Here is a 60,948-nt window from a genome sequence, read left to right on the forward strand (position 1 = left end):
GTAATGCCTGTTGACTCCACCATACACATTACCTAATAATCGTCGCTGATGAAAGAATGAAATCAGATATGCAATTCAAATATGGCTAACTTTTCCCATCACTAAATATATTGTAAATTTATCTTTAATTTTAATGTGTATATTGATATTGATAAAATTATAGAATAACGATTAAGCATCATTCATTAGATCTTGTGCGCTAGTTTGTAATGTTTGAAATGTTCCGTGTTACAGTGTATGATGCGTAATTCTCTTCCCTTATTTCTGATTATATTAGGCTGCCGGTTAAGCATCATAAATTGATCTCGTACACTGGTATGTAATGTGTTGTTTGTACTGATTACGCTGACTGCTCATATCCATAAGTACCAAACTTGAGTCCTGTTCATCACGGACAGTCAGTGTAGCTCAGTGGTTAGGGAGCTCGCCCGACTAGCGAGAGGTCTGGGGTTCAAGTCTCCGCACAGTCAGGTATGTCCGGAGTTTCTGCTCTGGTATATCTGCCATATGCATGTCATGTTTCCATTTGTAAATTTATGTTAAATTGTGTTAGTGTGGGATGCGTAATTCTTCCTCTGTATATTGATATATTTAGAATAACGATTAAGCATCATTAATTTGATCTCGTGCGCTAGTTTGAATGTTTCCATGTTCCTGTGTATGATGCGTAAGCCTCTTCTTTGTGTACACATTATATTGATTAAAACCGTTAACCTCTTCAATCAATATCTGAATAACATATTACCGCGCACTTATCTTCTTTCCTTTTGTTTTTAAGCTGTCGAATTAGTAAAGGGTATTATTATCTTGTGATACCTTTCAATACAACTTTAAAGTCATAATGTACGATCTTATAATATAAATTTGGTAAATTTGTTTCAAACCTGATTTTTTGGCATATTTGTAATGTTTACACATGTCACAACTTGCACCTAAATGGAATCAGCCAAATTTCTTGTGTTTGTAGGTAAACAGCGCAAAGTTCGACATAAAGTCATAATTCAAAGAATTATGACTTTATGTCCTCCCATAGAACTGAGTGTTAAACGGCTAAAATAACAAGCAGTGTTTCTTTCACTTTACCTCGTTATTTCAGCTCAAAATTAACAGACACCATTCCCGATAATTATTACTAGTATTATTTCAGCATTTTGAGTATATTATGACAAATTTAAAATTTGAAAGAAATCGTACATTAAGCCTTTAAGCTGTTTTCAATAGGTGCGCAACTCATCCTGAAACTGCTGAAAATATTTCGCTTCCATTTATCAGCGAATTACTCTAGAAGCCTGCCCGTAGGTGCAAAGAGAGCCTACAGTAGTATTAATATACGAATAATCCAGTTAGATCTCAAAGACAAAACCAATGTATCTCAAGTGTATAGTAATCCTTTCAACCTCCCAATTTCGTCATATTACTATTACTAGTTATTGTAGGGAGGTCATTTGAGAACACAAAATAGCAGTGGCTTGTTGCTGTAGTGTGACATTGGTCATGTTGGTGCTTGGTAGACTCCTTCATGCTCCTTCTCACAGTGTCTTAAAGTTTACAGTTTTGACAATTCTATCCAAATACCCTTGCACAGTCTTTTCAAGATGAGTTGACGCCAATTAAAGCGTTTAGCTTTGAAATATGCTTGGGATCTATTAGGATTACAACAATGAAGAACCTTGCAAATTGATGATAATAGTTCAATTCTCAAAATCGTCTCCTTTTTAAACCTGTTTGGATCCGATTATAAATTGGCGTTGGCGATGGGAGTTCGAGCCTCATCACAGTAACTTGAAATTCCAATGACAGTGGAACTCGGGTGAATGAAACTACGAGGTGGGTCATAAAACGTACTAAAAGTGAAATCATTCAAATGTCACTAATTTCATTCCACAAATAAGCTCATTACACAAACAAGATATACGCTTACGCATAGTACACTGGAACATAGAAACATTCAAACAATATAAACAAGCGCACAATAATGATGCTTAATCGCAATTTGTAATTTAGCAATTTACAGGGGAAAGAAAAACTAAGGATCACACACTAGCAACGGATTGTCCATTGAAATACTTGTGAAATTGGCCGTAAAAAATTAGAGTGCGATTTGCATTTTTCTGCATCTGAACATTTTGTGGACTAAAGTTTCTTTGTCTGCGCATTCACCGTCTGTGATTTCCGTCTTTTCCATAGGTGTAGATCCCGGGGGATGGGGTGGAGATAAATCACCCCTCCAATATTTTGCTAGGGGGTGTTCCATACAATTATACCCCCAGTGTTGACCCCTGTAAGTGGGTTTCTGACCAAATTATCCGCATATTTGGCCGTTTTAAGCGCCAAAGTGCCAATTTTATTCCACTTTTGCACCATATTTCATCAGTTTAGTGGCAAAATGTTTCGCGTGTTTCGCGCGCATTTGTACCATAAACTTATTTTGTCGCCAAAAGCTGCTGGATTCACTATACTTTATTTTCTCCCCTCCCCCCATGTCAAAGAGAAATCTACGCCACTGGTCTTTCCGCCATTACAAGCACCAGATGTCACCGCAAGTGGCACCTTTCATCCCATTTATTAACCTAATTTTATTTATTTCATGCAAAAAAGGATATTGCACAACATGCAGTTTGCGGAATTCTTCTTTATTTTCAGCAATGTTCAGCAACACATTCCGTCCCAAAACTTGTTGTAATGTAAACATCAATTGAAGATATAAAATAAACATCTCAAATAAAGTAACTATAACCCCCTTATATAATGGCCATTATTCAAAAAGGGACTATTGTAATACAAATCTGCAAAATGCGTTGGAAGCAGAATTTATTTCTGCGCATTTTGATACCTCATTTGATACGATAACCCAGAAAACAATAAAACACCGTCTTCAAGGTTAGGTTCGCCATAGAAAAGCCTCCCCCACATTCTATTCTAGTGTCAATCTTATTTTGCCCCTAACTTTTATCACAACTAAAAGCCGCAATTTCAATATCCGCAGGTGGGGTTTTCAAGCTGAGTAAAACAGCTGTGCTACTTTTTGAGACATTGATTTACGCGTGGTGAAAAATACATATTTTTGATGACGAGAATTTACGGCATTTTTAAGCACAATTATTTCGCTTCACTTTCGAATACATCAATTGCGTCATTGAAAGGTTATGTCCTTCTACATAATTGCTTCAAAATAAATACGATCAAAACGAATCAGCCAAATCACGTTGTTTTCGTTATTTTTTTCACCAATATCAAAGACATCTCGCCGTTGATGACGGAGAATGGCTTGATATAATTAGTCGGATAGAAACTGTAGATGCTATCAACGACTTTTAATCTCTTTATTATAATCTGAATGATGCCCAAGAGACGCTAATATTTTCAGATATTAAAGATATCGAAAAATAAAAATATAATGTACACTAAAAATTAAGTTGGCACATCTGAATGTCAATATCAAATGTACGTTTCTCGTGATAACATCATAATTGAATAGACGCACCCTAGAGAAAAATGTGTTGAAATACATTCACATTGCAATGTATCAATCTCTGTAGCTATTCATGGCGAGTGACTATCTAAAAGCAGCCGATACGGTGGATATTTGGCAGCGTACAGACTGAACCTTTATGAGGTCCTGAACAGATTATTATTCTCAATAGACAATTTCGGGAATCCCCGAAAAAGCCCCGACGAGGTATCATGGATGCGCAAACATGTGAGGTCTGAATCTCCTTTTATGGTCATTCTACCGCCCTTGATTTTCCAGCAGCCAATCACAACCGTGCACGGCTGCGATATCGCGTGATGAGAATTTTCACCGCCGAGCTCGTAAAAACGTGGCTCAGATTTCAGTTAATATAGCATCGCAGCAGCGACTGCGCAAAATCAACCGGAAATTCAACATGCGCAGTGGAAATTTGCTCATTGACTAAACGTCATCAGAGTTACATTCGCGGGCTTTCTGGAATGACCATCATTTTGAAGGGGATGTGTGACCGTGCCAGCTTACATGATTCGTTATGATTTTTTGCAGAATGTCGACTAACAGTTTATTATGAAATGTGCCAATCTAACAAGTACTTCGTAGGTAATTCGACGAGCGAGAACAGCAACCCAGGCAATTATTGAAAGAAGCAATCAACAACATAAAGGTGTCTTAATTTAAACGATTACAAAACAATACAAAATATAATGTCTTTATCTTTTGCTAATTGGAAACATTTTGAAACAGTTCGTGCGGAAATACTATTTTACATCTTCAAAAAGGAAAAGAAATTAAAATAAGTGCGTTCTTCGGATATTTGATTAAGGAGGTTTACTGTGTTAAGCGATATCTTAGTTAGCCGATGGCATTTAGAATACCATGCTATATTTGAATTGCCTACCCTATTTGTTTTCTTCATTCTTTCTTCAGCGACGGTCATTTGGGACTAAATGTGTATGATGGAGTCAACAGGCAGTACTAATACTATGAATACAGCTAATCAAAAGGTGCGGATTACAAACCCTTGGAATTGTTCCAGTCCATAAGGGATATACATGATACTACGATATCAACATGCAGTATTGTTGGCTCTTACCATGCTTACTGCACTAGTTCTCTTGTTTCGATAATGAAACTAATTTTCGATGGTCAAAGAGTATGTACTTTTTTATATAGTTATTGTGTGGAAGTGTCGGAGAGAAAATAACACAAAACCCCAAATAAGAAAGTAAAACGAAGTTACAAAAATAAAAAAAGATAAATGAACAGTGGAAATTATGGCAAATTATTGGAAGTATTATTCATGTAGTTAAAGCTTTAGTGGTATCGCTACTTTGTATCACATTTTATTCAAGATGTTGTCTCAAAATAAATTATGGTAATATAATGAAATAACAATAAATATATTCACAATGTAGGGCAACATAATTATTAAAACACGTTATGTGGTACTTTTATGCTTTAACATTTTTCTTAAATTTAGTTTATCTCGGCCAAGTTGTTTTGATATCCCCGTTTCACATTTTTACGAGCCTTTTACGTACAGTTTTTAATAACATCAACGAGCAGCTTCAGACGGCACACAATAAACTATTAAATGGGATCGTTGTATTGATCTGAAACAAAATCTGGGCCACAAGCTCGTACTTTCTTATACGGTGGATCTGATGTCCGGCAATTTCGGACACTGCAAAAGATTGCTACACTTGTATTATTTTGCCATTCAAAGGGTGATATGCGAAATTGTATAAAAATAACAGCCATATCAATTAACTTACAAATCTACTTTACAAAAAATTAAAAAAATTAAGGAAAGAATAATGACAAAATAGTGGAAATAAAAAATGTAGTATATTTATTCTCAAATTCAATATTTTAGAGCGAATGCAAAGTTCTCATCACCCAGGAACGCATTTGTGATTTCGTTGAGTTAGAATGTGATAGAAGGATTGCAAATTAAATACGTAACTTAATACAATACTTCTACACTCTGTGCGATATTACTCTTTATATTTCCCGTATTCCCGTATTTCGTGAAATTATTCTATTCAGACATGGCTTTCTTCCATATAGTAGCGACTGTGTTAAATTGCACTTACTCATATTTCAATTGGTGGTTGAAAGTCAAATATTTGCATCACAATCAAATGTTCTTTCCTCTAGACTTTCAAAGGAAATTATGAGACATGGCAAGGCAAATTCTGTGTTTGTTAATAGTGTGGGTTTTCTTTTTGTAGTTTCGTAATGCCAGTGGTATATAGTGACAGAGATGGCAAATCTTAGACAATACGGAGTCTCATATCCTAGCAAGAATATAAATAATACTCAGTGGACAAATAGAATATATCATTACATCTAAGGCCAGCCTCGACTAGACAGGGCTTGAGTCTGTCCATGAAGTTAAAGCTGTCCATTGTAGTTTATTAGGTTAACTTATTAAATGTAAGTTTTGCATTAATTGTCTACGATTTGCTATCTCTGTCACTATACACCGTTGGCATTACAAAATTACACTATTAACAAACACACACATTTCTCATGATTTCCTTTGAAAGCCTAGAGGAAATATCATTTAAATATTTATATAGTCTATGAGTTGCATAAAATATATGCAGACATCTTCATAAATTTATGATACCATTTGGAAAGAGGTACTTTTGAAATGCAACGACGTCTCTCCAAGCCTACCAGAATGAATGACTTCAATGTGCCAAGACATCAAGAACGCTTTAACGCATAAACCAAACGTAACTAAATAACTGATGATGTTGAAGAACATATCAGCTGTCACATACTTTTTAATTTTGACAATTGACCGCTCCGTTTTTGAAATAAAAGAATTTTACGAAACTGCCTATTAATTTTCAAACCTTTCCACGGAGTCAATAGCTAACAATGATAACAGACGCATCATGCGCTGATGATGCGCAGTGATTAGACCATCTTTTAAAATTAAAATTTTTAATTTTAATAGTTCGTCTCAAAGCCCTTCCCAAGTTTGTTTTTTAATTTGATGTATCTGTGGTAACCACCTTTTCATCTCTCAGGGAGGTTGCACTGTAGTCAAGATGAAGAAGTTTTATTGAGATTTATGCCTTGGTCTATGTTTTTGTGTGGTGGATCGGGAAAAAAATAAAACAGCAGAAAAAAAACTGAAATATACTCAATCCAGCGGGAATAACGCGATTTAGTTAATGCGCGCGGGGCTTTGAGACGACTTATTAAATCAGGATGGCCCAAGCACTTTGACTATACTGTATAGATCATCGATTGATATTTGAATCCGTGGAAAGGCTTGAGAATGAGAATTCTTATATTTCAAGAACGGTATGGTCAATTGTCAAAATACAAAAAGTATGTGATAACTGATGCATTCCTCAACCACACCAAGTATTTAGTGATGTTTAGCTGTGGCGTTAAAATGCCCAAATAATTACGTTCCGACGATACAGTTCTTTCATGAACACCCTGTATAAGTTACAAGTTTGGATAGAATTAGGATACACAAAGTCGACATTAAATTCACCGACCATATTCATATCCTTGAGATCAGATGGCGTGTTGAGTCAAAGAAATGCCTTCAGAATTGTCAAATTAGTATGGCGTATCTCGTTGAATAAATTCCTCAGGACTGTTAGATATCACATTATTGGTATATTATGTTTACAAGACAAATAATTTACTCATGTTTTTTTACGTTTCATCTTCCATTCGGAAGACTTCATCAGTAATGCGACGAACCAGCAACACGGCAAGAATCTTTGTCGATAATTTTTGCTTTTGCTCCCTCCCAATCAATCACATAGTATGTGATGGCCGACTTGTTTATTTCGTCGACCGACTTCTTTCGTACAGCGCGAGTGAATTCTCAGTTTTGCATGGAATTTCATATACACAATTATCGCAAGTTTTGGTGGCTTCCATTTTGTCTTTCGGGTGCACAAGGTTATAGAATCTGTCTTTACGGTCACGAAAGAGTAATATTCAGGTATATAGTAGCTTCACGTTCAAACACATCCCGTAGGAACATCTCTACAGGAGACATTCGAAAGTCAAACAAGATTGGACAAACTGTCCTGTGCAAGTCAATTGATGCCAAATAAAGAGGTTAGATCGATGGACATGACTCGTTCAGTTCGTCAATATTGATTTAATAACAGATCATCTTCTCAGCAGCACAAAACGTTTTCGACATTATTCGGAAGAGGTTAGAAAAGGTTGCCAGAAAGCGTTTAAATATCAGGTAAGATAAATGGTACGTAAGGGTACATAAAACGTTTTCAAAACATTCAAAATATTCTATCATAATGTTATTTAATAAGTATTAGAAAAATATTTGGCAAAAAATGTTTGCCCAAAATATTTTAAATAACATTTTGCCACCATTTTGAAATGTTTGTGTGATTTCCTACAAACGTGCTCATGACCTTTATAAGCCCAGCATTTAGTGTTATTTAAACGTTTTTTATCAATACCAAGACTCAAAATATAACTTTGAATTTGCGGGGTTATTAAAATAAGAACCTAACTCTATAGCCAATTCTCGTAAAAATATCTTCGTTTGTAGTAATAAATTTGATGGGAATGGTTGGTGAATATATTACTTTTTTCATGAAATTAGTACTTGATTTTCTAGTTTCAACAAGACTATCTTTAAGCATTTATGACAATCCGTGTAAAGATGATCTATTTCATCAGAATACATGTAATTTCACTGACCATTGGCAATGTCCGACTTCATTTGAAATCTTAAAAAGAAATGTCTATTTTGTCAATGACAAAAATCAAATATCCGGCAAGATACAAAAGAGTTTATTTGCAATAAATTTTGGTTTACGAAATGCTTCAGAGATACCGACATAAGTCTAAGGTGTTGCACAACTATCGCATCAGTATTGGTTTTCCAAGCCCGACTACTCCCTGGATAATAATGCGAGCTATCCTAATAAAAACAAGCATTATGTCCCGGCATTATGTGTTTATTGTATTGTGATTACTGACAAAATTCACTACACTTTATGTATAAATCTCGCTAGACGCAAAGTTCCCGGAACCACCGCTAGGTGGCAGCACACGACGAAAGCTTTGATGGAACACCTCAATTACTTTCATATGCAAAAACCAAACCAAAATGCAAAAATGCACTGAGATGCCCGAGATATCTATGATGTAGCCACAATTTTGACATTGTAGCGCATGGTTGCTTACTTATATCGGGTATAGCCCCCTTCATCTGGCCAGACGCCACCAACGGCATCTATCTTTAGTTCCGAAAAAACTCTGGATGACGTCATATCCGGAGAAATAATATTAATAATGAAGCCCTATCCAACTACACAAACGAACAAATCGTGATCGCACTATTATATATTTATCTATTTTTAGTAGACATATTTTTGTATAATGAATCTGCCCAAAAGGCTTTGATTGCCGAACTCACTGTTCCTTTTGAACAAAATATAAAAACATCTCATGATCGTAAGCAAACAAATATGCCGGTCTTCTTTCTGGTCTTAACAAGGGTGTGTGAAAACAAATCTAGTTTATTTTGAGGTTGGTTCTCGTGCCTGGTCAGTAAAGATAACGTTTCTCGTCGGCGTTCCATTTTCAAATGTTGCAAAGCTACAGTCACCAAAAAGGTCACCAAGGACATTTCTAAACTAGCTTTATTGGGCTCATACAGTATTTGGAATTGTAGGAAAGAGCCCTTGTGGGATGACCTCGAACACCTCAAATTGAACATTGTTTAATCATGTTGTTGGCTCTTTTAAAAGTTGTTTATGCATTTCTTGTATGTAATTGTTTGTTTTTGCTTCGTTTTCCCTGCATTTGTCCATGCTGTTGTTTTGCACTGGGCCTGGCATGAATTATCTGACAATTGCTATATTGCCCATATTCATGACATTCAAAGATGTCCGGATCTATGTGTGTCTTTATTACAATTAAAAAAAACCAATCAATTATCATGCCATAGATAAATTAGGGTTTTAAAACTTATTTTCGTGTTTCACAGTGTCAATTGTCATGAATATAGAAGAAAAGTTTACTGGTTTGAATAAGTCACACACAAAAAAAAGGAAAAAAAAAGTGAAACTGTTGGGGCTCGAACCACTAGCCTTTCGTTTCACCGTCTGAAGTACTGTCCATTACACCACGCTGTCATGTTGAAATAATTACGGGATTCCGTGATATATGGGTGCGCATTGCATTCTCGTGATTATGAAAATGGTAAATCTCGACAGACGATTTACATTTGCTAAAATCAGTAAAATGTAAATAATGTTAGAGCTAACAAAACGTAAAATAGTAAAATTAGATGTAGTTTTGAACAAGCTTTCAAACAAAACACTTTCCAAATAAAAGTTGACACCAAATCGGCCTAAATTATGAATTTTGTCAACGGTTTACCATTTCTAAATTAAAGAAACTCCTTGTATTAATATTCAGTATTAGACTATGGTAAACCGTCAAATCACTATGTGATTCAATGGGGCGATTTACAATCGCACTTTACCATTTCACGCAAATAAAATGATCAATTTTAAAGATATTTCTGCATGAGTAGGCCTACTTCATGAGCGTACTAATGCGATTTTTTTATTGGTTCGTTTTTTTTTTTTTTTTTTTTGCTTTGGGGGAGGGCGTTGATCTGAAAAAGATGAAAAAGGTCGTTTTTGACTATATTGCCCTGCACTGCAGCGTTCACGCGATACATATCCACTGAACTATATCATGCTGATCACTCACATCTGTAAGATTAGTAATGTTTGAAAAGAGCGCTATTGTATTCAATCTATGATTGTAGACATACACAGGTGATGGGTGCAACATGCTTGTAGTGCAGGGCGATATAGTCAAAATTGATACAATAAGTTGTTTTATTTTATATCCACATCATAGCTTATGCATTAACTAATATTCATTGAAAATTTGGAGTAATTCTATCAAGTAGTTTTAAAGTTACAGCCAAAAGTTTAAAATCAGATGTTAATTTTAGCGATTGCCTCATACATGTCTGAGGCAATCGCGTTAAATAAAGACTGTGATCACGAACTCCTACACTAGTGGAAGTTTTGGATGAGAAAACGGACATTTTGATGAGAATCGGCCAAAATGGTGAGAATTTAATTTTCTCATTCTCTTGGATGAGAAACTTCCTGGTGTGTGTGTCAATCATTATTGTCTTATTAAAACTGGTGACAATTGCTAATCCTCGATTATCATTTTCTCATCCAAAAGAATGAGAAAATTAAATTCTCACCATTTTGGCCGTTTCTCATCAAAATGTCCGTTTTCTCATTCAAAACTTCCACTAGTGATGTTGGCCATGTCCTGGGTATTGTGTGTGCTTTTTAACCTTGTTTGTTAATAAAGTAATAAGATGATTAACTACAGGAAAATGAACGTGAATTATAAGCTTAATTATTTTTGTATTATTGACGCTTAAAGATTAGTGACACATTTTGTTCCTTAAGGGATGGGGTATGAACGTTTGGACAGTATTTATTGTGGGACATTGGAGCACATCAGACATATCGAATTGCATTCTGAATACAAAGAATGTCCTTCTGTTATCAAATAATTTAGATTTTTTTGAAATTCGCAATGGGCACATTTTATGGCAAATCATTAAAAATTGTTATTTTTGATATTTAACAGCACTCGAAGTAAACTTTATAAATCTGATGATTTATTCTTAAAGTGTATGTAGGTGGGATGAAAAGCCGACGATCAATTGAAAATTTTGACCTTTCGTATTGAAGATATAGATTTTTTTTTCCGAAAACACCAAAAAATTAGGTCTTTTTGGGAAAAAAATCCATATTTTCAATTGATCGTCGGCTTTTCGTCCCAGCTACATACATTTTAAGAATATATCATTAGATTTATAAAATTTACTTCGAGGACTGTTATATATCAAAAATTGGAAAAATATAAAATTTTAATAATTTGTCATAAAATTTGTATTATATCTTGAATTTCAAAAATGAAAATTATTTGATATCAGAATGACATGCTTCGTATTACGTCTGAGGTGCTCTCATGTCCCACAAAAAATACTGTCGAAACGCTCAAAGCGCTCATTCCAGATCCCTTAAAATCATGAGCCTCAATATTAAAAACGGTGAACTGCGAAACGGTAGGGTAATAATGCACACCAAGTTCTGTGCCAAACCGTGCAAGTAACATTGACATAGTATTGTCTAGTCGAGACAGACAAGATGAACATCAATAGTTGGCAGGCAGACTTATTTTAGTTACAACCTGTTGTCATGGCATTATGTGATTCCATGTTAGTTTTGAGAAACTATATTAAGAAATAAATAGCTTCACTAATAACTATATAAGGTACATTCTCTTTGGCCACCCTGTATCGATATAGTCGCAAATCAATGACCATAGAATATTGGTTTAATTATCGAAACAAGAGATTTAGCACAGTTTGAACCACTGAACCACCAATACTGCAATTTGATTGTCATAGAATCGGGCATAGAAAAAATGTATATCCCTTTTGGACTGGAGCAATTCCAAGGGTCTGTAATCATCCACACCTTTGGGTTTGCTTTATTAGTACTGCCTGTTGACTCATACACCTTTAGTCCCAAATGACCGTCGCTGCTGAAAGAATGAAGAAAACAAATAGGGAAGGCAATTCAAATATTGCATGTTAGGCTAAATGCCATCGGTTAACTTTTCCACTCGTCAAAGCTATTGATTAACGCTGTAAACCTCATTATTAAATATCTGAAGAACGTATTGCTACGCACATATCTTTATTTCCTTTCATTTTGAACGCTTTCAAAATGTTTCAAATTAGCAAAAGATAATCAAAAACATTATTTTGCCATTTTTTGTAATCGTTTAAATTAAGACACCTTAAAGTTGTTGATTGCTTCTTCAAATAATTTCCTGGACTGCTGTTCGGGCTCGTCGAATAACCTACTTAAGTACTTCACATGTTATTTTAGATAGACTCAGTTCATAGTAAACTGTTATTCGACATTCTGCGAAAATCATAACGAATTATGTAAGCTGGCACGGTCAAACCTCGCTTCCGAAATTTTGGTCATTCCAATAAGCCTTTGCTGCGAGTGTAACTCTGATGACGTTTAGTTGATGAACAAATTTCCACTGACTGCACAGTGAATTTTTGTTGCAATGATACATCGTTGGGGCTTTCGGGGATTCCCGAATAAATTGTCTATTGGGAAAGATAATCTGTTCAGGACATCATTAAGGTTCCCTCTGTATATAATACGCTGCCAAATATCCAACGTATCTTTTCTCTTGGGTTCGTCTATTAAATTATGGTGTTATCACATTGGATATTGACATTCAGATGTACCAACTTAATTTTTAATGTACATTATATTTTTATTTTTCGATTTCGTTAATTTGTGAAAATATTAGTGTATCTTGGGCATCATTAAAAAAAGCGCAGTGATTTATATTGCACTACGTACAGGCACAACGCCTAGACGTTGATCCACAAGCCTCAGCACACTTTACAGGTTGTCGCTGACCACTACGGCCCCACATCATTCCACAAACCATTAAGCAACAAATCAGGGACTTTCCACAAATAACCATCGCAACCAGGATCAGCTCCCCGACTTTCGTACGGGTTACAACGAGATAAATTAGCAGTGAGTTCCTTGTCCAGGGGAATTTCAAGCTAACTCAATTTTTCCGTGTGAGCGTACTAGGCACCGCCAGGGTTGATTAAGATACCGTAAAGAGATTAAAAGTCGTTGATAACGTTGATAACAGTTTCTATCCAACTAATTATGACAAGCTATTCTCCGTCATCAACGGCGAGATGTGTTTGATATTGATGAAGAAAACAACAAAAACATTGTGATTTTGCTGATTCGTTTTGATCTTATTTATTCAGAAGCAATTATTTAGAAGGACATAACCTTTCAATGACGCAATTTATGTTTTTGAAAGTGACGCGAATGCAATGTAAAATACATTTTGCCAATACATACTATGGAATGAACCGTCTGTGCCCTACACTGGGTTTCAGAGAAGAACTGCAGTCCCTTGCTCAGATTGATGCGAGCACCCTGTTAATGAGCGACATACGCGGAGCTTTGTGCACAGTGTCATCGCCCCGATATCTTCATGGCAGAAATCGCCATGGTAGGTTGAATCCACAGCCACGCATGGTCATTTTGTTCCGATCTGTTTAATAGTTTTGAGACGCATAATGAGCCGAGGGACATCCGACTAAGGCTACTGACAATAGCCTGGTAATTGACCTCTCTGCGTGTGAGTGAGCATGTATACCGCCATGGGGTCATCTGCCTTTAGACTGCCTCCACGAGTGAGTGCAGCTCGCCTACGCTGCGCTATAGTTCGGCACATATAAAATCAGAATTTTGGTCAGTTTTTGAGCTCAAGACGCACGCTTCTTTCTCAATACGCAAGCTAACGACTATCATATCCTTTCAACACATATGTTCAAGTAAAAAAAGTGCAAGGAAATAAATATGGCTTCTTTAGAACAAAAAAATTACGGATGATATTCATCATTTTCTACCCCGGTATCCAAAGATTTATCGCCTGAATATCAAATCGTGCATATCACATTCACGTGTATCGATCCCGTGTATTCATTTTAGTGTCTCTGCTGTGCAATGTAATTATTAACCAGGCAATGTCGGTGTGTTGTGTTCACTTCAAGGGCGCCGATATGCGCCTACCAACGACCTGATGCACAATCGGCCAATCATATACTATGGCGCGAGAGGTTCCGGGTTCGAACCCTGGCGCGGTGGTTTAGTACGCTAAAAATGGAGTGACTGCTAATTGTCTCGTTGTAACCAGCTATCGAAATAATTAATTATCAAATTAAAGCTTCCCCACTGTCATTGTCGTCTACATCTCATCTGAAATATTTCCGATGAGCTGCTTCCATTCCGACCATCTTTGTGTGGTTTTGCAAACCCCGAATGTTTACATGTATAATACCAATATAACCTCATAAATATATATTGTTTCCATCAATTGTCTAATGTTTACGTTCAACGTCTTGTAAAGAACGTTTAAAGACCAGCCTGTGCTTGTAATTTAGCAAGTGTAGTGCAATTTATGTTTACTGCGCAGTTACATCAAAGTGATCACGTGATCGAAAGTACCTAATCACGTTCGACCTAACAGCATAGCATGGCAACGAGACCAGTGTATCTTTACCTTGTTTATTGGTCTTTGTCATTGGTTGAGGTATTGTTTGACCATTTAACATAATTTGAAGAAGGTAATTCCCCAATTAACCGTACCAAACACGATGTCTTGCGATGTTGACACGGGCAATTACGAGTGGGCGAAATAATGATTTTGAGCTTCTTTAGGGTTTTGGATTGCCGAAGTTGGATATTTGGGAAGTTGACATGTCTCACGAAAACCACTAAAGACACATTTTATCGTCATTTGTTGTGGGAAAAAATAAAACATTAAAGTAGATATACCAAGGTACGGGGTATGTGTCTCTGAGTTCTATTCCGACCCACTGGCACCATTTTTGCCTGAAATGGAAATTGAACAATGCCGCAATCCGCCTCACGTAGTCAAATCTAGTCACATTGTTGTCTTATTTTTTCCACAAACATTAAAAATTAAGTACAAATGGAGCGTGGCGTAGTATTGAACAGACTACCAATACTGATTGGATTATATAGATTAACTCTATAGATATCAATGGTTGAGAGCTAGAACGCCTCACCTCACTATCACCTGTCCCCACAAAATGATCATAAAGTCGCCATGACACAGTCCATTAATCATGACAAAATTTAATAGAAAACAGAAGATATTGTGCAGGAAATATTGATTTAAGACCAAAATTAAGAGCCAACATTATGCTCATTTTGTGAGAGCTGGTTATCATGGTTATTGTGAGTTACGGCTTTCTGCTTCTGAACAAACCCTCGATATGCCGGTAAAAGAACAATTTTGCGGAATGATAACCTGATTCATCGCAATTGTCTCAAGTTGTAGAAAGTGACAACAAGTGTGCTGAAGCTTGTTGATCAACGTCTAGGCGTTGTGCTTGAGCGTAGTACTCTATAAAAAAAAAAGAAAAGCGCAGTGATTTATAGTGCGCTACGCACAGGCACAACGCCTAGACGTTGATCCACAAGCCTCAGCACACTTTACAGTACACTATAAATCATTGCGCGCTTTTTTTTCTTCTTTTTTTTAAATTATTGACCTATAAATATTCACTTGGCCCAGAACTTGGCTTGCGTTATTACCTTGCCGTTTACGAAGTTTACGGTTTTTAATATTGAGGCTCCCGATGTGTCACTAATCTTGAAACATCTATGCCCTATTAAAGCAAATTAAGTTAGGCTATAATATTGCGCGCTCGTTTTCCTGTAGACCTTATGGTAAGACCTATGGCAATATAAATGCGATTATTGGCTTTCTTGACTCATTTCTTATTAACGAACAATATCGTTACGCTCGTATTAATTTAAAAAGTATACGGCAGTTGTTTAGTTAAATGGCTAAAACTGGAAAAAATGGCCCTTGGCATCCCACTCGCCTTACGGGTAGAATAAAACATGCCAATTGGCATCCACTGAGCAAAATAAACTATTCTTATTGGTTCAGCAGTTCATGCGACAGACGTTTGCTTTTAATGTCGTAGAGCCCATAATATATAGCATAAAGAGCAAGGTCGTTTTTATGAAATTAGGGCACAGACGTTTCGTTCCATACTATATAGGAGAAACACCTGCGGTATAGTATGCCATGGATATTGACAACATTATTTGATAGCCCTGACGTTCATTCCGCAACGGGCTGCATCCAAATAACCTTTTGAATATCTTTTACAGCAAGACTGGCTGCACTTACACTCCCGACAATACAGCACTAATTTGGAGGATTAACAAATATCCTTTTGCCAAACGAAATATCGCCCAATCCTTATCCGGCAGGTGAAACTAACTGCCAAACAAACTTTAATATCTGGCTACTTTTGAAAACTAAAAGCCAAAAACATGCAATTTTGCATACTGGTTGTAGTCATGAAATTCAAAGTTTTGACAACGTCTAAGCATTCAGAATCTTGAGTCTAAGCTAAGATATTGGTCTTAATCTTATTATTTTATGTTAATTTATAATAATTGGTTATGAACTAGATAGTGGGTAAGCCCTGGGGGTTGGGAGGTACTAGGGGCGTGGAGAGGGGGGGGCAAAGATGCACTTTTACCATAGGTACTTGACATCATGGGCTACACAAAATGCCTGATAGCAATTGAACCGGAGTATCTTTTGGCGGGAAAAGGTCATCGAACTTTACACAGGGTCAAATTTCAAACAGCAAAATAGGTCAAGTACCATTGAGGCTTATTGACCTTGCCCTATTTTGATGCATTACGTAGGTAACGAAACATCCTACAAGCATCTTACAATCCTCACATCGATCCAAGGACAACTTCGCATCCTGAAGTCATTGTTCTTTCGGATTATGTAGTCTCTCTTTCACAGGCAGTTATCTCTGATTTGGTTTTCCTCATGTTGTTCTTTTGCTTTGTTTTTGTCAAAATATTGTAGTATGTGCAATTGGAAATTATTTTGGTCGCCATCTTGAATTTTGAGGTGACAGAAGTACATGCGCAAGAGTACACCAAGCAAATATTGTCACATGCAATAAGCCAGAGAATAAAGAGGTGTACTTATAGTTTGTAATCATGGTGCAATGTGACTCAAAAACTAAGTACGTTTTGAGGTTTGGCCCTTCGATTGTTAGTTGCGAAGCGTGAGCCGCTTTCTACTATCATGATTGTAGCTTTAATAAACATACTGATAAGTCAATCTTACGTATATTGTCAAATGCAATCTTGTGATCAATTACATTGAAAGCTTTGGAGAAGTCCGAGACAAGATGGTGGTATTACGTGAGTAGTACGCCCTGGTGGACGTTCCCCTGGGATTTGCTAACTGTCGAACGTCGCGAAGGTTGATACACATCTTCAGGCTTTCTTTACCGGATGTCGATTTGCACCGAAATACCTTCCCACATTACAATATGCGTATTGCATAACAAAAGGAGATGGATTAACCTCAAAATTGTATCTATTGTTATGCAATATGCCTATTACCTTGTTGGAAGGAATTTAAGCTCACATGACATCCGGTATAGAAGCCCTAAAGGTGAGCATTGAATCACTGACTTTTGCTTTTGCCATTCTCGATGCCATTGACACTGGTCTGAGTTTGTTTATTGTACGAATTGTCTGCTTGGTGATAGGAACTGACTTTTTACTGCAGGACTACAAATGTGAAAGGAATGCCAATTTTTAATGTAAGCTGTAAGAATTATGTTATGACTGCATCATTAAAACAGGCACACAGTTGCAGGTGTTTGTGTTCATTCATTATAATCAGTCAGTAAGTCATTCTGTAAAACAACCACTTACTATTGACGTATTATAAAGTAGACTGTAGACACCACGTATTGTAAACTTATGTCTAGCCCTAATTCATTCATTCATTCATTTATCCATTCATTCATTCATTCATTCATTCAGTCATTCATTCATTCATTCATTCATTCATTTATATTGATCCAATCATTTGACTACGATATGCAATTTTATTTTTTCCTACACTTTTACCATTACATACTCCGGTAGGCGCCCTCTTTGTTTTGTTGATTGTGTCATTGCCTGTGATGTGATACGCGATGGCGTAATAGCGAGTTGAAAACGAAAAACTCAGGCCTGTAAATACTGCACGTGCTGATTTGACAAACTTAATTTGTGTCAACTTCTGTGTACATTATAATGATGTTAGAGGCGTATTATGCATGTAATTGGAGGAGCATTAAGTATAAATTTGTATATGGTTTCCTATGAAGTTTCCGAGTAATTCTTCGGCAGAAAAACAAGAAAAGAAAAGAAAATCCCGCGTAGCACTTAGCTCTTTTGCAATGTGTGCATGATGTGTGAGAGACAAAAAATGTAGTCATTTTTAATTTTTCCAATTACTCTGATATGCACCCTCTTCGTTTGACCATAGACACTAATTGCCTTGCGATGTAATACGCGGTGGCGTAATAAGAGTCCGAAACTCGAGTTAGAAACTCGTGTGCTGAATTGACGGACATTTGTTGCACCATGTTAGGTGGTGCAACCACCTAATATATTGTGATCGGTCGAATCTTCTGATTCTTCTGCTTCTTCTGATTCTTTCGCCCTCTTTTTTTTATGTTATTAGTGCTAGATAATAGATGACCTCTGGCTTACATCGGTTTCAACCAAACTTGGGTACAAGAAGCACTGACCCAAGCTTAATATCATAGTCATATATGACTCTAACATGTTATGACCACCAAACCTGGTCAGAAGAACTACTGACCAAAGATTGATATATGTTTTGGAGTCAATAGAGGCAATTTTGTGAACATTTTGAAAATGCTACTCTTACTCAAAGTTACATGTTATAACCACCAAACCTGGTTAATATAATTTGCACCCAGCTTTGAATCAAAGTTTACACACAGGCCAGTTACCATGGTAACAGGAAGTCAACTAAATAATACTAAGACTACCAAAATTACTTGGTCAGATTACCTACATTCATGATAATACATAACAAATCAATGCGTGGTCATCCGAGGTCATAGGTCATATGGGATCAAAATGTCAAAAATTGGCTGATTGATCTTAAATTTGGAAGCAAATCATCAGAGATATGAAGAGAGCTTGAAAATCGATCTGCGGTCATCCAAGGTCAACGCAACGGTCATAGAAACTGAGTTCATCTGAGGTCGAAGGTCAGTTGTAGGTCAAGTGTTAAATATGCTCGTTTGGGTTTAAACGTGACCCTAAATGGTCGGAAAAAACACACAATTGTAATAAATTGTTTGTAATGGTTAAGGTATTGGAGGTCATGCAGATACCATGAAAATCAAAAGCCACCGCCTTCCATTTGTGGCTCCTGAGCCACAGAAGCTCAAGTTTCTTATGTGAACATTTGTGACAGTTATATGCATGTAGTTGGAAGCGCATTACATATAATTTGGACAGCATGTGGGTGGGTTCCTTGGGACCCATGATCCGATTTCTCCGGAAGTTTTTATTAAAGAATTATTTTTGACCGATATTTATTATAAATAAAAGTCATGCTTTTACATGCCCTTAATATTAAAGATATAATTATTTTTGACCGATACTTGTTATACTAAATATCCGAACTTTTACATGTAATTATTTTGACGGATATTTATTGTAAATTTCCTACATATTATTAAAGATAAAATGTTCAAGTAATAATTTTGTAAACCAGATAGAACACTGTAAATGTTACTTTTGACATAATATAAAATATCAATTAAATACAATTAATGAAATATTTAAAATTGATAGAATAATTTGATGTTATCATTCACATGATAGTGTTATCAATTGCATTCTTTAGCGATTGAAGTTAAGGGGCCAATCTATAAATATATATTTTCACTTTTACTGTGGTAAAATGATATGTTGATAATCTTTATGTACCAAAGTTTTGAGATATGAATTCATAGATCAAGTTCATAACTTTTATAACTGTCTCTGGTGTTGATCAAAACATTTGTGGACAGGTAAAGCCATTGCATGTCTAGAATTATTGACCTTTACTACCTTTAATAGATTTTCGGGACATTCATGGAAAAAAAATTAGTTTTTCTGAACTTTTTTAGTTTCCCCATATCGAAAAATGAGACCTTTGCGGCAGACATCGGCAAATTCCACATGCAAATTAAAAAGGTAGCGGTGACTACCCGATATTTTTTGGGAAACTGTATACCTTTCTGACAGGTAGTAGTTACCGGTGACTTTTTTGGAAAACTAACTACCCGATGACTTTTTGGAGGAACTAGCGGATAACATATCTGATGACCTCTTTGGAGACTTCCTATTGACCTTTTGGGAATGAAGAACTACGAATTCATGAGTATGCACCGATTTATTAGTCAATTTAGCTTATTAAATGAATTGTAGTTTTAGGAGAAATACAACTCTGCAGCTAATGCTACTACACTGTAAAAAATATTTTACTCAGGACTGAGTAAAATGGTCACAGCTCAACAATTCATAATAGGTCACAACTCAACTGTTAAATAAAACATTACTCAACAGTGAGTAAGTTTTTACTCATTTGTTGAGTTCTGACCTATATGAGCTCAATGTTGAGTAATTTTTTACTCAACTGTTGAGCTGTGACCTTTATACTCAGTGTTGAGTAAAATATTATTTACAGTGTAAGAAACTTAAAATGTTCTGATTTGTTTCACACCATTATAAGGTTCATACCTTTCAATGTACGACCCAATTGATATAATCAGCATAATCAGCATTGCATTATAATGTGATCACACTGCAGTCTATGGTTACAATAATTATATAATTTTTATATCAAATATCTTTTGAAGATTAAAACGGATAACCAGTTCCTGCAGAGAATCTTAAGTTTCTGGGAACCTTTTGGGTATAACTCATTTGAAATATTTCAGAGTTTGGGAAACTTCACCAAATGGTCACTGGGAACTTTTTCTTTTTGCTATGGGTCTCTCTTTCAAGAGATAGATTATGTATATCATTTTAATGGTAGACACGACTTTAATATCCCACTCAGAGAGTATGTATATAGATTTCAAATGGAGTCACCAACTCCAAGGTAACCCTACTTAACATTTTCACTCCCTCAGTGAAAGATTAAAAGGTAATGTCTTCCATAGGTTGTGAAATAAGCCAATGGCTAGGACTATCCTTTGATGTTAAAATAAACGTTCCAAAATAACACTAAAATCGTTTTCGAACGCATTTTGAGAAAGTTGGAAGGTTTAATGTTAAATTTAAAATAGACATGTTCTACATCTTACACAACAATAATTGGCACATTTTGGAAAACACACTAATAATGGGAAATCCGTGACCTAATGTATATCTTTCAGCAAATGCTATCATAATACCATAGTACGAGAAAAAAAAAGAAATTCTAATCATCTAAAAGCATGAATACTGGTATTCTATTATAAAGCTGTATATAGTGACGATATGTACACACGCTTCATTTATCGTCAGTTAACTGGTATTTTTAAAAGCAATACAAGTTTTAAGTGTTTGTTATCTAATTATTTCGTTTTTATATAATCATATCTTAATTAATATGATATTAGTATCATATTCTAGGCTAGTATTTCTTTATTCCTTCTTCTATCTACTTCAAGTAAAAAATCACATCAAGCATGTCAAGTGAAATACAGCAATACCAGTGTCAGTGTTAGTTGCACTTTGGAATAAGGCAGGGGTATCCTAAAATTTCAATTTCCTCACGCTACATGCATTCACATCCCGGTTTTTCATGAATTCACATCAAGGTTTGTCAGCTCTTAAGTTAGCATTTCACATTTTGTTTTCAATCATTGCCCTGTTAAGTTTTGCACAATTAGGCGATGGTAAGTTGAGATTGTGGCAAACAGATATTCCGCGGGGTTAAAACCCGGGCTATAGGAAATTTATCCTGATTGAGGGGAACGCGATTGTTATATGTCTGAATTAGCAGCAATTGGCAGTATTTCCCTATTTTTAAAAGAACACACACCTTTTTATGAGCGACCAATTGTTGCCTGACTTATTTGTCGAGACCCACAAAATATTATTGTTATAATTATACCTGAGTGTACTAAAGTAGAGAGGCGCTACTTCGATCGCAGTGTGAGTTCGGGACCTTTTGTAAGAGCACGGACAGTGTCAGTGTCTATTAAGAGTCTGTCATGCGCAGACTTGAAGCGGCCATTGCAAAAGGTAACTTGTAGCCATATATGACGATGATATTACCATACCGTAAAACCTATACAAGTATATAGTGTGCTTCTGATGAAAGCTACATAAATCCAACCGCCATTATGGAGTTTGAGCAAATAAATTACGGATCCAAGCATATACAAACAAGTATTATTTTAAGACCGATCTATTGTATTGGTATATTAACGCTTGCTTCGAATTAATTAAGCTTTTATAAAAAAAAACACTATATATGCTTGTAGACGGGGTTTTACGGTATTTAGAGAATGCGCCATTAATTGATAGCGATGTATGTAGTTCATTGGGTGGAGCCGTTATACCCAAATTAGGCTGTTGTTATTTATGCAGACATCACAATCTGCGAGTGGTACAAAAAGGCGATCGTAAAATGTTTATTCGCAGCCAGTTTGGTTATGCTCCCTCCGCACAAACAGTCTGCCAATAACCACTTACCCCAGGATATACGCCGTTTCTTCTGATTGGCTAAGAGGGCAACAATGCAAAGTCTATTAGAATGTAACCAGAAACGATCCATCCGGGAACTTGAATGCTAGTGAGTTGAACTTCTCGTTGAATAATCAGATGGCGAGCAGCACGCAGTGGATGACGTCATGGGAAAAGTGTAAGCCAATCTAAAAAAAAACTCATTCGTTATCATTGGCAGACTGTTTGTGTGGAGGCAAAGTGGCTGTTATGGAGACTAAGACAGACCGTGACCTGACGGCTGCGTACAAAGCAGGGGATCGCGACTGTTACACAGGTCTTGTCCTCAGAACAAGTTATTTTTATTAACTTTCGGCAACATTTTTGTGAAAATTTGATGACAAACATATTTTGCAACAACGTTTTGACAACTATTTCAAAATGGAGTTGGAGTCTTATAAAATATTACGCCAAATCTAAAACGCGCTTATAACATTTAAACAAGATTTTTGCGTTTGCTTCTCAAACAGTACAAACTTGATCCATACATGGTCAGCCTGCCTTAAATGTGCATCATTTTCTTGTAGCATATTCTATGGATACTGTACTCAGCACGGTTCAATTGCCTATTTCCTCTCCTTATCACGAACTAATGTGACTTGACGTAATACGACAGGAAGTTATAGACTCGTTACTACCTACAATGTCAAAATATTTCACATGGAATTTGGTTATCGATAATGTAATCATCCATGCGTTGAACAGTTGAAAAGGTTAATTTAAAGTTGACATAATGTTAGTCTCATGACCATAAGTACTTAAAGCTCGCTATTACACCTGCAAGTTTATTTCCAGAGGGAGACCAAATTGTATCTGTTGCCTATACTTTTGTACATAGATATAATTTATCTTATTTTCGAACTCACATTATGACGTCATAGAAACATTATGTGGGAAATGTGTGTACTTATTTTGGTATCACTGGATAAACAGGGATCCATACTTATACATTGGTACCAAATATAAAAAGTATGTGACAGTTTGTAATAGAGGATTAGGGGGATTGCCACCCCCTCATAGAAAAATAGAAAAATTATGATTAAATAGCAATTCAATTAATGCAAATCACAATTTCCAAAAAACATATGTATGAGAACAAATTTATATAAAATATTTACACAGAAAAATTATGATTAAATAGCAATTCAATCAATGATACAAATTTAATTTGTACAAAAAGTTAATTAGAGTACCAGTAAATTAACTCAGCAGATTTTGAAAACGAGAAGAGAATAATATGAAGGGGTGAAAAAAAATAAAACATGTGAAGGAGAGGTCAAATAAACCCGAAGGGCTTTAAGGCTGGTCCCACCTTAGCAAATTTGAAAGGGAAATATTAGAATAAAATGCGTTGGGAGCAGAATTTATTTCTGCTCATTTTGACACCTCATTTGTAGCAATTGACTAAATGTGACGTGTCATGTCAAAAGGAGACACTTTTGGGCAGGATCGTAAATGGAGATATAGCCAAAAATCTGCCTGGGTGATTTTTTTCATAATTTGAGTTTGTTGCGAATTTGTGATGTTATTAATGTTAAAAATATTGTCTGATAGTTTCAGACCAGAATATAACTGGCATCTTGTATTGTTTGAGACACTTTTCAAGGCAATTCCTACTCTCAACATTGTCAATAATATTTTTAAAGGCAGATATCTCAATTTCCAATTTTATAATACCATAACTTACGAACTGAATATCTTCGCTTAGGAATGTCTGATTTCATTGGGGAAAGCGGCGTTGTGGAGCAAAATATCTATATATTTAAGATATGTAAAAACCTCCAAATCGATAACCTGCCCAAAAGTGTCTCCTTTTGACATGACACGTCACAAATATTGACATCACAGTGTACATTTAAATCAATGTAGCCCAAGATTTGAAAGTTGCAGTAAATTTTATTGATTTTGCATTCAGTGTAATGGAAGGAAATCTGTGTAATGATATCTGAGTGTTTTTGTATTGTAAGAATTTGTACCTAGGTGCAACTTTCAAATCTGGACCTCACTACATTAAATTGACCGGTGTTTATTGTTTTCTGGGCTATCGTATCAAATGAGGTGTCAAAAAGCGCAGAAATAAATTCAGCTTCCAACGCATTTTACAGATTTGCAATACAATAGTCCCTTTTTGAATAATGACCATTATTTAAGGGGGTGAGTTACTTTTTTTGAGATGTTTATATAATACATTGTAGTGTACAACAAGAACAACAACTTTGAAGTGTTTGTACATGAAGAAACTCTACCACTCCCGTCCCCTCTCTCTCTCTCTCTCTCTCTCTCTCTCTCTCTCTCTCTCTCTTCTCTCTTGAATGAAATCAAGTAGTTTCGCGTTAATGCAGTTAATACCGCACACGCGAGTTTGAAGCTGTTTGGGCGAAATCCATTCCCCGCCTCGCCTATGTAGATAATCATAATATGACCTATTTTTGCGTGATTACACACACATAAGTATGGCATGATGCCTAACACTTTTGGCAACACTGACTGGTATATTTCGATGCTAGACTATTTTCGCGAGCAAGTCACGCATAGACGTAAGTACACACAAGTAAAGTAATGAAGCCGTGCAGTTTCTCGTGAATTTTGGACCGTAAAATTTAGATACTTCTTTTGTCTAAATGAGCACGTACCCAGTTTCGAAGTCAGAAATTTACATAACTTACGAAAACGAATACGAACATTCACTTGCTTCAAGTTATTAGTAAGTGACAATAGGCTAGAATAAAAGATTGGTCACACTACCTAGGAGACTTATACTTCAGAATAACAATGGCATATGAAAACCCTAACCCTAATCGCCGTAGAAGTGATGATGTAACATGATTAACTACCATAGCAATAGATGAATACAATTTTTGAATATATCGCCCTGCACTACATTAAAGCATGGTAGAACAGGGTAAACACCTGGATCGTAATTCTATAGGATATCATTATCATGCTGATCATTTGCACATGTAATTTTAGTATCTTTTAAAAGAGCCGCGTTGTATTCAATCTATGATTGCTGACACACAGGTGATGAGTATAACCTGCTTGTAGTGCAGTGTTATATCTTCAAAAAATTGAATACCTGAGTGGAAGAAGGGCCCAACACCATTTTTTTACAAAAATGAGTTTGACCCAGCATTTTATTGCCAGCAGACTGTTCTTCCTTGTGTGTGAAAGATGAGCCAAAATTCACTCTCTAAATAGTCTTCCATGTACACTTAATCATGGTTTTCATGGAAGAAGGGCCCAACTCCATGGAGTTGGGCCCTTTTTCCACAAATATTAGATTAAAGAGGAATTTTTTTCATCCATGAAATCTGTTTATCACTACAATAAATTTTCTTGTTAACATATTACATGCTTCTACTTGTGCAAATAATTTATAATTTCCAAATTTATAACACATCTGCTCACGGAACTGGAACTTACAGTATATCAGTGGAAGAAGGGCCCAACTCCAGCTCGTATTAAGACCTGTACCGTTGCCATGGAAACATTATATATAATTTCGAATGTATGTAATATTGTATATTCATGTATTAAAGGTACCCTGAAGATGAAAACATTCTGTCTATAAAACTTTTCCAAATATTAAGTTTTTTCTTAATATCTCAAAAACAGTTTTGATGGAGTTGGGCCCTTCTTCCACTCAGGTATTCAATTGTATTCATCTATTGCTATGGTAAGTAATCTTGTTACATCATCACTTGTATGGCGCATTGCAAATATTTCAACAACGATAGGTTTCTCCAGCTGTCTAGCATTTTTAGTTTTTGAAACGAAAACTGAAAATCTGACAAGGCCAAATGTACGAGTAAATAAAATTTAGGGCGACACGACATTCTCCGTATGAATAGTTACGAGTAGGCAGACACTTGAGTTTACCAAGAAATGACAATATGTTTAGGTACAACTTTGAGATTTGTATCTGTTTTTTATCCCATTTTCATTCCTAGGCTTAATACGACAGCAACATTATGCACTTAAAGCAAGTGAGGTGTACTATGCAAAACATAATTGTTGGTGTTTTAGAGGGTTGGGTGTTTGTTTTTGCTATTTTTTAGACGTGGTCCTCTTTCCGTGAGGTATTGAACATTGAACATGTTGAAGTAAACTCGCCTTTTGCCCTTCCCAGCAAACACAAAACGTTTTCGACATCAATTGCAAAAGGTTATAAAAGGTTGTCAGAAAACGTTTAAATGTCGGGTTATATAAAGGGTATATCACGAGTATAAAACGTTTTCATAACCTTAAAACATTTTTTGATAATCTACTGCTCAGCAAACAAATACAATTTACAGAAAACGTTTAAATGTCGGGTTATATAAAGGGTATAAAAACGTTTTAATAACATTCCAAAAACATTCTTGAAAACTTGATACAAAACATAAACAGAATGTTATTTTGGGGTTGAAAAAATATTTTGCGAAAAATGTTTGCCCAAAATATTTTTAATAACGTTTTAAAAACGTTTTCATGACCTTTATATAACCCGACATTTAAATGTTATTAAAAGGTTTTGAAAAAACATTTTAAGAACATTTCTGTGTTTGCTGGGTTCAAATATTTTAACATAATGTTATTTAGGTATTGACACAATATTTGGCAAAAATGTTTGCAAAAATAGTTAACAATAACATTTTTTGAAAACATTTAAAAATGTGTTTTCATACAAAACGTTTTAAAACGTTATCATGACCTTTACATAACCCGACATGTTAATGTTATTAAAACCGTTTTTACCTAAACCGAGAGCCAAAATATAACTTATTTAAAACGTTTTTAAAACGTTTGTGTGTTTGCAGGGTTACCATGTTAAGAAGATCATAAAGCATTTCATGCATTGAAGCATAATACCCCGGCCGGAAAGGGCAGGAAATTCTCGCCATAATTAAGGCCTCTATTGACGTATTTCAATCACAAATGGTTAGGGATTGATTTCACCGTTTAACGAGTTTTTAATGACTTAATCACAACGTTCCGTTAGTTCAGTTAAAGGCATATTCAGGGAGTTGCTGATCCGGCGGATTGTAAAAATCATCAAAATTCAGATTTTGGCACCTTTGTTATTGTCATCGTAGATGTGCTTACATTGCCTACAGGTGGTTAAGCCGAAAGTCGCTTATTTTAAAAACACAAAATGGAACAATTTGTAATTTCTATACTTTAAGGGCGAACCGTGCTTTGGATTCCAGAGGGAGGGTGTCTGTAAGAGGCACAGCCATCAGAAAATGAATAACTGAGATCGCGAGCCAAATACACTTACTGCAGTAATTTTCCAAGTCTTTATAAAAATTAGGCATAGGTGGGAATCGAACCCGGCACCTTTCAGTTCTGAAGCAACGGATAGTACCACTAAACCAACTTCCTATCTGCACTAACACCTGTGATATTAATTCTTGATATTGCGTAACGATAAAAGTCCCACAACTAAAGTAGCAATAAATAAATAAATGTGTCAGTTCTCTCGAGCCCCAAAACGTCATTAAGTAAGTAAATAAATAAATAAATAAATAAATAAATAAATAAATAAATAAATAAATAAATAAATAAATAAATAAATAAATAAATAAATAAATAAATAAATAAATAAATAAATAAATAAATAAATAAATAAATAAATGCATATCTTGACAGCTGATAAAGACTCAACCCTAAATAAACGCTCAGAACTGGTATCAAAATGCAGACATAAGGAAAATACAAACTCAGTGACTTTGGAGTAACATGACATTTTTCTTGATTGGCCAAGTGATTATTGGTGGTTTTCGCAACTTCAACTAACTCTTGTTATGATGGACTATTGTAGCTTAAGTTCAAGCAGTTTATGTCAAGTGTATAACGATTGTATTTATATATGTGTGTGCTTGTACTGTAGTTTTAAGACCAGTATGCCTGATAATTCCATCATGGATGAAACTGCCAGTTGCATAAAAAATTTTTGCATTACTTCTGTTTATACTTACGCTCTCCTTTACGGATCGAGCACTTTGTTTACTGGCAAGTCAACCTTATCTACTTCGTAAATAAATAAATAAATAAATAAATAAATAAATAAATAAATAAATAAATAATACAAAAAGAAATTATAGAAATTATTTTCTATAAAGCAGCATAAGAAAAATGATGGACGCACGGTTTCGAAAAAGCGACGCCTTAGACCGCTCGGCCACAGAACCACACAGCCTACTAGATGTCAAAGAAATATATTAACCTATAACGTTACGCAATATTGGCACATGCAACGGGCACATGTCTGCGGATAAAGATCAAGCATAATAGAAAGGCGCACAAGGGGTCTATCCCTGAAGTCATACTAACCAAACGGTCATTGACATGTAACCAATTCTTTGTATACCTTGATACAGTCAATATAATTATACAAAGAAGTATACTATTAGGCGTAGACGCAATCATCAATGCGGGATGTATAAAACCATAGTCGCCACTCGTGCACTTTTTTTAGTCTACGGCTATTCTGAAAACAGCCTTGAACCCTGAATTCAGAGGTAAATTTTGGGTTGTTACATGGAATTCAAAGTAATTATATCATGAAAAAACCCACCGAGAGGACTACGATACTTATTCAGAGCCAATCTACATTCTGTTATTTACAAAAGCCGACGATCAAAAATAAAATTATAAAAGGAGCAGGACAAGATATCAACGTTAATCCCGCTAAGCCTAAAATCGCATCGAAAACGCCAAAATGCAGCACAAAATTTATAATATTACTAAATCTCCAAAACGAATTGTAACGTAGGTATGCAGAAAAGAGTTGTATTAGTAATAACAAAGTATGTGCAAAATTATTTGTCTTTGGCATGTCGCTTTTTGAAATATCACCAATATCAAATTTCGGAAAAAACGCCCCACTGAAATTTTAAAACAAACATGAACCTTCCAAAATAAATGCACATTTTGCACTTGGTGCAATTGGTGAAATTATCTAGATGTATATGGAGCTTCAACTTTGCCCATTGTTGTTTTCCTTGTTTTTTGCCATTTTTTAACAGCAAAAATACCTAATCACAATTTTAACAACTCTTAGGCAATTTATAAACAATTGTAACTTTTTTACATCTGATCACTGTTCGCTGAATGGGCCTTTAAGTTTTCAGTTCTGTAGGGAAGAAAAGGGCACTGCACATGCGCTTACTTGTATTTCCAGTCTGGAATTGAACTGACCCATAATTCCGTTTACTTGAAGGGAACTAGGGGCAAATGTAGTAGAATTACTCAGCGTTGTATATAGTTTATAGGCTAAGAAATAGAAACTGTTATTATTTTCATTTAATTGGTTACGGTAAATTAAGTAAATTTCCTGGAAACCGGCTAAAGGATATCAAGTCAACAGCGATGTTTAACAGAACATAGTGATTCACTGCAGACGAGCATACAACCAACTTGAACATGGATTTATGTGTTGTACTTGTGTATATATTTGCAGGAATATTACTGTTGTCACAAGGCGCTGCTAAACGTGAGTATTTAAGCTCGAGATAACCATTTGAAAAGCAATAGGATTTTAAACTTCTACAATTACGACTACAATTGCGATTTCGACTACGACTACAAATATGACTACGATTACAACAATGGCTACGACGACAACTTCACGACTACGAATACGACTATGACTACAACTACGATTACGACTACGACTACGACTACAACTACGATTACGACTACGATTACGACTACAGCTAAGATTACGACTGCAATTACGACTACGACTACAACTATGACTACAATTACGACTACAGCTATGACTACGACTACTCAATATACTACTTGCTACAATGCTACTACTAATGTCATTTAAATCCTTGTTCGAAACGAAATTATTTCAGGTAGCTTGTTGTTCAATTGGAATATTGAAATGCTTGTGTTTGTTAAATACTACGTGCTTCGTGTTTCTCAGCAATATTTAAAAAGAGGGTACATTTGCACGTGTTTTATCAAGCCATTCAGTCCGCCATTCAGTTAACCACAGAAGCAACTTGTTTATGTAGATGTTACTTAGATACTAAGCCGGGATTGACTCCCAATGGATATATTTAAACATGACAGGATATGGAGGCTCCGACATTACGCAACCAAATGCTCAATGTTACGTAGAATACACATCATCCCAGAATCTGTGGTTAAAACCTATTCTTGTATTGGCATTTTCTACAAAAAAATGCAATTTTTGCTGAAAATATGAAGTCCACTTAATAAATAATGAGACGGAACATTTACGCAACCAGACACTGAATGGTTTATTTAGAACATGTAGAACACACATCCAGTAATCTGTGGCTAGAAACTATTCTTGTAATGGCATTTTCTACAAAAAAATGCAATAATACTTGTTCTATACAAGGACTGAAAATATGAAGTCAACTTAATAAATAATGAGACGGGCAATTTACGCAACCAAACGCTGAATGGTTATTTAGAACATGTAGAACACACATCCCAGGATCTGTGGTGTGGTTAAAACCTATTCTTGTAATGGCATTTTCTACAAAAAAATTCAATAATACTTGTTCTATACAAGGACTGAAAATATGAAGTCTACTTAATAAATAATTAGACGGAAATTTACGCAACCAAACGCTGAATGGTTATTTAGAACATGTAGAACACACATCCCAGGATCTGTGGTGTGGTTAAAACCTATTCTTGTAATGGCATTTTCTACAAAAAATTCAATAATACTTGTTCTATACAAGGACTGAAAATATGAAGTCTACTTAATAAATAATTAGACGGAAATTTACGCAACCAAACGCTGAATGGTTATTTAGAACATGTAGAACACACATCCCAGGATCTGTGGTGTGGTTAAAACCTATTCTTGTAATGGCATTTTCTACAAAAAATTCAATAATACTTGTTCTATACAAGGACTGAAAATATGAAGTCCACTAAATAAATAATGAGACGGGGAATTTACGCAACCAAACGCTGAATGGTTATTTAGAACATGTAGAACGCACATCCCAGGATCTGTGGCTAGAAACTATTCTTGTAATGCCATGTCAACAAAAAATTCAATAATACTTGTTGTATACAAGGACTGAAAATATGAATAAATTAGACAGGAAATTTGCCAAATGTATTAGAAGGGTAATAGAGATCTAAAGTTAGTTCAATTTAATGAATTTTGACGTTGCAATTTCCTGAAGAGCCCTATCTTGTTGTAAAAAGCTGCATACCGGGGCGCGGGGCTGTATATAGGATTGTGTGTAGTATACTGACATTGCTTGAAGTGAAATTATGTGATGGATACTAGAGAGTGTCCACACTCTACAGGGTCTGCCTGAAAGAACTGTACCCTCGTAAGCTCATTTTGTAGGTTTGATGCTCAAACCGAAAATGTTATGTTACACAGTAAAACAGCTTTCCTATAAACAAGGGTTGAGGCTTACGCGTTATATACTGTTTATGGAAACATTCAAACATTACAAATTAATGATGCTTAATCGTTGTTCTATACAGGGGAAAGAGGAATTACGCATCACACACTAGCACAATTAAACATGAATTTACAAATAGAAACATGACATGCATAGGCAGATAATACCAGAGTAAAATCTCTGGACATTCCTGACTTGAAGCCTAGACCTCTCGCTTGTCGGACGAGCGCTCAAAATATGCTAGAAATTTTTTTTCTAATGTATAATAAAACATGCAAATGAATAGGGAATGACCCTTGATCCTAATTTGCATATGTGATATTAGGTGCGTCGCGTTGTCGTTAAGATACACAAACATTATTAAGGATTATGAAAACTCTCATTTTTTTGTGAAAAAATAAAAACAAATTCCTGGAAATTATGTTTTTTATCTATAACAGCCTAGAATTTTTTAATATATTTTTAAATCGTAATGAACAATTCTGATCATGTGTCAAAAGGACATTTCATTTGGGAACTTCTGTGCCATAGGTATCTGTGAAGATATAGGTATTTAATTTTGTACTTGTCATGAGGTTGCATCACTTAAGCTTAAGGTCAATATTCGCTCTCGGATACTCACTTGCGTGGATTTTGTAAGCGGAAAGAATTAACCCTATAACAGGAAGTAATAGCAAGTTAATTATACCCGTATACCTTTGACAACTAAAATACAGGTCAAAGTGTAAAATGCATTCACTATAAGAGAATTAATGGGAAATATTACTGATGAAAACACATGTTTTAATATGTTATAAACGTAATTATTGAACACATATACACTGATTTTACCGAAAAAGGGATGATGTTTACCACGACATCAAATAAAATGTGCCGTTTCCCACCATGTGGTATTCAAGTCTCGCGCCAGTGCCGAACGTATGAAATGCACACTGAAATGTATGAAATAAAATCTAACTTCTGGAACAGACACGTCTTATTTGATTTTATGGTAAATGCTTATTTGTTTATTTATTTATTTTTATTTATTTATTTATTTATTTATTTATTTATTTATTTATTTATTTATTTATTTATTTATTTATTTATTTATTTATTTTATTTGTTTATTTTATTTATTTATTACAGGCCTTGTAGAATGCCACGTAAACAGTCTACGAGACTTTTGTGGCTTTGCTCAAGACGGACGTGATTCTTTTGACTGGTCAATAAAACGGTGGCATATCGATGTCAAACGTGATGTCAAACGACAAGCGGAGCGGCCGGAGGCGGAGGATCCTCACGGTGAGTTGATTGCAATGGTGGTAAGAATAGATGGTCAAGGTAATAGGAACAACCGGTCAAGTGGACAATTTACTCCTGACCATAAATTTATAAATCAAAACAAAATTTAAAATCTAAAGGAAGTTATAACTTTTAAGTCTTATACGAGGACAGTGCATGAAAAAACAATGAATAATATTATTGAAATTAATCATGTTAACCAGGTGATTAATTTATTAGTTTAGGTCAGTTCGTTCGTAAATATTTGGGAAATTAAAAATCATTCAAACAAATATCCCGGTCAATTTTGGTCTTAATTAAAAATAGTGTGTGCAGTTGGAAAGTATCTTCGTCAGATCAGGTGTAAAATCGCTTTTACATTCAAATGAAAAGAGAAGAAAAATTGCAATGTTGCTTCAAAAGAACAAAAACTATGATGTGAATATGATGATTTGTTTATAGAAGTAGAATATATACTTGTACACTCTTATTTTCGCTATTTTGCCACTGTTTAAAATCTTATACAATTATTGCTTAAACCTTAACCCAATAAATGCTTTAATGCTTTAAACAATTGCACGTTTAAGACTTTAAATGGCCTCCCTCTCTCATTGTACAGCTACTTTTTGTATAAATGTAACAATAGTAGAATAACGGTTATATTTTAATCATGGATTCAAATATTTTCTAAGGAGACTCCCGTTTTAGTGTTTGGGAATTAGTCAGCAGAACTGGCAAGAAAACTTAAATTTCCACGTTTGCTATTGTTGGCAATATCAAAATGTTTATAGAAAGAAAAGTTTGTTTACAATAGCTGTTCCAAAAGGCAGCATTCTCCATACTTTAATTCCCGAGAAAATACAAAATATACAACAATACCTCATTTCAGCCTCTTATTTCCCTTAACAAAAACGACTCATAATTCAGCAGGTGACTTTTTCCCTTAACAAAAACGACTCATAATTCAGCAGGTGACTCTAAACCATTGATTTTATGCTAATGCTGTAATCATGTGTGTGATATAACTTTTACATGTGTTGTTTGAAAGACAAAGGTACAGTGTTTATGTAATCATTGAGAAATACCATGAAAACAATCCATATATGGCGTCACAAGTCAACTCTTATTACATACTGACCGACCCTCGTATTACTGAATGTATATACACTTGATAGTGTCCGTATTCTAAAAGATAATTTACCTTTCATGTTAATTTTAGAAAGTTCAAGGAATGTCACACATTCCGAAGAGCTTCAGTGAGAATATCAAAAGATCGAAGGCTAAAAAATAAATAACACGTGTAAAGATATACACGTGATTGATTATTTGGGTCAGTAAATCCGTAACCTTGGTGCACTTTCTCCTCAATTAAACTTCTGGTGAAAATTGGCACACTTCATCAAGATATAAAATCCGATATCTTTATCAACTATTAAGAGAGCGTCAAAATTTAATGGAGAATCACTTTCCCCGGAAGCGGCTCTGATATTAGAGTCACGCGGTAGGTGTGACCAGCAAGTTTTAAAAATAAACGACTGATAAAGAAGACTAAAAAGATGTTACTGCCTCCGCGAGGCTATATTTACCCGTAACATTAATAAAGCCATAATGTACGATCTTATATTAAATATGAAATTAGTCATTTTTTTTTTCAAACCTGATTTTTGGGCATATTTGTAATATTTACACATGCATGTATCAACTTACACCTAAATGGAATCAGCTTATTTGCTGTGTTTGTAGGTCACGTCAACAGAGCAATTTTGACATTAAGTCATTATGCCTGCCATAGAACTCCGTGTTAAACAACTAAATAGCCAGTGGAATTTCTTTCACTTTCCCTTGTTAAGCTTAAAATGGAAAATCACGGCAGTTATACTAATAATATTTCATCATTTTGAGTAAACGATAACAAAATTAAAATTTAGCAGAAATCGTACATTATGAGCTTATTATAATAGTGCACTTCGTGCTCGGTGAGCGATTGGCTAAAAACCAATCATTAGCTAAAAACCAATCATGCCAATCGCTAATAGCTCAGCGATGTAATTATATTCAGCTATGAGTTTTCTTTCAAAAAAACAAAAACTAAATCTATTGTCACTGTATTGTTGTAGGTCGAGTCACTCAATGGTCTGTATAATGTATATACATGGAAATAGTATAATAGTAGACTCAGGGACAATAAGATTGCATTCCTCCGTTGCATATTGAGATGAATTGATTTTATTCCTATAATGAAAATAGACTACATGTTGTGATATGATGGTGTAGATTATTTTGATGTGATTATATTCTCAAACCCTTTAATATATACCGTTTGCGACACTTGCAGTTGAATACATGTGTTAAAAGAATATGATAAGCGTTACTGTGCGTGTTACAATTCCACACTGCGTCTTTTCTTGTGTTGGAAACGTTAAAAGAGGGTAATGAGTATGCGCAGATCGTAAAATTTAGTCATTTCAGCTGATAAATGGCAACGGTTGTGTGCATATTCTTGATCACAAAACAGGCTTTTTTTGGTTTTTGTTAGGGTAAATGAGGGGGGTGGGTTATGTATTGACATTTTGCGGTATATTTTGTTGTTGTTATTTTGATACTTTTTGTTGTTGTTAGGACAGGGGGTTCTTAATACAGGCCATCCGGCCTTCCGAGAACATCCTCATTCAATGTATGTGTTTAATTGTTGTGCTGTTATATTTTATATTTGAATGAAATAAAGATGAATGAATGATTGTGCTTAGCCTGTGTCATCGGCTTATCTCGAACAAACTCGCCATGCGTGGCTGTTGAAGAACTAGTGGATTCGCCCTACTATCATGGCAATTTCTAAAGATACAGGGGTGATGACGCTGTGCGGTGTTGGGAACGGTTCCCGTTGAGTTGATATTGAATTTCAAAAGGGGCTTTGTACATATTTGCACAATCATCTTCTTCAATGGGTGTAACCTTGAACTCGGAAGATGACATTTTTCTTTTCTCTGAAATAGACATACTAGAACAAACTCGGAAATAATTTTGTTTTAATAACCTTGTCACATAAGCAAGTCCTTGCAAAACAGTATTAAAAAAGTATGAGACTTTGGCACTGCTAATTTTAGAGTAGATATCACAGATATTTTCTAACGGAATATTGCAAGATATAAGTTGTTGGATAATAAATCATAATATAGTCCCAGTCCGTACGTACATATTATAACGAATGGCGATAAGGCTACCAGCTCCAACTGATAAACGGTGGTTAAAACTTGGTCTAATGTAAGCAGTCGAGGTATACAATACACACACACAAATAATACGCAAGTACACAAGTGAATGAGATCATTACTGATGCTTAAAGGTCATATATATTGCTCGGACAACATCATATCATTTGCAAGCTAATATTATGAGGACAATGAAAATGACTCTTTTTTTGAGAAAATAAGACGTTTAAAATTGATATTCCGCAAAAAACAACTTAAGCGATGAGTTCCTTCGAACGAGACAGATTTGACCTAGAAAAAAGTTGACGTCATGAAATGACTGTGCCTGCTTTGCGAGAAGGGACTATAAACATCCTCAATGGACAGAATGTATACTGTTGTTGTTCTCAGAAAAAACTCTGAATTAAGTATTACACATTTAAAGGTTTTTAAACATATGGATAAAATCAGCCACTTCTTTTTTTATATATTAGTAAATTGTGATATTACAATTCATATGTATATTAATATCATGAGAAATATTTGGGCTAAAAAATAAAAATATAATTTGAGCCTAGAATTTCAGCGGGATCAATCTGAGACTAGCATATAAACCGTGTTAAGTTCACAAACCTATGTATCTGATTTCACTGTGCGATATTGCAATGCTATAGTTATTATAGTTTCAGTTGGATGAAATATTACAAAGCAAACGCAAAATAACAATACTGGGTGAGGCTTTCTTTCCCAAATAGAACAATAGTCTGCATATTGTTATGCAGCATTGTTATGGAAAATAATAGTTCAACTCATTGTTGCTAATGTCAAACTTGTCAAAGTGATTGTGATTGTGTCACACAAGTAAATGGGAGCATGGTATAGTGTCCGCTTCATTTACTTACGTCATCAGCTGCCTTGAAAATTAATTTCGCTTCAAACGGGGGAAGAACACGTACGAGCCCGAACTTTGTCCACACAATTTCTCTTTTTTCAGGAGAAATACGCATAAAAAATTGTAACGAGTGTCACTGTTATTATTCTCTTCGAATAGAGATAAACGTGTTTTTGCAATAGACCTGCCCTTTAATCGTTTCCTAGTATAATATAAGTAAAGTAGGTAATGGGGATAAGCATACTGCACATGAACAAAAATACACAACGGGGAACGATTACTCGCTACAAAAGGAAAGTGAATATATTTAACAAGAAAGAATGAACAGTATACCAACCCAAAGTGTTACAATTAAACATGACAACAAATAAACACAAATCCCGAACGGCACACAACCCAACTTGAAAAAAAGCAAGGGAATGTGCCGATTGGGTGGGTTCGGTTTCCATGTCGGTACATTTTCCCACAAAAATGGCTAGCCGTGTTGGTTTCGTTAATTATCAATTGTCCTGTCAATCAAACTCACAAATAGCTGTCAACCAAGCCTTGTGACTGGACAATATTATAGGCATTTACACAAATCTTCGTATGAGACCTTGTTATGTATTATTACCAATGATTTGAACCAACTTGACCCACCGTTGGAGTTTGAATACGATATTAAAGGACAACAGTTTGTGTAAACGATAGAGCCCAGTAATGCTTTTAAACCATTAACAAAACATTATTTGTATCACTTTTTTTATATATTTTCTTTCCATAGGTTTCTACTTCAGTGCTTCAATGCCCAAAACGGGAAGAGCTGGTCAAAACGCTATCTTACATACACCTTACTACCGTGTTTCAACACGGAGCACACTTTCAATACGATTTCAACTGAGAATAGACACCAGTGATGAAACCCGTTTGAACTTATATGTAAGCCAAACTGGAAGCAGGAAAGCTAGAATCTATAGCTCACGATCACGTGGACGAGGATGGTTTGGACAGTTTAGGAACATAACCGTACAGGGACAATTTAGGGTAAGGTTTAATAAAATGCATATATGGCTACCTTCGACTATATTTATAAATACGTATTTATAAATATAGTCGAAGCATACTGCTAACTGCAGTCCTCCACTCGATTTATGCCCTTGTCTAGTCTCCTACGCAGCCAGTTTGGTTACGCTCCCTCCACACAAACAGTCAGCCAATGACCACGTATACGGCGTTTCTGATTAGCTAAGAAGGCGACAATGCAAAGTCTATGAGAACCTGATCAGGAGAGCTGCATCCGGGAACTTGATTGCCCGTGGGTTGAACTCCTGCCTGAATAATCAGATACGCGAGCAGCACGTGCTGGATGACGTCATGGGAAACGGCTAGCCAATCAAAAAGAACTCGTTCGTTGTCATTGGCAGACTGTTTGTGTGGAGGGGGCGGAACCAAACTGGCTGCTGTGGAGACTAGCCCTTGTCCACCCCTAAAGATTTATACACGCACCTGTCAACAATTAGAACAACTGTTACTCGGAATTAGCAGACAAGCGTTCGATTTCAGGTGAATTCTACATATTACTGACGTTTCCTATGTCTATACAGGAACGTGTGTCTCGATACAAAGGCTCAGAAATGGCAAGTATTTGCCGCAATAGAATTCAATCTCACTATGATTAGCAACCTAATTATGTTTAAAAAGTTTATAAGAAGAGGAAAAGGGGTTTGGGAAAGTCAAAATCGCCAGTACTTTTGTATTAGAGTAGCATATGGCAGGAATCTTCTATCTGTTTTCAGAGTGTTGTGCCAAATCGGGATAGTTACGAGTTAGTTTGACACCCGGGTCAGCTTATAAGAGTAAACGTTATTTTCATCCTTTTAAAAGCAACCTCAACGGTTCCCCTGGTCCCTTGTTTTTGGTGTGTGTTTTCTGATCTCGATAAAGTAAAGTTTGTCAAAGATTTTGAGTAATTTCTTTCATCAAAGCGATGAGATTTTTTTTTTTTCTTAAATATTAAGTTTTAAAAAAAACCTCACAAATTACTTGAACATCAAATAATTGTAAAACTTACGTCAAATACCTCAACAGTTCCCCTTGCCACGAGATCACGAGGTCTTTTATCAACGGTTGATCGATTTTTAAGCAAAGTTGAACACTGATGGCGCTTTTCATCTTAAATCTTGTTTGCATCTTTACAAGGGGTAGACACTTGTATAATGGTATTATAACATCATAAATAAAAATTCCTTTAAAAAAGGAATGGGCGCCCAACTGTTTGGATACTTTTTTTTCTCTTTAAAACAATAATGTAATATTAGCATAGAAAGAAGTCCATTAATTTTGTATTTTAAACAAAGAATATACGCACAACATTTTATCCCGTACATATCAGAAAACAGTAATAAAATAAAATCCAAGCAAATTGTGGTTTTATTTCTAAGCTGGGCATACTTTTAAGCAAAACAGTTGCGAAGTAAATCTAGCAAGACCGAAATTAGACGCTCTTTGCAAAGTCAAGCCTCGGATGACTTTGATCTGACATTCAACTTTTTCGTCCTTACACCAATCATATCCATAACAATTTAACTCTTACAACTTCCTGTCAACTCTCTAATTTAAAACTCTAAATTTCTGTCTGTTTGCCTTTTCTGTCTATCTTGTACCATTTATAGTACACTACAGTTTGTTACAAATATTAAGATAAGCAAACATTGCTGGGTAGATAACAGGATTTAGTTATTTATTTAATCCAATCATGGAGGTAGTATAGCTACAACCTTGGCGAAAAATGTTGCCACACCTGAGCGTTAGTTGGCCAACATCCATCCCCGCTCCCCTATTGCAATGTTGATTTGGACAAAATCGTCATCATTTCTACATTACAGTCTCCCAACATTGGAAAATGGGGGGTGGGGAAGGGCAAGTGTAATCTGAATGTGCATTTGCAACTATTATACAAAATAATACGGAACTATCACATATTTAGCTTCGATTGCGTGCTTTTAACACCAGAACGTGCTGGTGTGGCCCTGGTGTGGCAACGAATTTCCGCCAGAGTTGTAGAACTACCTCCATGATCCAATCATGGCAATAACGTCAATTTTGGTCTTCAGTGTTTTAAAATACAACAATGTAGAACATAATTAATATGCCGTGTTGTTTGCATACAGTTTGCCGCCCAATTGTGCCACCATATTGCAACTTTGGCAATAACCGCTATATAGATTCTATGGTAATTAGCAAACAAAAGCCATCAGTAGAGTCCTCGTTAATTGATCTTATCACTATGGACCACAATAGTCTCATCCCAATGGCATAGTCCAATAACCTCAATTACATAATCATAGTGCAAAATTTGACCTCAAGTTGCAGAGTATGAGTTTGTGTACCCAAATTTTCAAAGGATGAAAGTACAAATGTATTAGGGCTTAAGAACTGTTCCCATGATAGCTGAGCATGTTGTGGATCCTAGTGTATGGTCAAATGTCACCGTCTATCGGGTTTCTAAGGCACACGGTAAACTGGTTGAACCCATACAAAGGTCAGAATTTATTTGGTGTTTTTATAAATCCTAATTTTGTATTTTAAACAAAGAATATACGCTCACCATTTTATCCTGTGCATATCAGAAAACAATAATAAAATAAAATCCAAGCAAATTGTGGTTTTATTTCTGAGCTGGGCATAATTTTAGCAAAACAATTGCGAAGTCAATCTAGCAAGAGTGAAATTAGAAGCTTTTCACAAAGTCATGCCTATATTTTGGCGCCTCCGTAGAGGGCGCCAAAAATAAATAACATAAATTATAGTAAGGATATTTTCAAACTACCTTTTATCATGAAGTGAAAGGAAAACTCAAATTATTGGAATGAAATCAATTAAAAATATAATTATATAGATAGCGCCCTTAATTTGTACATAAATATACAGTTCATAGAATAAAAATTACTACAAAAAGGCAGAAACAGGTGCAAAATTTGATAAAGAAAAGAAAGAAATAGGTAAAAATAACTCAAAAGTATATGAAGACCTGAGCGCAAGAAGACTGTAAGTCCACTTTTGACGAAATTGAGTTACAGGTGGTTTTGAAGTTATTGGATGAAGACAAAAATTTTGACAATTTTTTTTGACATTTGGCCCCGTCCCCATAGGGGTCACGTGAGGGGTCAAGAGGGGTCATAAATGAAAAAAATTGTCCAATGTCGTCAAGAGACATGTCAAATTACTCGTCTCATCACAACGATTACGAAAATGTATAATGTATCATACATTTTGAGCTCGGTTAATGAGTTAGAGGGTCACTTCCGGTTAATGGTCAACTGAGGTCAAATTTTAAAACAACCTTCAAATTCAACAAACAAGGTGTCAAATCGCTCGTCTTTGCACATATATTACCAATATGGTTAAATATTTCCAACATCTGCATTCAGTTTTGAGTTATAAGCTGTTGTTTCAATCCGAGCGCAAGAATTAAGCCGGACCGTAAGTCCAAAAATGATAAATCGATCAATATCGATCAATATTACAGATATTTACTTGGTTGATATACAACATGATTTTTCTTGCCTGTACCAATATTATGGCTTTTTTGGTTTCCAAATCATCTTATTTTAAAAAGTTTAAACGATCATATCATTATGGACTTACGGTCTTCTTGCACTCAGGTCTTCATATGTATATTAGTGCGATAGCTGTAGTTGGTATTGCAAACTGGTAAAGGCCAAGAATTGAATATTATGAAATGTTCTGTTAGAAACATTAACCCTAGAACTACGAAGAGGGAGTTGAACCGCCCCCCCCAAGATTTTTTTATCCATCATATAAACACACGCGTTTTAGCCCAAACTATCTAAGCAAATCGTAGATTATCTACGGTAGATTCATCCTTTGCGCTCATTTTGGTGATAACATTTTCACCCCAGCACCTTATCCGGGGGTAGGACCGGCTATCAAAGATGACCATAGAAGGGGGTGGTGAGGCCCAATGATTTTCATTTTGCTCCTGTGAAATTATTTCAAGAGCTACTGACTTTTGACTTACGACTTAAGTGAAAATATTAATTTCCTTTTATATTAAGCAAAAAATTCGGTGAAAATCACATTTTTGTAGAATTTTTAGCCAAAAATCAATGTTGCCTATATAGGACTACTTTTGTACATAGCCATAATTTCCCAAATTGCATGAGTGCCCCCAAATTATGACGTCATAGCGATATTATGTGGAGAATTTTGTACTTATTTTGGTATCACTAGATAGAGGATACACATAGCTATAAATTAATGCCAAACATAATGGTATAATGACGTTTATAATTGAAAACTAACGCAACAGCCCCCCCTCTTCGTAGTTCGTGTTACAAAATATGGCTTAGTAGTTCTAGGGTTAGGCCTAATAAATGATCACATCAAACAACCGTGTAGCTCTGATCTCGATAAAGTACTGTTTGACTAAGATTTTGAATATGTGTATAGTAAACATCATGCAGTTATTGTTGCCTACATATATGCACGCAACACAGGGGCACTCACAATAGGCAATTGACCCCTACTGGTAGCGCTGTGTTGTAGATATAGGAGATGAACTAGTTAGCGTCATATATCAAAAAGTATAAAAGCTATTATTTTAGTACTTACTCTATATGTGTAAATTACTTATTCTTTTCAAAATATCTGAATTTTCAACCCGGTACAAGCTTTAATAACGGGGAACCATACATTTGTATGAAAAAGAAATCCTACCATCTATATCCAAACTCCCGTGTTATTCCAATGCACATTTTGCTTCACCGGGCCGCCCTGGTCGCATTTGGGGTGTCACGAAACCGTAATAGGTACAAATTTAGTACTTTCTGTCAATCAAGTATGGTTTATTCTCTACATGTCAATCTTTAAATCATTAGCATAGTCCTTATAATAACGGGGGATCGCCTTGATGAGTAAATGACAGCAAACCATTGAAAAATAGGCCTACCTCAAAACTCGGGCAGTGGAGCTCCGTCCGTATAATTATGTCAATAGCGTCATTATCGATTGGATTAGTCGACCGTAGCGGACAATTCGATCGCTCATTGGATTAATATTATCACGTGGTAATGGTTATTATTACTATAATGGTTTAGTACTGCATATCTCGGTTTAATCTTTACTAAGCGGGTTTATAGCTGGAAAGGTCGCGGTATAACTGCACTATGATTAGTTTCATCAAAGCACGATAAGAAAAATATTTCTCTTTATAAATGAAAAAAAACACAAATTACTTGAACGTCCATTTTGTAAACCTTCCGTCACATACCAAATGACATCATCGGCTATCTGAGATTATAGATGTTCAGGTGGTCGTTGATAAATCGCTAACTTTAGGCAAGTTAGGGATAATAAATCAAATTGTGCGATGCTGAAGTTTTATCCATCACGTATGACAATTATTTTTCAATAACAGAGTAGCCTTTAGAAAATTTAGAATTTTAGATCATGCATTCTTCATCATCTATCAGGGAGAGATTTACAATCATGATAAACCTTTATATGCCTATATGCATGACGCAAATAAAGCACCCTACTGAAAATCAATCTTGAAGTATAACACTAAATAATAATAATAATAATGAAAGGATCTTTTTTTCTCTAAATCTTTACCAATTTCATTATCAGATTGTCATTTCAATGCTATTAAAGCCATATTATAACATTTTCAAACAAAATAGATTAGCATTTCTTTGCCATAAAATGTTAGCTTTTACTGTCAGATATATCCCTTTTATTTTTGAGCCGAACAACTACGGCAAAGCAAAGAAAATTGGAATTTACTACCAGCGCACATGTCGCCAATACGTACCACTCCTTCGGTCGGGGTGTGTACGTACTGTGAGTTATGAACATCGTGTATGCGTTCGACTAATAATTCCATCGTAATAATAAAGCGCCGGTTCCGGCGTTTTATTCAAAATCTTGGATTTTGACAAAACTACAGCACCTAGAGTCTTGATTTTTGCAGGGTATATTGGTTTAATAAAGTACAATTTAATCGTGTAAAAAACAAGAATTTTAAAAATTCAGTGAGGGCGTCTTCCTCAGCAAATGTTATAATATGGCCAACAAATCACACTTTACGTCATGCGACTAAATGATCCATTTAATTCTGATGAAGTTGATACAGGTATTTCCTAAACGGTAGCTTGGTTGATGACAGCCACTCTTTATGCTAAAATTAGTCGAACAGCACTTCACATTCGTAAGTAAAACATACCAGTATAAGACGCAGCTATATAGTATTCCGCCTGTATATGCCAAATTTTATGTTGATCGACTAGTTTAGCATCAACCGTAAATACCGGTACTAAAAAAGCTCTGTAAAACAATTCGGTTGATATGTTGATGTGTGCAAAATGCACCAGCCCATTCCCTAAACGCAAGTATTTTGACAGGAATCATGAAATATACACATGAATTTAGATTGACAAAATATATCAAATGGAAAATAGAAGTTTCCGAGCGTGTAAAATCACGTTGAATTATCTGCATTGATAAGGCTCTAAAAGGTCTAAGCTTTCCTTTAAAATAACAAATAAATAGCATAATTATTTCTTTGGGGTTTTTGACACACCCACTCAACATTATAGGAAAATCGACACACGTTAAATGCCTGTAATCATGTCTAAAAAAAAACCAAAAGAAAATTGAATATACAAGCCCATTAAAAAAATTCCTATGAGCCTTTTACAAAAAAATAAACACGCTAAAATATTAATCTGTAGCATTTTCTGTTTCATTTGCGCCATAAATTTTGTACCTACACTTTCTGTTATAAATATTTCCAACTTTGTCAACTCATAGTAAACATGGCAGATCTCCCCAATTTCTGGCCAATTAGTGAACAAATTGTCTACTCCGTTAAGTATTTAGACAAGTTATGTGGAGATAATACAGGATCGTGTTCTTGATTTATATTTCAGATATCTTTTGAAGCAGTCTTAAGTTCATCAATAAAAAGTGCAGTTTTATTTGATGACGTAGAATTGGATGTTTTCCCTCAGTCAATTCAAACTGGTAATCATGGTAATACCATTCCAGAAAGAACCGTAGCACCGATATTACCCGGTAAGTAGGGCCTATAATATTATGTTTCAAAGTTGTTAATAAAAAAAATATCCAAGTGGAATTTAATTAAAATTACTAATGCCTGTACTACTAATAATAAAATTTGTTTTCTTAACTTCCATTTTAAATATGTAGTTACCATGGTTACAAATGATTCGGGCGATGGGAAGAACGACGAAACAAGTGAGTATAAACAATGTTTGCAGTTTTGCATGTCAATTTCCCAAACGTCAGTGAGTCAGTTCAATGCAAAAAGGTCGTAAGGGACTGTCACTTTTCTTCGGAAAGGGTCCCAAATACCAAAAATAGGAAGTCTTGAGCTTTTTAAATTATTTGTTTTGGGGCTGCTGTATGTGCCCCTGTAAAGAGGGTACAAAATATATAAAAGTTTGACGCTGGTCACTGACATAATTTGGAACCTTCTTCAACTGTGGCAAAGGCTAAGACAACCCTTTTTAAACAATAATATAGTTGCTGTTATTTTTGTCGTTATGTTGTTGTTTTTCGCAGTGAAACTCGTATATTGAAGAAACAGCTTTTGCGATACGTTTAGGCCTAAGTGCAATTGATATGAAGAAGTCACGTCGCTTTATGTTATTAGCGCCTACACTATATATAATTAAAAGTAGTCAATATTACTATGTTTGGAAAACTGTATTTTTCTTTAAATATGTGACGAATGACGAATCTGTTCAGATCTTTGACCTTTGTGTTTTAATTTTCTGCTGCAACCATGGTAAATTTCTTAATGTAATTTTCTATTCAATTGACTCTAATTTAGATTGACAATGATTAATAACGGGATTCAGCGACCTATTTAAAACCACAACAAATTGTGCTCAACATTGATGACTGATGAGCTTATATTCAAATTTCGATTTCCATAATCATGAGTATAGAATGTTATTTCAAAAATGGGGGCCATGTGTGGGCCTATTATAACCAAATTAAAAGATGGAGTCATTGGGTATAACATTTTGGGAAAAGGGGGTTAAGTGGTATAAAATTATGAAGAATAGAACAAACATCTATTTATGTTCCAATTAGGTCGCTAAATCCCGTTATTAATCATTGTTAATCTAAAATAGAGTCAATTGAATAGAAAATTACATTAAGAAATTTACCATGGTTGCAGCAGAAAATAAAACACAAAGGTCATAGATCTTAACAGATTCGTCATTCTTGACATACCGTAAAACCCCGTCTACAAGGATATACCTAAGAAACGCCCTCAATAAAATTGGTTGCTTGTTGTATTTGGAGTTTGAGCAAATATATACTGGCACTGGGTGGCTATGCATTCCATCTAAGTATGTTGTAACACCAATCAATTGTATTGACATAATAACGACTGTTTCGTATATCAGGATCGTATAGCTCAATTGATAGAGCGTCAGACTTTGGAACTGAAGACATGCTGACGAGAGCATGGTCCGGCCACCGGTTCCGTTTTTTCATTCTCGTTTAATTTTAACTTTTTGACATGTTCTTTTTATCTTTCTTCAAATCTACCTTTCTACTTTTAATTTTAGTGTGTTTTTTTTTTTTGTTTTTTGTTTTTTGTTTTTAGTTTTTTTTATAGTTTTTTTAGTAATTTTGTGGTTTTATAGAAACTAGTAAAAGCATTTATTCTAAATAATAGCGAAACCCACGGTTAGACAGATGTGTTGTAACTACTTGTCTGTCCTCGTCTTTGCAATAAAAACCTATGTTGCACCTTTGTGCCATCCCAATTCTTGAGGAATGGTAGGTAGGGTGCGTTTTTAGCTTAAGCACGATTTTGTTTCTACTTGAAATGAAATCAAAATAAATATTGTTCTGTTGCCACAATTGCAGTTTTTTCAATAAAAAAAAATAAATGAGGAATAATAATTATTCCATATTTGAATCTATTGTCCCATCAAGAATAGAGTGTCTTCAAAAACTTCAATCAATTCATCTGACAAAGGAAACTATTCTGGTCATTCAATTTTGTTTCGCTTGCACCTGTTATATCACAGGCGTTGGTAGAGAAGGCACACTTCTCTTGTCTTCACCGAAGTAGTGATGTAAACACTAACATGATTAATTACCATAGCTAGCAATGGACATACACTATTTTTTGTTCCACTTGAACCCATACTATAGGCTATTCGCTGTCGATGTGACGTAATTAATCGGATTAACTACCATAGCAATTGATGAATACAATTTCGAATATATAGCCCTGCACTTCATCGTTCACGTGATGCATTAAACCATAGTTGTCAAAGAAATGCTAATCACTCGCCATGTAAGATTAGTATTTATGAAAAGAGTGGTATTCAATCTATGTTTGGTGACATACGCGGGTGATTAGTGCAATCTGCTTGATGGTAGTTATTGCGATTATTACGTCACTTCGACAGCGAATTGTAGTATAGACGAATCCAACAAGCCAAGTGATGGTCAGAATTTATTCGGCCATTATACGCTGGTGAAGTTGCGTAATTAATCGGATTAATTACCATAGCAATAGGTGAAAACAATTTTGAACATATCGCGCTGCGCTACAAGCAGGTTACACTCATCACCTGTACTGTGTATGTCTGCAATCATAGATTGAATACAATACTGGTCTTTTCAAAGATCTTACAGGTGCAGCATGATATGGTTCAATGAAGAGGTACCGCCTGAACGTATCACTGTATAACGCGGTATATTCAAAATTGTTTTCACCTATTGCTATGGTAGTTAATCCGATTATTACGTAACTTCGCCAGCGTATTGAATAAAACAGGAGGATGTGAGTTCATAAGGGCAATGTCGGGGATTATAGGTCACAATCGATGTGGAGAGATGAGAGGTCCGACCAACAGCCATAGCGAATGGTTCATGTTCAACTAATTCCAGCGGACGGTCTGTGGCTAGTAAGGAATCGTCTTTGACCACACGCGCAGATCTGTCTCGTCAGGAAGATATTTAATATCCCGAATTTATAATAGGCCTATGCCTACCAGTTCCATCGTATAACCGATCTGCTAGAGAATATTTGTTACCATGTTTAATAAATTCGTATTTATCGTATAATAAAATGTAGCCAAATGTATATTATGTGTCACACGGTTTTCTGCTGAACCACTAGCAGGCTATGTTACCACATCTATGACAATGACAAAGGTGAATTTTGATGATTTTACGATCGTCCGGATGAGCAAATCACTGAATGGGTCTTTAGTTCCTCCTCTCCTTATCCTGCCAATATTATATGAATCAAAGAAAAATAAAGAAAAAATAAAATTAAACAAGAAAAAAGACAAAGAAAAGAAACAATAAAAGAAAAACAATAGAATAAATTAAACTAAATATGAAAAAAAAATGATCACGAAAGGAGTCTTTAGAAAATGCAAGAAAATATAAATGAAAAGTTTGAACAATATTTTGTTTATAAAAGTTTGTGTGACCGTGATGAGGCTCGAACTCACCATCTTCCGATCTAAAGAACCAAAGTCTTATGCCTTGCCAAGTGAGCTATGCTCGTGAGATGCGAAATAAAGATAAAATAATACATTGTATACCTGCTTGTGTCGGTAAATGATTTGCTCAAATTCCATAATGATATAATATTGTGGAGGGCGCTAGCGTGAAATATGCTATCATCACAGTCGCTTCTATTCCTTATAGACGGGTTTCTACGGTATTTAAAGAAAAATACAGTTTTCCACACATTAGTTATTATTGACTACTTCAAAGTTATTATAGTGTAGGCGCTATAGGCATAAAGCGACGTGACTTCTTTATATCAATTGAAACCATATACTTTACTATTTTGATTTTTTCCATAAATACATAGTTACAATCTGATCCAATCGGCTTTCAAAACATTTTTGATCGAGAAACCTTTGTTGACAGAATTTCCGAGCGAGTTTCACTGCGAAAAACAACAACAACGACATAAATAACAACAACTATATCATTTTCTAAAAGGGGTTGTCTTAGCCCTTGCACAACTTTCAAACTGTTTTATACTTCATCATTATTTTTCAGATGATGCATTGCCAATGTGTTTTATAATAGCATTCATATCTACCACTCTCTTGGTAGTGTTTCTCATAATGTGTTGTGTTCTTGGTGTCTATGCAGCTAAGACTAACAGGTAAGATCGCTACACTGCAAAAACTATTTTACTCAACTAAAAAGGTCACAACTCAACAGTTGAGTAAAAAATTACTCAACATTGAGCTCATTAGGCCTATACTAAGTAGGTCACAACTCATCAAATGAGTATAATTACTCAACATTGAGCTCATGTTGAGTAATTTTTTACTCATTTGTTGAGTGGTGACCAATATGAGCTCAATGTTGAGTAATTTTTTACTCAAATTTTTTACTCAACTGTTGAGTTGTGACATTTTTACCTAATATTTTTGCAGTGTAAATGTATAAAGGGCTCCGTCCGTTTTGAGAAGTTTTTTAGTTCATGTTGATCGTTTAGCGGTACAAAGACGTACATGTATGTCCAATACCTCTTAAAACCCTGTATGGTTGCATGAACTCACTGATGGTATATAGGTGCATGTATGCCCTGTATCTATGTACGTCGGTACAGTACAGTATGATACGCATACAGTGGGTGAATGGACATACGTCTTTGTGCCACTGAGCCGTTTATTTTTAATTAAAATTCACAGTAGCAGTGTGAGAGGTAACTCATGAATCTCGACTACAAATCGGTAGTAGTCATTGCATCACAATAGGCGGATGCAATGTTATTATTTTACATTAACTCCACGTGGTTGAACCAATCACCAATGTTTTGTTTGCGTATTTTTTTTTGTTTAAACCTTGCCAGATATAATTCGCAAAGAGCAATGTCCTCAATTTTAAAGATGTTAGTGTCTAACCGTAATACTGCATTGGTTGCTAACGAGGGCACGGTGGTGCCAGAAACTGGTAAAACAGACTCAAACAGGCTCGTTGCGCGAGCCCCCCCGCAAGCCATGTCAGAGGAGCCTGACCTACACGCCAAAGAACAGCACTCGGCCGCGGCCAATGTGAGCATTGCTCCGATCTGGCATGATTTTTATACCGTGCCGAATATTAAAGTTAAGTTGCCCCTGTTTTAAACATGGTTTTTTCAAGTTGCTGTCGTAACTGCCTGTCATTAACTTGATAACATGGCACACCAAAGCACATAATTCGAGGTACTCAGTGATATCAGCTATTATTAGATCATATTAGACTTAAAATATATAATATCATATTTACAAAAGTATATTTATAGATAGCTAAAGGCCTTTGGTACGGAAATAGATTATTGTTCATGTATCATATCCTTACGAATCCAATAATAATCATCACAAACGTCTACTGTAATCACAGATAACGTCACCATCGTGACCACATGTTTACATGGAAGGATTGATAATGATATATTAAACACCAACATCCCGTATTTATTTGATATCATAATTTGATTCAATTTTGACTATTTTTGGCCATTTAATACTCGTATAATTTGGTTCATTTTTGCTTAACATGCTTAAAGAGGTGCCCCCAGATCAACAGCCTCGTCCCCAAGATCCACTTTATTCTAAATGGAGATTTCGGCAATTTAGAATTTTTCTCCTATAATCCCTGTGACATTTTAGACCTGAAACCATGTTCCGTCCAGATGATGTAAACGATGATATGATTTGATAGCCTCAACCACCATGCTGGTAACCACTCATAGGCCTACTGTAAATCAATCAATAGCCCTCTGCGATCCCGTTTTTCTTTATACATGCATGGTTATTCAGTTATGATCCCAACTTCGACATTTTACGGTAATTCATTTAAAGGGATATTTAATGAGCTGAGTCTCACCCCCCCCCCCCCACACACACACTTTTCTAACATTTTTTTAATGAGATTTAAAATGCCATGTACAACCTCAGTTTGTGTGCAACAAATTTCATCCAGATTCATTCACTTGACAAAAATATTGCCATTTTTATATTTTTGTTCTGAACAGAACGAAGCCCTACATACTGCAGTTACTGTCCGTTTTCCTATACACAATACATAGTGCTCTTTCCCATTGACGCGTGACCTCTACAAATAGCCCTACGTTAAAAGTATGGGGATATGACTAGTTAACGTCGCTGTGTGAAAAATAACCGGCCAATATTAAAAGTAGGCCTACAGATGGTTTTAATGGAAATCTGTATTTGGAACATATGAGATTTGTTAAAGATTTAATGCAGTTATAAACTCCTTATTCGATTTGTATTTTGCATACCCTAAAGAAAATACAAAAATGTGCACAAGGGGCACGTTCGCCCTTTTGAGGATGGGGCATGTTCGCCCTTTATCTTCCCCGGGCGGACTTACCCCAAACTGGAGGGCGGACCTGCCCCATCAGCGTATTATGCAAAATATTGATAATTATACCATTAAACAAGGTAAAACTACTGAAAAGCATGTTTTTTAAAGTTATGTGGTATCAGTATTACTCATACCACCGTTTATGTCCTAATCCATAATCTCCCCGAAGTTGTAAACATGATACGTTTAAGCTCACTTTGGACCCCTTCATTTTACCCTGACCCGACTCCTGCAACAAATTTAGTGACTCCCCAGAAGAGAATGAATGCCCTGTATACTCTTGCTAAATGCTTGCATGGAATATGTTATTGTTACGCAATGTTTAAACCTTTTTTTGTGATAAGGGTGAACTTACCCCACCATATGGGCGAACCTGCCCCAATATGGGGCAAGTTCGCCACTTTGCAAAAACTTTTTTGTTTGCTCTATCCTGTTGCTATTGTAAGGCCTATAGTTCTGGGATTGTGGTCGTATATAGCTAAGACATAGGGCTTTCACATGGGCTAATCAGGTCATCCCTAACCATACAATTGACATCGCTAGGCTGGTCAGAAAAAAATAGGGCGAACACTCCCCGCTCTCCCCTACTCTTCTAAAGTTCTAGAAAATATAGTTTTTTAACATGTCCTAAGTTTTTAGCTAATTTAGATGTTTGGAAATATTCGTACTTTGGTGTTTTAGTTAATGTTATAGGTAATAGTACATTGCCTAGTTAACGTCGCTGTGTGAAAAATAACCGGCCAATATTAAAAGTACTCTTCTAAAATTCTAGACAATATAGTTTTGTAACATGTCCTAAATTTTTAGCTATTTTAGGTGTTTGGAGAGGGTCGCACTTTTGTGTTTTAGGAAGGATATGTAAACGACAGATAACACCAAAAATATGAAGAAATTATTTCCAAACCGTGTTAAGTCAACAATCATTATGTTGCTCATTTTCAAGAATGCTGGTTTACAAAAACAGGCAATTGTCTCATTTCGTGAACAAAGGTACACATACCATTGTTTCCTTTCGTTTCCTTTATAATCGGTTACCCAACTGAAGCTATAATACCAGCTTTATTGCGATATCGCACATGAAAACAGACACTTGTGCACAACCAGAGAATTTAATCAGTTGAGCTGTTTCAATGAGTGTTATCTTGGTTTAATAGCTTTTAATGGGGTTAAGTCCTGCAAAGGTCGAGATGAATTCTACTGTAGACATGACTGCATCATGACGCAATCATAATCAACTGAAATTCTGTGAAAAAGCTTCTTTTTTAGGCCTAGGCTACTGTAATAGCCTACTATAAAAAGAGGATGTTAGATTCACGAAACACTCCTTTAAAAAGGAAAAACGAGGAAAAAGCAAACTTGACGAGAGTGCGTGCAGGTAAACTAAATTTACTTGCACAAATTGATAAAAGATATTACACCGTCAGGCACCCTCTGTCTGCATACGCGATCTTCACTTCAGTGAAGCGCCGCCATCTTTTAACATGACTTCCGTGCAGCGCCATCTTTTTAAATTAATGTGAAATTTCGAAAGTTAAGCAAATTTTGTTGAATTCATTAGTCAAGAGGATGAGTCATAATTTACACTACATTTACATTCACAAACCAGTGATAAGGGGAGGCGAATGGAAGAATTTAAGATTTTTTTAAAATCTTAATCCTAAATAATACCAAATCCAAAGTTGTATTGATTACCCTAAATCAAAACGGGAACTCAATACATTGCATGTATTTCAACCTCTACAGACAATTTTTGATATGATCAACCAAAATCAGTCGGAAGTCGAAATATTGATTTTGAGATATAGCCACAAAAAATTTAAAAAAAGTATTTCCATTTGTTTCCTAATGATTTGTAAAATCTTTAACCATTAACGTTAACTGCTCACATCTTTTAAACTGATTGTCCAAATTCAATGGGATTTTCTGCAAAATGTCGCTTTGCAAACGCTGTTTACAAAAAAAACATAAGAAACTATGAAATTTGAATATCCGACTTCAGACTGGTTTTGGAAATGTCATTGCCTACTACATTAAATCAAAACGGAACTCTATGAACGTAATACTAAAAGCTGTATAGAAAATGTGTACTAATTTGCACGATAAATGTGTGTTTTTGTGAATGTTTTCTGTGATTTGCGATTGTTATACGGTGAAAAATAAACCTTATTTCTGTATAGACCTATACCACAATCAGGCACTTTTGCCGGGGTCCTCAATATTAATCTCATGCCCGCGCTTATAGCAAGTCGTTGGGGTCATAACGCATTGGGCTTGCTAAGATGTTCCAGACGGCTTGTGCTCCTTCGTAATTATTTTTGGGCACTATAATCAAGTCTGGCAACATGTTTGAGAGCGACGTCTCTGATTAGTCATTTTTCCTATTCTACATATGATTTCATCTCATCCCCCCCCCTCATTAAATCTTAAAACGAACAGAATAAACATTTAGCTTCTAAAATACGTATAAAGGAGGTACTCGTGAGTAGACTTTTCCCGATGCACTAAAACGCTCGAATAGACGTATACAAATAACGTGAGATACAGTTACCACAGTGTAACCAAGCAAAAAACAAGACCAGGGTTAATTTTGCAAAGTTAAAAAAGATCACCGTTTTTAAAGATAAATAAATAAATGAATCATGGCTGCAATACCCAAAACAGGCTGTTACAAATTGACCAATCAGAGACGTATCTCCCAAGCTGACGAAGGAGCAACAAGCCATGAACCGAGTTAACTCAATTTCGAGACGATGAGCTTGGGTATATACCCTGGAAAAGTGATGGTGCGATATTTGTAAAAGATTTAGTGAATGTGTATAGGGCCAGGGAAAGTAGAATTACACATCGCATAATAGCATTGGACTGTCTATTCGATGGTCTGGGGTTCAGGACCTACCGCACAAGCTGACAAAATATCCGGGTTTTTTTTTTCGCTGGCTTATCTGCTATTCATGCATAATATGTTTCCGATGTAATTTCATGTTACAAAATGAAAGTGTGCGATATGTGGCTCTCCTTTCCCCTGTAGGCCTATAATTGATGCGGTTAAGCATAATTTTCATGTGCTATAATTTGTAATATTTTGAATGTGTATATGTTGCAGTCCATCATTTGTAATCCTTTCCCCTTGTTGTCACTAAAAATGGTTAATTTGTTTTTTTCATTTTCTCATTTGTCTCATTATTTGCAATTAATGTTCATTCTCAATCCCCACCCCTATCATGCCACTAATATTATATTCTGTGTTTTTGATAATAATTATTTTCATTTCCTTATTAACAACCAAACATTTGATATTAAGATACAGGGATTCTTCCCTATTTTCACAGCATCCACAGCCAAGGTGGCCTTCACACTTATCATGAAGTAGGGCCTACGTATCATGAAGTAAGGCCTATGTATGAAGTGATACACGCAGAGTAATACATAATGAACCTGACCAATGATAAGGGGGAAAAAGGAGGAATTGACGAGGTTTGGATTGTTTTATTTTAAACATTAAAATACCCAAATTGATGCCTAATAGCTACATTAATTAAATCAAAACGGGAACTCCATACGTTTTTTGTAAAAGCCAGAAAATGTGTGTAAATTTGCACGATAATGTCTGTCTTTGTGAATGTTTCATTACGGAGTTCTGCTTTCACATAAATAGACCTTTTTCTTTACAGCTTATCCCAATAAAACGCAACACTTTGAGTTGAGGACCATTAAAGGCAAAATATAATTTTCTGTGCATCTTCCTTGCTCAAAATAGGGTAAGCTTGCAATATTTTGTGCGCTTCGCAATAAATATAGCAAAATTCGCCACCATTTTGGGCTTAAATTTTTCGCGTACAAATGTCCCTGAAAAACGGAACAAAAAATGCTTTCCCCCACGTATACCCCACCCCAACTTTAATGCTCCCGCCGCCACTAAGAAACATAACCCTAAAAGAAATCCCATGTCGATCTCAGCTTAAATGTATACGAATCCATCGAGCCAAGTGATGGTCAGAATTCAGTCGGCCATTACTGGGTCCCATCTGCACAAAATTGGTGTTGTGACTGCCCAATTGGATGGATTAAATCCGCTTAAAAATCGATGTTGAATTCTATTGTGCTGTAAACTGTCATCAATTCTTTTCTCTATCTGTAACACGGGTGATGGAATGCAGTTTAATATCACCGCCAAGGCCACACCATTTCACATTTAGGTACGTGGGATAGACCTAATTAGGGGGGACCCAGCTATGACTGCCATTAATTGAGGTGGCAGCGAGGAATGCGTGAAAATGGATTCGTCTATATAGGCATGCATGCATGTCGTGGCTATCACATTTGGGAAAATCGGTAATAAATGACTGAAAATAACCGATTAATTTACATTTGTGTTCATAATTGAGTTATATCAGAGGCGAATCTGTAGTTATTGTAACTTATGTCTAGATCAGCTTATACTGTTCGCCACATCTGAGAATATTATTGAAATTCTATCGTTTGTTTGAATTAACGAATGGGAAAATATGTTAGGTCCCTTTCATCCCAGCTATAGGCTATACACTTTAAACACATATCATAAGATTTATAAAGTTTACTCTGAGGACTGTTAAATATCAAAAAAAAAAATAATATTGTTCATAAAATTTGTATTAGGCCTATATCGCGAATTTAAAAAAAAATCAAAATTATTTGATATCAAAAGGATATTCCTCGTATTCAAAATGCAATTTGATGTATCTGATGTGCTCCCTAGTCTCACAAAATACTGATATAAAGGCTCGGATGCTTTCTTTTAGGGGTAATTAGTTCACCCGAGCTGTGAGAGCAACTGATAGTAGCGATGCTGTTTGACCCATGATGACATTTTGACATGTTCTCGTCATATTGAGGGTTCTTTTTACCACTTTTTGAGCCCGATTGGGCATACTCTAACCTTTGACCCCATATGACCTTCGCCCTCGAGTGAACTCGATTTGATTTTGCTGATACTCCCGTTTACTTTCACCAAGTTTAAGCCAAATCGGGCGAAGTTTAAATTTTCGCCCCTGGATGACCTTTGAACTCGGATGACCTCGATTATATTTTTACGTGTTCCCCACATAGGATTCCACCCACCAAGTTTAAGCCTGATCGGACAAAGTTTGAAATTTGAACCCTACGTAATGACTTTGACCTCGGTTGACCTTCAGTTTATTTCGCACATATATCCCCCTCGTAGCAAGGATTGCACCCAGCAAGTGTGGGCCCGATCGGACAAAGTTTGAAATTTGAACCTTCCATGACCTTTGACCTCTACCTCCGATGACTTTGAAACCCACCCGGTCAACGGTTTTTCCCACTACGGTACCTATCTATATCCGAAATATCGGATCGATGCGTCGAAGCGCGGCGAAACGCATAGCCGGGCGGACAGACAGACACCCCCCCCCCCGACAACCACACACACTTCGCTCATTATTTTAGTGGTGTGCCTATATATGGTCTCAAAGCAAAGTGTTGCGTTTTTTATTGAGGAAACACTGTAATACCCCAATCATGCATTTTTGACGGTGTTCGCAATATTTATGGTGGTATATTCGTATAGGACCTCGCGCAGCCTCAACGTAACCTCTTTGGGGTCCCGTTCGGCCCCATCGCGGGGGCCGCGTGGAGACTGCGGTTCGGGAAATTGCATTGTTCCGATTAGGTCTTTCCATATTAGGGTGAGGCGGCAGTAGCTAAAAATTACATGTCCCGTTTACCCGTTACCATGGTTACAACGACCTTTTACCAAGGCTTTCCAAATCAATCAATGATATTGATACAACGTTCAAGATGGTAGACCTGGTTTTAGATTTAGAGGCCTGAACGTTGCTGATTTTTTCAGATACACCATCAGGGATATCACTCAACAGATTGCTCAGCGTTTAAACAAAAAATCTAACGAATCGGCTCCACTATATACTCAGACGTTGGACGGGCAAGTTGTGCATCGAGAAAGGTACGACCACCTAGTGACACTTTCCTCATACGACAGACTGGACAGACAAAATTTTACAGGTATGCAGATGAGGTGGTGATACGGATCTAGCATAAATTTTCACAAATCTGCTTGAATTGCTATTTTATACCACCATAAATTTTCTCTTATGGCAAGCCCTTGGGGTCATAACGCTTTGGAATCGCTTCGAATGTTGGGCTTCTATCCAGACGGTTGTGCTGCTCCTTCGTCACTAATTCGGGCACTAATCAAGTCTAACGGCACGTTTGAGAGTGACGTATATGATTTGTCACCTTTACCATTCTACCGTAAATATTCACCAAAAGGCGCACATGAGCTCCTTTTTTTGCACTTTTAGTTTGTGCCTTAAATTCCAGTTATGTCAAAGGAGCCCATATGCGCCATTAGGCGAATCTTTACGGGATTTTACGACGGTTGATTTCCATTCACAACCTCCGTTTAATTCTTCACAAGAAAAACGTACATATCCTAAATATGTCTGTTATACTCATCTTACTCAAAGGGGTACAACGGGGTCCTAATAATTTTTTTAGACGCACTAAAATTTCAATTAAGCGCCCAAGTAACGTGGGTAATTGTAAGACTTACCTTTGTTCGGTTGCGCTCATTTTTGAGAGAAAAAAAACCTGCCATTTACGGTATATAAGCCTATACAAAAAACAACATTTCAGTAAGACAAGGATGGATTAAGTTTGGAAATAAATCACATTTTTGAAAGAAAAATATTAATTTTAAAAGGTGTTCAGCATTTAGCAATCAGAGGCGTTTCTATACCAAGTTGACGAAGGAGCCAAAACCCGTCTGAAGCCATGAATATGGAGTTTTTGATTTCCACGACGGATGGTCATGCGTATTGTATAATTTGCACGACTGCGCATTGCGAAGTCGACGACAACAACGTTTGGTGTTTTACCGTCGCAGAACCATCCGTAGTGGAAATCGAAACCTCGCTATTAACTCGAGTTCGGACGGTGAGATCGAGAGTGCGTCGTACCCTGGAGTGTTGCATGATGGGATATGTGAAAAAGGTTTATTGGATGGGTAGGACTTCGCATGTATGCACTAAAAGTGGTAATTTGTTTTTATTCCATTGTCTTATTTGCAATCAATGTTCATTCACAACCGCCTGCATCATCTTGCCACTAATATTGTGTGTCTTTCATTTCATTCCTTCTTAACAACCGCAAATATTTGATATTAAGATATATTCATGGATTCTTAATATATTCCCTATTTCCACAGCTTCAACAGACAATTTGGCCACAATTACGAAGTGATATACGCAGAGCAAAGCACCACGCACACTTCTATGGAATCTTCCTTGCAGCTTTCGCTACGCAGGCAACGCCATCGCACCCGCACCGCTACAACTACAAGATCATCGACATCAAGACTGATGCAGCGTATTTCTTGCAGCATGTCTTCCTCTCGCCTAAGTAATCAATCAAGTATTTATGCAGAAATTGCCGAAACGGATTGTGATGGAGAATCGCACCATGACGGTGCAAATAATGGCCAAGTCGAACTCTTTTTTGTTGGTGACGGCTCACCAGGAACAGCATTTCAAAATTCTTTCTTTTCAACTTTATCAACAACTTCGTCAGAAGAAACAATGATACAAGAGCCACTTGCGCTTAATATTCCGGAAAAGTCAGAGAGGCATTGTTTCTGCCGTATCTCCCCCAAGAACAGAAAAACAATCGGCCGACTCCAGCGATACCGTGGAGTAGGGCGCCACAGGAAGTTGATACTGGTTGGGTTGATAACATTATATATGAGGGAAGTTTTGATGAATGTAACAATATTGCCCCTCCAGCAGGCCGTCAAGCAATAGGCCTGCAAACTCTTCGACCTCAACCATCTCCCAAAGAGGTAGATGTCATAGACAACAGGAAAAGGTTGTTAACAATGTAAACGATTGAGCATATTGAGCATGTTGGAGATATTGTTAGGATATAGGCCTACAAGGGAAAGCTCCTATCCTACCTCCAATCTGTTGCGCCGGCATTTAAATTCAAACGCGTTATAGCGTTTGGGCCAGTGCATACCCTGACGTTTTGTTGGCGTTTTTTCTGTTGGAACAGGCGTCTCGTCTTTGGTCTCTCGTCAGCAAATTTCTGCTTTGTTCTTTAAGCTTCTGGACCTTTTGACGTTCGTGCAAACTTTTCCGCGGCGGAAAGTGTTGAACTGTATTATAACCTCCTATCTTAGACAATTTTGCCGCAGCGTCCTTCTGCAGCAAAAATGTGACAAAACCTGGAGCTATCTAGCTGAGCGAGAAGAAGACCAAAAATCGCCAGGATCCACAATACTCTCTTTTCAATTACATAGTTCTTTAAGGGGTGGGGTATGAACGTTTGGACAGTATTTATTGTGGGACATTAGAGCACATCAGACATGTCGAATTGCATTCTGAATACGAAGAATGTCATTCTGATATCAAATAATTTTGATTTTTGAAATTCGCAATTTAATACACATTTTATGGCAAATCATTAAAATTGATATTTTTGATATTTAACAGTACTTGAAGTAAACTTTATAAATCTGATGATTTATACTTAAAGTGTATGTAGGTGGGATGAAAAGCCGACGATCAATTGAAAATTTTGACCTTTTGTATTGAAGATATGGATTTTTTTCCCAAAACACCAAAAAAAATTAGGTCTTTTGGGAAAAAATCCATATCTTCAATATGAAAGGTCAAAATTTTCAATTGACCGTCGGCTTTTTCCTCCCTGCTACATACACTTTAAGAATATGTCATTAGATTTATATAATTAACTTCGAGGACTGTTATATATCAAAATTTGAAAATATCAAATTTTTATAATTTGTCATAAAATTTGTATTATATTGTGATTTTCAAAAATGAAAATTATTTGATATCAGAAAGACATGCTTCGTATTCAGAATGCAATTCGATAGGTCTGAGGTGCTCGCATGTCCCACAAAAAATACTGTCGAAACGCAATAAACGCTCATTTTAGATCCCTTAACCTCAACTTAAAAATTATTGCTAAAACTTTGACCTCAAGTTGTGTGTTGCGTATT

The 60,948-nt window shown here is 35.8% G+C and overlaps 1 protein-coding gene across 3 annotated transcripts; it reads left to right on the forward strand.

The window, feature by feature from the left end:
• Positions 1 to 29,993: 29,993 nt before the first annotated feature.
• On the forward strand, positions 29,994 to 60,227 carry LOC140166073 (uncharacterized). 3 transcript variants are annotated; one of them, XR_011860811.1, is made up of 8 exons: positions 29,994 to 30,241; positions 33,294 to 33,449; positions 38,272 to 38,531; positions 45,440 to 45,584; positions 45,720 to 45,767; positions 49,590 to 49,698; positions 55,241 to 55,385; positions 59,137 to 59,257. XR_011860811.1 is itself a non-coding variant. In XM_072189454.1 (8 exons), exons 1-8 carry the CDS (start codon positions 30,172 to 30,174, stop codon positions 59,169 to 59,171), a joined length of 996 nt encoding a protein of 331 aa, XP_072045555.1. In that variant the 5' UTR covers positions 29,994 to 30,171; the 3' UTR covers positions 59,172 to 59,285. The 3 variants fall into 3 exon arrangements, 2 of the variants coding, with proteins under 2 accessions (XP_072045555.1, XP_072045554.1); XM_072189454.1 differs by lacking the exon at positions 55,241 to 55,385 and adding an exon at positions 57,760 to 57,932 and having other exon boundaries at positions 59,137 to 59,285; XM_072189453.1 differs by lacking the exon at positions 55,241 to 55,385 and having other exon boundaries at positions 59,137 to 60,227.
• The last annotated feature ends 721 nt before the right edge of the window (positions 60,228 to 60,948 follow it).

Source organism: Amphiura filiformis, chromosome 12 (assembly GCF_039555335.1).
Source record: "Amphiura filiformis chromosome 12, Afil_fr2py, whole genome shotgun sequence".
Lineage (NCBI taxonomy): Eukaryota > Metazoa > Echinodermata > Ophiuroidea > Amphilepidida > Amphiuridae > Amphiura > Amphiura filiformis.

Coding starts and splice junctions, on each gene's coding strand:
- LOC140166073 (XM_072189453.1), top strand. CDS start 30,172: ATGGATTTATGTGTTGTACTTGTGTATATATTTGCAGGAATATTACTG. Junction 30,242..33,293: donor GTCACAAGGCGCTGCTAAAC/GTGAGTATTTAA, acceptor TATTTATTACAG/GCCTTGTAGAATGCCACGTA. Junction 45,768..49,589: donor TGGGAAGAACGACGAAACAA/GTGAGTATAAAC, acceptor ATTATTTTTCAG/ATGATGCATTGCCAATGTGT.